The sequence below is a fragment of the Halichoeres trimaculatus genome, unplaced genomic scaffold (genome assembly GCF_033239565.1).
Source record: "Halichoeres trimaculatus isolate MK-OKI-2021-1 unplaced genomic scaffold, fHalTri1.1 fHalTri1_scaffold_1, whole genome shotgun sequence".
In the NCBI taxonomy this organism is placed as follows: domain Eukaryota; kingdom Metazoa; phylum Chordata; class Actinopteri; order Labriformes; family Labridae; genus Halichoeres; species Halichoeres trimaculatus.
In genome coordinates, this window is record NW_027437179.1 from 41986089 (window position 1) to 42053362 (window position 67274).

A 67274-nucleotide genomic window follows, 5' to 3' on the forward strand; every position below is an offset into this window, starting at 1 on the left:
GTAAAAATGTACCCAAGTCAGCCAAAAAGGCTAATTTTCATTGACAGGCCCTTTGCCAAGTCTTATCTGGCAACAAAGAGAAAGTAAGACAATGTGATTCAGAATATGGTTTGAAAATGCAGATTAGGAATAATAATAGTAATAATAATAAACACGGCTATGGTAACATTAAAACAGTATAAGGTCACTGATAGAACTCTTGCTTTTCAAGATGCCAGGTCTTAACTTTGTATTTAACTGAATAATAAGATGGTAACACTGATTGACTGTGGTGTTGAGATCCATTGGTGTGATGCTCTGAATGAGAATACTCTCCGACCAAAGGTTGTTTCCTGATGGGAATTGTGCATTGAGCCATAGGACTTCTTGTAGTCAATCCAGGCAGTGCACAAGTTGGTGTTTCTAGACTTGCAATCCCGGGAGATTTCCCTGTTGACCAGTAACTGTTTGACTCCTCTGTTGTAATTACAACTGGGTCTTCCTCTGGGAGGTTCTGCTTGTAGGTCCACTCGCCATTGAGTGTTGATGCTATCTGATTTATCTTTTCCCCAGATATTCTTCCAGTATTGTTCAGTCTCAGCTCCGGGTAGGTCTTCTTTAGTCTTACTACCCTGCTATTGAGAGTAGACCTTGGCTGGAGCTGAAAATAAAGAGTCTGTGTGTGTTTGTTGAGTCAGATGTAAGAGTTTCTGAGATATGAGGTAGAAAATACCTGTTGTTGTGTTCTCGATAAATAAAAACAGACAGCCAAGGATCAGCAGAAAACAGTTTAATAATTCACAAAGGAAAATACGGTATGTTGATTTAAAGGAGCTCAGTGATGATGGATCATGTTATTTTACTGTTGGTTTCTGGAAAATAATAATAATAATAATAATAACGATCGATAACACAACTTTTATTTCAAGAGAACTCAAAGTGGATTATTACTGTGTTAGGTTTACATTCAAACAACAAATGTCATTAGGACTACTGCCAGCAGTTTAACTGCACTCTCTCATAATACTTTCGAACCTCTTCGTATCTTAGAGGAAGATACCAGAACCAACAGATAACAGGAATTTTTTACAAGAGACTGTTTCTTCTCAGCAGGAGCGATGGGACCATTAGATATGACAGAAGTGGACTTTGGTGAATTTTGTAGACGAAGACAGATAAACTGTCCCCAATGTTATGTGTTTGATGTTAATTGAGTCCAGCTCGGGCTATCGTTTGTTATTCATTCGTCAAGACAGGGTGTATGGAGGAGGTTCAGTCAGACCAGGATTTATGTAGCCCTCAGGTTTAGGTGAGACCATCATCTACAAAACAAAACAACACAATCAGGACCAGGACTTTAGTTTTTTTTTCTCTACACACACTCATTAAACCAAGAGGAAGAGAATTAAATATCGCTGATCAATAAATATCATCTCCGTTAGAGAAACAGGAAGCTCAGCTCTTTATTGAAGAGTGATTGTATTTCTGAGGGAACAGCTGTGTTCTGGTTTCCGTTCATTTCAGTGTTTCTGAGCTCTGCAGCGCCTCCCAGAGGAACAGCTCACCTGTGGGGTAGGATGGGCCGTGGAGGCAGGAAGTGTATGGTACGGAGGCGGATCATGAGCTGCCTGGGAAGTGTTTATAGGTATAACATAGACCAGTTCCTGCTATAAAGCACACACACAGACAGACACACACATTAAACTAATCTGATACAGTCTGTACTTACTCACCTGTCTGATAGAGGAACAGTTTGCCTCATCTTACCTGGTCGCCATCGTTAGAGGATGATGGACAAGCAAGTCTTATAACCGCCATCAAAAGAAACGACTCCAGTAATATAAATATAAACAGGACTAATGCGAAGCCTTTTACCCGCTCCTGAAAGATACACACACACACACACACACACACACACACACACATGTTTTTATAATGAATGAGTGATGCTGCTGAAAAATACCTGATGGTATCAAACACTTTGAGGAATCAATGACTGTTTGTCATAGTTCAGACTGATTCAGAGCAGGGTCATTGCTGCTCATGGTTCACAGAGACCTGAACTCACCTTGTACAGGTTGCAGTCAGGACTGCTGTCATCATAGCACATTAGGTACCACCCACCACCATCCAGACCGTAAACACCCATGGCCACCAGGGAAGTTAAGATCGCCACAACATTGAACCCATGGGACGTTCTCGCCTGAGAGACGTTTCACGGGGGACATGGGGACATATACTCATACATACACATAGACACACTTTAATGCATGCTTTTGTTTTTGTATGACAGAGGATTATGGGAAACAGGAAATGACTTACCAGGCAGCGGGTTGGAGATTTTACAGCAGCAATTGTGAAAGACCCAGCAGTGACGTACTGGGATAAAAACACATTATATTTATATTTATTATTTCCTCACAATTGCACCATTCTTTCTCTCTGAATTACCTTGACATATTCGACATTCTTTTTTTCTTTTTTTTTTTTACCCAATATCAATATTGGTAAATATCAGTTATCGGCCATAACAACAATTTTAATGTCAGGTATCTGTATCAGCCAAAATTTTTACATCGGTCCATCCCTAACAAAAACTTTTGTTTAATCTTTATTTATGTCAGATTTGATTTTATAATTTAATAAACACTTTTATTGAATATCACACTAGCTCATAAATGTTTTAAAAATAATAAAAAGTTGAAGAAACTCACAATCACAGCTCCCCACACGAAGACACCACTGATCGCACTAAGAGAGGATGCACCAAGGTACTCTGCAGGAATCGCTGTGACGATCCCAAACGAAAATACCATCACACCGATCATGATCTGAACGGTCTGAAACACACAGACACACACACACACACGGGGTTTAACTTTGTGTCCACTGTGATCAGGGGTCTCTGATCAGCGTTTGATCAGGTCTGAAAGTTTAAGTTTCTAAGGACAAACAGTGAAAAAACTCAGAGAATTCACAGAGAGGAGAGGAGGAGGAACTTTAAGAGGAGAGAGGAGGGAGACAGGAAGGGGAGAAGGGTGGAAGGAGAAGGAGGAAGGATAGATGGAGCAGCGGGAGAGGAGGGATGATGGTCTGGTTCTGGGGCAGAGTGCTGATGGTCAGAGTCCCACTCCTGGTGAGTCAAACACTGACGCTTAGCCAGGGCCCTGGGGCAACATCCGGTTTGAAAGACAAAGCCTAACTGTGCGTTCACACCAAAAGAGGCAAACGCAGCAAGCAAGCCTAAAGTTAATTCATTTTCAATGAGAGCCCGGCATCCTGAGTGGCTAAAGCGGCACAAGATAATGTCTGCCTTCCTGGCTACCACGACCAACAACAAAAAAATGTTGCCTGGGATCGTGTCGCCGAGGTGGTAGATTGTTCTGGTGAGTTCAAAAAAATGTGCAGTAATAGCAGAAAATAGCGAAGTGTAGTGTAGTCTGTGGCAAAAACGTAGCCTAGCCTAGCATGCTAGCATTTCTTGCTTCATCTGAATGAGATGACACCAGGGCTCCAGACTAACTTTTTTCAGCAACGATCTGAGGTTAATGCCGGGGGTGCAGGTTACTTTTGTTATCAAACAGTATCTGCTGGATCCTTCTGGATCCTTCCGTGGATGGCTTTGTACCGAACTGTGCGCCAGGATCTGAATAGACGCCGGTGACCTGGTTTTCACTTGCCTGGAATTGGGGTGACATCGAAGCTATTTTTTGGTATTTTTTGGCCTAGGATTTTTGTTTCTTGATTGAGTATTTTTGTTTTGGGCTACCTCTTTTCTTCCTTGAGGATTTATCTTTCGTTTCTTGTGGATTAACGTTTTGTGTTACTTAAAGGGACCGTTCAAAATAGTGTGAAGAATGACAGCTTGTATTTTTTCGTTAGTTTGGAACTTTTCCATGATTTTGGGTTTATGAACATTGAGATTGTTGTTTTATTTTGGTTGTGATTTATTTTGGAATGGGGAATACGCACAGGCTGCACGGGGGTTTAATTTATTGATAAAAGATTAACATCGAGTCCGGCTCCTGGGTATTTTTCTATAGGATTATAAAACACACACACACACACACACACACACACACACAGTGCAAATTCCTGCTCCTTACAGCCACAGAATTTTAGTATATATCAAAACTGTAAAAGTTTGATGTGGTGGATAAATCTATATTATCTCCTTTGTAAACTGCTTCCTGCCTGTCAATCTGCTCGTGACTGATTAGATGGTGATTTTATTATGTTCATGCTTTAAACTGAAGTCGAACAACAGCAGCTGCTGCTGTGAAGACGTCGCTGTGCTGCTCCTTGAAATGACAAGCGTGATTTTACTTTGATGTCAGTCACATGACGAGAGGCCAAGGCGGCTAAAATATTTTGCTTCTTTGGCCACTGTCCACTTTCTCGGGCATGCTTGCCTCTTTTGCCTCTTTTGGTGTGAACGTACAGTAAATGTTGTTTTATTTAACCTTTCTTGTTGAACATACTCACTGTATCTTCATCATCTAAGTTCAGTTTAAGTTTGTGATCTTTAGAAACTCTTTCAGGTCTCTAACACTTTGTACATCATGTATCTCCTCATTGGCTGAGAGTCGATGATGTGGAAGCTGTGAATTACCACATATTTCACTCCTCGTTTGTCCATTTTTTTAATAAGATAAAAAGAGGTCACTTAGAAACTCCTCTCAGGGACTTTAAAGATTGTATCTCTTTTATTGACCTAGACTTTTTTATCATCTCACAGCAGAGATTTTACTGATACCCTGGATTCACTTGGCTTCACTCAGGCTCTTGATGTTCCCCCCCCAATTGGAAAGCTGACAGACCTGATCTGGTTTTACATCATGGTCTCAAGTCTTACAACTTTGATGGGAAGGAGATGTGGGTCAGACCATAAACTGCTTTTATTCAGCATGGTTTTATCGCTCTTACCTGTTCTTATCAACACCCTGATCCCTCGCCAGGTTTTTGACTCAGCATATGTTTCTAAGTTTTCAGAGTTTCATAACACTGCTTCTTCAAATGCTTTTAATATTATATTGAATACTGAGGACCTGGTCTGACATTTGTTCTGGAAACCGTGGCCCTTTACAAAATCAAAGAACCACCAAAGCCCAGCAGCCCAGGTTCAATGACACAACTCAGGACTTAAAGAGGGACTGTGGAAGAAGAGAAAAACACATGGTTCCTAAGCCCTGTTCCTACCAAGTAGTAGTTCAGTAAGGCACGTTTTGTGGTGTTTCCTTTAACGAAAACCAGGACAGGTCCCCAAATTACCAACCCGTGCCGTCCCACTTTTTGGTACCCTTCTTTTGGGGTGCCTGGCATACTGATCCAACCCCAGAGAGTGGAGTTAGAAACACTGCAGTAAAAAACAATGGGTGGATTGGACAAGTGTTTTTCTTTGTCATTGGATTTATTAGTGGGGTACACTGTCACGCTGCTATGCCATCATGCTATCATGCTATCACATAACTGACTCAGCTATCAGCATCCAGCTTACACGCCGCCTACCAAGAAGAGCACGGTTGGCTGTGGAAACACAAACAGGATCAGGCTTTACTGATCCGACCCGTACCAAACTGAACTGATCCAAACCGGACCACTTGGTGGGAACAGGGCTCAAGTACTCCATGCCAAACTTCATACAGAAACTGATTAATCCGGACCATGTTCGGTTCAGTCAAATACTTACCCCGAGAGCGACCAGGTGTGCCCCGTTGGAGATCAGTGGGTCCTCCTGAGGACTGCTCTGGGCCTGGGGAGGGACCACCTGAGTGAGCACCAGGACCTCACCTCCTGATCCTGAGACTGGTGAAGACATGGTCCAGGTTGTTGCTGGTTTAGATCAGGTGAGTGCGTCCAGGTGAGCTGACTCCGAGGTCTGACCTGCAGCTCTCTGGTGTTCCTGTAAAACTCACACAGGTAAATCATTCACCTGATGATACCTGTCATAGACTATAAAAGAATGGAGGTCATCTCGCTTGGATCAAAAAACTGCTCCCCCTGGTGGCTGGCAGCATTATAGGTCAGAATATCTCCCTGTCTTTTTGAGAAGGGTCTGTCTGTGGCTTGCAAGACGGAGGCGTGTCGTGTAGTGGGCGTATCGTGTAGTGACGTAATGATCACGGAAATCACGGAAAACCACGCGAGACACTGTTAAAAGTTTATAAAAAGGAAGACGACAAATAAGACGACGAAAAATAAGGATGAGCCATGGTAAGATTATCATTATTATTATTATGTAAAAAATTAAAATGATGTATTTCTTTGTGTACTGCAACTTTAATCTTCTTTTTGACAGTGAATTGAAAATGATGGAAAAAACCCTGGTGCAGCACCTATTGGAGGAGGCAGCATTCAAACTAAAAAGTTTCCAGCTGAAAATAGAAAGAGCCTTCTCTTCTGAGGGTTTTTCCAGCCGTTTATAATACAAAATAAAGATTGGGAAGCATTTTTATTATTTGCATAGCAACATTCAAGTTCTACATTTCACAGAGCCATTGCACAAATAAATGGGAAAAAATGTTACAAGCTTCACTAAAAACATTGAGAGCTTCATCCCTCCATCCAGTAATTGCCTGGACGCATGCGCTCTCTTCCAGCTTCCTCCTACGGTTTTCAGCAGAAAACAGTTTAATAATTCACAAAGGGAAATATTGTATGTTGATTTAAAGGAGCTCAGTGATGATGGGTCATGTTATTCTACTGTTGGTTTATGGACGAGGATCATGCATTCAAACACCATGTTGAGTTTTCTGGTGTGTGCAGAGCCTGAAATCAACATGTTGATGCATATTGGTTTGAGAAGAATAACTTTATTATTTTTGTTATTAATAGTAGTAGAAGTAGTAGTATAACTTGTTCAAATTCACTTTTCTTTTCCACAGTCGCCCAGTCGTTTCTTGACTTCCCAGCAGGAGCAGACAGGGGGCAGCAGACAGTACCTGCTCTGAGGTGGGAGCTGCTGATGAACTAGTCATGAAGGACTCGGCCCTGGAAGCTCTGCTGAGACGTTTGGGGGGGCAGAACAGGACAACTCTTGCTGAGTCAAAAGGGCCTGGATCACTTAGAGCCTGAGTTCCCATCATGAGGAGGAGCTGAAGTGGTTTAACCCAAAGAAGGATCCAAACTTTGCTCCGACACGGTGAAATGAATCACAGAGAGTTTGAGTAGATCTGAAGTAATTCCAAGGAGCGATGGGCATGAAGACGAAGACAGATTAACGGTCCCCAAAGTTCAGTGTTTGTTATTAACTGAGTCCAGCTCTGGTCATCATGCGTCATTCATCCATAACGTGGTCTGATTGGATAAAAACTGCTGCGATCTCAGCTCATCAAGACCGGGTGTACGCAGGAGGTTCAGTCAGACCAGGATTTATGTAGCCCTCAGGTTTAGGAGAGACCACCACCTACAAAACAAAACAACTCAATCAGGACCAGAACCAGAAGCCAAGAAGAAGAGAATGTTTCTGAGCTCTGCAGCGCCTCCCAGAGGAACAGCTCACCTGTGGGGCAGGATGGGCCATGGAGACAACAAGAGTATGGTACGGAGGCGGATCTTGAGCTGCCTGGGAAGTGTTTGTAGGTATAACGTAGACCAGTTCCTGCTACAAAACACACACACACATATAAATAGACACAGATAAACACTTCAAACTAATCTGATTCAGGTTTAGTTTTCTTTTATCTTACCTGGTTGTCATGGTTGGAGGTTGGTATACAAGCAATTGCAACAACCCCGAGTGAAACAATCAACCCCAATATAGTAAAGAGAAGCAGGACAAATCCGAAGCCTTTTAATCGAGTCTGAAAGACACACACAAACACACACACACACACACACACACACACACACACACCAATGTCTTAATTATAGAAAAATCCCACTCTTCAAAAGTTTGGATTTCAGTTCGGCTGAAACGCCGTTTCCGCGCAAACACGAGACTGAAACGCAACAAAACTTTTGCGTTTCAACCTAAAACTGTTGTCCTGTAAACGGCCCCTTAGGATGCAAGGTGGCTTGTAAGGCAAAAATAGATAAATAAACTCACCTTGTACAGGTTGCAGTCTGAACTGCTGCTATCATAGCACCTTAGGTACATCCCATTAGCATCCAGAGCATACAGGATCATGGTGCCCAGTAAAATTACCAGAGCTACTGCGTTGGACCAAAGGGACGCTTTCGCCTGAGTGGGACATATCACAGGAAACATGTGAATATACACATAAACACACTAAAATGCACACATTTGGGTGTGTATGACAAAGGATTATGGGAAACAGGAAACAACTTACCAGAAGGGGACTTGGAGATTTTCCAGCAGCAACTGTGAGAGATCCAGCAGTGATGAACTGAGATCATAAAAGATTATTATTATTATTATTAATATTTTCATTTTTTTTATTATAAGTATTCCCTTATTGTTATTTTGGTTATTATTGATAATCATAATAGATGATAATAAATAATAACAATGATTATAAACAATAATGTCAACAAGAAGCTGTGATAACATGATTTAATACAAACTCATTATCTTCACTTATATTATATTAATTTTAATAAACACTTTTATTGAATACCAGAATATTTCACAACAAGTTATGAAATCAATAAAAAAATGAAGAAACTCACAATCACAGCTCCCCACACGAAGGCACCACTGAGCGCACTGAGAGAGGTTACACCAATGTTGTCAGTAGGAACCGCTGTGACGACCCCAAACGAAAACACCGTCACTCCAATCATGATCTGAACAGTCTGAAACACACACATATACATACATAAGGTTTAACATTGTGTCCACTGGGATCATGGTTCTCTGATCAGCGCTTGATCAGGTCTGAAAGTGTACGGCAGCTCCTCAGTACAAACCATGACAAAAGGAATTACTCAGAGAATCCTCAGAAAGGAGGTAGAGGAGGATGAACTTAAGCTCTGTTTCCACCAAGTGGTTCAGTTCAGTTCGTATTGGCACGGCACGCATTTTACGACGTTTCCACCGACTAATCCCAGGGCAGATCCCCAAATAACTGAGACGAGCCGTCCCTCTTTTTGGGATCCCCCAGTTGAGGTGCCAGCCCGAACCAATCCCGATCCTGGAAACTGGAGCTAGAAACTCTGCAGTCCATTGATTGGTGGAAAGAATGGTCACTTCCTGTGTGACAGAGGCTGCTGTATTTCTCTTAGTAGCTCACAGTCTTCTCTGAAACAAAGCTTGATTGTTCTTTGTCACAAAGAGCTGCATGCCAATCACAAAGAAGATGAATTGCTCGATGTCTTTCATTGTTGCTCTTTGTTCACTGTGTCGCGTTTTTCTTCTTCGTTGGATTTATTGGCAGGGTACACTGTGTCTTGCTGCTATGGCGTCACGCTATTATGTAACTAGCGCAGCTATCAGCATCCAGCTTACACACCAACTACCATAACAGCTTTGAAGACACTTTTCCCCCTCAATGGTCGTGATACTGGCTACGTAGGAAAGGGCAAGAACGGACCAAACAAAGGTTGATGGCTGTAATCAATGAAAAGCAGAAGAAAACCTGTGAAATGCAATCGTAGCTTCTCTGTGCTTGGTTTGGGACAACACTACCCTGAAAGATTTGGTGCACTGTTCCAGTAAGAGGTCAGGCATCAGGGGAATATCTGGAAAGTAGACTTAGATAAAATCAAGAAATAAATCTTTCCTTTGGCACTACTTTATCTCTGAAAAAAAAAAACAGATTTTTTTTTATTATCACAGAAACTTGGCTCACTCAGGACGATCAAAGTCCTCTCAAAGAGGCAGCCTCACCTGGTTTTATCTAACTGCACCAACTCCGTACGTCATGTAGGGGAAGGGGGGTGGCTGTCATTTACAAGAAAGACTTTAAACACACATATCTTATATCAAGGTATGAACAGATCCTCAATCCAGGTGATTTTGACATCCATGCCCCACCCATTGGAAAGCTCACCCCACTGATCTGGTTTTACATCATAGTCTCAGCTCTTACAACTTTGATGGGAAGGAAATGTGGGTCAGACTGTAAACTGCTTTTATTCAGCATGGTTTTATCACTCTTGCCTGATCACACAAACATGTGATGCTGTCACATACCGCTATCAGCACCCAGTTTACACACCACCAACAAGTTAAATCACATTAATGATTGCAAAAAAATACATAACAAAGAGCACAGTTGAAAGCACGGATCCGACCCGTACCAAACTGTACTGATCCAAACCGGATCACTTGGTGGAAACAGGGCTCAAGTACTTCAATCCTCAAACTTTCATTTTCATCCAGAGTCTAGAGAAAGCAGCCTCATCCCAGATCTGATACAGCTGATCATCCTGTTTTAATGGGACGCCTTTAAACCTGGGAGGGGATCGAGGTACTCAGTTGGTTTCATTCCTGTCTTTAAAACAGAACCTGATTAATCCAGACCACGTTTGGTTCAGTCAAATACTCACCCCGAGAATAAGCTGGTGTGTCTGTCTGGAGGTCAGCGGCTCCTCCTGAGGACTGCTCTGGGACTGGGGAGGGGACATGGTCCAGATGTTGTTGTTGGTTCTGCTCTGCTGGTTTAGATCAGGTGAGTGTCTCCAGGTGAGCTGACTCTGAGGTCTGACCTGCAGCTCTCTGGTGTTCCTGAAACACTCACGCAGGTAAATCATTCACCTGATGATCCCTGTCATAGACTGTAAAAGAATGGAGGTCATCTCGCTCAGCTCAAAAACAGCTCCCCCTGGTGGCTGGTTGCAGTATAGGTCAAAATATCTCTGTCTGTCTCTCTCTCTCTCTCTTCCTTGCTCACCTGTCTCTTTCACCTGTCAGCACCACACTGCCTCCTGCTGGCGACACTGAAATGCAGCGTTGTCTAGCTTCTATAACCAAAATTATAAATTAACACATGACAGAAAAAGTGACGAAACATTTTTTGGGTGGAACATCATGTCAGACTAATCCAGCAGATATCTTCATACCTGATGTCCATCTTTAAACCTAGTCCATCCAAACACCTGAGGTCTATCTTAGGACCTGAGGTCCCAAGTGCAGATGGCCTAGCGGTTTAGGTCACCCACAGGCCGGTGGCCTGGGTATGAGTCTGGAATATATATGTGTTTGGCCTTTAAATTCACCCTGACACCTTTGGCCTGTTTCCCACATGTTGCCCCATTCTCGCCCCCTTTCTTACTCTGACCACTGTCCTCTCCTCCATCATCAAAAGCATGAAGAAGCCAAAAACAAATAACTTATAAAAAAAACTTATACAATTATTTGTATATTAACCTGTGGTGCAGCTTTAAACCTAAGGTCCATCTTCAAACCTAAGGACTATCTTCAAAACCAAAGTCCATCTTCATACCTGTTGACCGTCTCTAAATGTAAGTTTCATGCTTCAATATGAGGTCAATCTAAACCAAGGGTCTATCTCTAAACCTGATGTCCATCTTCAAACCTAAGGTTCATCTCTAAATTTGAGGTTCATCTTCAAACCTGAGGCCCATCTCTTGAACTAAAGTCCATCTAAACCTGAGGTCTATTGTCAAAACCAAGGTCCATCTTCAAAACTGATGACCATCTCTAAATCTAAGGTTCATCCTTCAACATGTGGTCCATCTAAACCGAAGGTCCATCTCTAAACCCGAGGTTCATCCTTAAACCTGAGGATCATCTTCAAACCTGAGGTCCATCTAAACCTGAGGTCCATTCTCAAAACCAAGGTCCATCTTCAAACCTGAGGTCCATCTCTTAATTTAGAATTCATCCTACGACATGAAGTCCATCTCCAAACCTGATTCATCTCTTAATCTAAGGTCAATCTTTAAACTTGACATCCATATCTTGATCTGAGGTACATCTAAACTTGAGATCTATCTTCAAACCTCAGCCTCATCCTTGGACATAAGGTCCATCTTAACCTGAGGTCCATTGTCTATAAAGCTGATGTCCATCCTCTAACCTGAGCTGTATCTTCAAACCTGAGGTCCATCTCTAAGCGTGAGGTCTATCTTCAAACCTGAGGTCCATCTCTAAGCGTGAGGTCTATCTTCAAACCTGAGGTCCATCTCTAAAGCTGAGCTTCATCTCCAACACTGAAGTCTGTCTCTAAAGCTGATGTCCATCCTTTAACCTGAGGTCCATCTCTAAACCTGAGGTCTATCTTCAAACCTGAGGTCCATCTCTAAACCTGAGCTTCATCTTCAGGACCTTAGGTTTATCTTTAAGAGAACAGAAACGCGATGGAGACAAACACAGGATCCTCGTCTGGTGGTTTACAGTGTGAGGACGCCATGATAACAGAAGGAGACAGAGATGGAGATGAAAATGGAGGGTGGAGGATTCTCAGACAGAGAGATGGATGAGATCAGGAAGATGATGGATGACACAGAGCTCAACCTGCAGCCAGGATAAGGTGTTAATATAACATAAATGTCCCATGATGCTTAGCAGCTCAGCAGGGAGCGAAGAAGGCTGCAGAGGTTAAATAAAGGAAGCTGCAGGAGGAGCACGCTGACAGAGAGATGGAGAGGTTTACACACACTCTACCCTCTGTCTTTACTCACACACACACACAGGCCTGAGTCTGCAGGTGTGACGAAGACTGTCTCAGGGCTGGGAGTCAGGTGGGATTAGAAACCCGTGGAGGGTCTGCCCCAACGTCCTGATCCATCTTTATTCAGTCAAACTTAAAGTCTGACACTGAGGGACCAAACATCTGCTCCAACACACAAACCAGCCTGTGGCACAGTCAGCAAACACACAATGATTTAAAATAACTCTGGTTTATACGACATGAGTGGGACTCACCTGACCCATTAACTGTAGACGTTTCTGTTTTCTAAATGGAGTCAGCTCTAGACGTCTCTGGTGATTGGAGGAACCCTGAAAGTCTGGGACGTGAAAACACATGGAGATGAAATATGTGACCCCTCTGTCTCTCTGTGTCTCCGTCTCTGTGCAGACGTCTCAGACCTGATGAATAATTGAGGCCTGGCTGGTGCGGCCTGCCGTCTCTCTGCTCGTCTCTTTAAACAGCTCGTCTCCTGCAGACAGAGGATCATTAGAGGAGTGATACGCTGCTCTGTGAGGTGTTTTCTTCTCTCTGTGACTGATAAACTGATGAACTGATGAACAGCAGACTAATAACACAGATTAATGGATGGAGGTGAGCACATGAATCCACTGGCGGGAAGCTGATCATCGAATTATCCCAAAGAACGGAGACAGATCGAAGAAGATGGGGTGGGGGGGTGACGATGATCGTTGTCTGTACTTTGAAGATGAGCCAGCCAGTTTGCTACCCAGACGGACGCGCAACATGTTTGAGATGAAAAACGACCACTGACTATGACATCATCACACGTATCTTACAAAGTTGAGAAAAACGCACCTTTAAACTAACTAAAGTAGAACTTAAGTGAAGTTTAAATCAGAAGAGAATGCCTCGTAATCTGAACAAATATAAAGTAAACATTTTTAAACAAAGTGGACAATCTGTTACAGGATGGTCAATCTGTACTGTGAATCTGAATGGCCATTCTGGATTATCGATCTAGTTCGTCATTCCCAATTGTCAACCTGGAAAATCAATGTTGATGGTCAATCTGGATTATCAACCTGGAAAATCAATCTGAATGGTCAACTTGAATGGTCAGTCTGAATCGATCTGGATGGTCTTCCTAAATGATAAACCCTGACGGACAATCTAGATGGTCAATATGGATAATTAATCTGAATGACCTACCTGGATGGCTATTCTGGATTATCAGTTTAGAAAATCAATTTAGATGGCCAAATTGAATGGTCGATATGGATCATCAATCTGGAGGGTCATTCCCAATTGTCAGCCTGGATGATCAATCTAAATGATCAATCTGGATGGTCGGTCTGGATCATCAACATGGATGATCATTGTTGATGGTCAATCTGGATTGTCAGTCTGGAAAATCATTCTGGATTATCAATTTGAATGGTCAATCTGAATCATCAATTTGGATGGTCTTTCTTGATGATCAACCCTGATGGACAATCTGGATGGTCAGTCTAGGTGATCAATCTAGATGGTCAATCTGGATTGTCAGTCTGGAAAATCATTCTGGATGATCAATTTGAATGGTCAGTCTGAATCATCAATCTGGATGGTCTTTCTAAATGATTTTTCTGGATTATCAACCAGGATGATAAATTTGAATGTTTAATCTGGATTGTCAATCTGGATGACCAATCCGGATGGTCATTCCCAATTATCAACCTGGAAAATCATTCTGGATGATCAATTTGAATGGTCAGTTTGAATCATCAATCTGGATGGTCTTTCTAAATGATTTACCCTGACGGACAATCTGGATGGTCAATATGGATAATCAGTCTGGATGGTCAGTCTAGATGATCAATCTGAATAATAATCTGAATGATTGACCTGGATGGCCATTCTGGATTCTCAACTTGGAAAATCAATCTGGATGGCCAAATTGGTCAATCTGGATCATCAATATGGATGAGCAGTCTGAATGATCAATCTAGATTGTCAACCCAGGATGATCCATCTGGGTGACCAATCCCGATGGTCAGTCTGGATTATCAACCTGGAAAATCAATCTTGATGATCACTTTGAATGGTCAATCTGAATAATCAATTAGGACGGTCTTTCTTGATGATTAAACCTGACGGACAATCTGGATGGTCAATCTTGATCATCAATCTGAATATTCAACCTGGATGGCCATTCTGGATTATCAACCTGGAATATCAATCTGGATGGCCAATTTGAATGGTCAGTCTGGATTATCAATCTGGACGATCAGTTTGAATGATCAATCTGGATCATCAGTCTGCCTTGTCGGTCAGGATGCTAACAAGTTTAATGTGGGTTGAAGTTGCGGCTCAGACTTCAGGGACCAGGTCCAACCTGTGTTGAAGTGAATTTCTGATCCTGTTACCTGTTGGAGGACCAAAACCTAAACCACACTCTTCAGGTCAGGTCTGGACTTTAGTCTGAGGAGGGAGAGAGCAGCAGCTCTCTGTGGAGCTCTCTATCTAGTGTGTTTCTGCATCTTTAAAGGACTAAACCCATCCACTCGGTCTCTCAGAGGACCTGGGACCAGTTGGACTCGTCTGGGCCTCAGAGTCTGGTTTGTCTCCAGGAGTTTACAGATGCTGCAGAGCATCCTCAGGGACATGTTCACATAAAGCTGACAGATGCTCTGCAGGCTGCACGCCAGTTACTCCATCACATCCACCTGAGGCTCACACACACACACACACACACACACACACACACACACACACAAGGACTGTAAGGCTGTGATTTAATCTGCTGTAGTGCTCCTCTCTGATATGATCTCTGTTAGTGGTCCGAGAGGAGTTGAGGTCACCTCCAGGACCTCCTCCTCTCCTCCTCCTGCTCTGTTAATCCTGTAAAAGCGTCTCGTCCTCCCGCTCGCATCCTCGCCTCAGCCTGAGAGGTCTGATGAGCTCACAGCGTCTGCTTCACGGGGATGAACAAAATCAGGGTCAGACTCCCTGAAGAGTGTAGGAGGGTGAGCTGAGACTGAGGCTCAGCGAGGAAATAAACACACACACACACACACACACACACACACACCCTAAAATACTAACATACTAAAACACTAACACACTAAAACGTTAAAACACTGACACACTAACCCTCACCCAGACCAATAGGAACAGAGTTCTGCGACATCACAGCAGGTATCATCAGGTGAATGATTTACCTGTGAGAGTTTTTTAGGAACACCAGAGAGCTGCAGGTCAGACCTCGGATTCAGCTCACCTGGACACACTCACCTGATCTAAACCAGCAGAGCAGAACCAACAACCACATCTGGACCATGTCTTCTCCAGCCTCAGGATCAGGAGGTGAGGTCCTGGTCCTCACTCGGGTGGTCCATTCCCCGGGGATACAGTCCTTCATGCGGGCATACCCGCCCGCTGTCGGGGTGAGTAGTTGACCCAACTGATGGAGATCCAGATGATACAGGTTATCTTTTTTATACATGTGATTCAGATTATACAGGTCATCCACGTTATGGTGGTGATCCAGATTATACAAATGTTCCAGATCAAACTGGTAATTCCAAATTATACATGTGACCCAGATTATACAGGTGATCCAGATTATACAGGTGATCCAAATTATACAGGTGAACCAAATTATACAGGTGATCCAAATTATACAGGAGATCCAGATTATGAAGGTAATCCAGATTACAAAGGTGAGCCAGATTCTACAGGTCATCCATTTATGGAGGTCAACAACATTAAACAGGTGATCTAAATTATGAAGGTGACCCAGATTATACAGGTCATCCAGATACATCAGGTCATCTGAATTATAAAGTTGATCAAGATTATACATGTGATCCAGATTAAACTGTCAATCTCAATGTTATAGGTGATTTCGGTTATACAGGTTTTCAAGGTTTACCTAGATTCTACAGGTCATCCAAGTTATGGAGGTCAGACAGATTATACGTGTAATCCAATTATACAGGTCATCCAGATTATACAGGTTTTCTGGATTGTACAGGTTATCCATATTATACAGGTTTTCTGGATTATACAGGTTATCCAGATTATTCAGGTCTTCTGGATTATATTGGTTATTCACATTTTACAGGTTTTCTGGATTATACAGGTTATCCACGTTTTACAGGTTTTCTGGATTATACAGGTAATCCGTATTTTACAGGTTTTCTGGATTATGCAGGTTATCCACATTTTACAGGTCTTCCAGATGAGACAGGTGATTCAAATTATGCAGGTGATCCAAATTATACCAATAATCCCAATGGCACAGGTAATCTAGATTTTATAGGTTATCTATATTATGAAAGTGATCCAGAAAATACATGTGATCCAGATTAAACTGTTAATCTCAATGTTACAGGTGATTTAGATTATACAGGTTTTCCAAATTATGGAGGTGACCCAGATTCTACAGGTTATCCAGATTATACAGGTTTTCTGGATTGTACAGGTTATCCAGAGTATACAGGTCTTCTGGATCACACAGGTTATCCAGATTATACAGGTCTTCTGGATTATACAGGTTATCCAGATTATACAGTTTTTTTTGGATTATACAGGTTATCCAGATTATACAGGTCTTCCGTAATATACAGGTGATTCAAATTATTATGGTGATCCAGATTATACAAGTGATCCAGATTAAACCGATAATCCCAATGGCACAGGTAATATAGATTTTTATATGTTATCTATATTATAAAAGTGATCCAGATTATACACGTGATCCAGATAAAACTGGTAATCCCAATGTTACAGATGATCCAGATTCTACAAATCATCTAAATTATGGAGGCAACCCAGATTATTCATGTCATTCAAATTTTCTGGTGTTTCGGATTATACAAATCTGGATGATACAGATGATCTAGATTATAAAGATGATCCAAATTATGAAGTCATTTTAGATTTTGCAGGTGTTTCAAATTATGGAGGTGATCCAGATCATACATGTAATCCAGATCAAACTGGTAATGCCAAAGTTACAAGTGATCCAGATCATACAGATGATCCAGATTATGTGGGTGAACTAGATTGCGTAGGTGATACAGAATATTAAGGTTATCCAAATTTTGGAAAGAGGTAATCTGGTTAAAATAGGTGATCAAGCATTTACAGAGAATTTGGAATATTCAGGTGCTCCAGATTTTACAAAAAATCCAGATTAGAGGGGTCACACAGATCGTAGAGGTGATCTAGACTGAGCATCTGATCTAGATTCTACAGGTGCTCCAGATTATAGATACTCTATCACTTACACAGGTTACCCAGATAACAGAGGTTCCCCAGATTAAACAGGTGATCCAAACTATCGAGGTGATTTAGATTAATCAGATTATCTAGTTTATAGAGGGGTTAGGATTAAACAGATGATCCAGATTATAGAGCTACTCCAGATTTAGGGCTGGTGATATTTTTTAGGCACTGAACTGAAACGATGTAAAACCAGAAGATATGGAGCAAGACAAAATAAATAGAAACAAAATGGGACCAGATTAGATTATTTCACATCACATTACTTTAGATTTAGATTCAATCATTTTATATCAGATTGTTTTAAATTAAATTTAAATGTCAAGTAATAATAATTAAAAAAAGAGCAGAGACCTCGAGGTAGAAGCAGTTGTGTCTGTATAAAGCAGAATATGTTGATGATAATATTACTTCTTTATTACAGTCATGTGACATCCTGATGACCTGAACAGGAAGTCGAATTAAAACTGTTTTATTTACCAAACACGTGATAATCATGTGGCTGCAGAGTCACTCATGGAAAATCACCCAAAGACACTTTAAGGATGATGAATGTTAAAAATTCAGTGATTATCTGCACTTCTCTGATCCTCTTCACTTCCTCTGTCCTTCCTCCTCTGTCCTTCTTCCTCTGTCCCCTCGGGTTTCTGTGGATCATCAGTGGAGTTTTATCCACCTGTGTCGTAGGCTGCAGGTATTAAAAAATAAAACAGTAAACAGGTGGATTATAGTTTTTTTCAGGTCAAATGAGAAGTCTCATGGTCTGAAGTCTAAGGTCCACGTTAATCTCTGAGATCCCAGTACAGCGACACTATCAATACATGTTATAATTCAAGTATTCTTTTGAAAGTTTTGGAAACTTTAAATTCGAGTATTGTTTTTAATTTGATTTTTTTTTTTCAACATTTGGGGGAATTTTTGCAATTTTTTTGCAAAAGTATAAAATGTCCAAAAAACTGAAATTTTGCAGATCCTTTTTGTACTTCTTTTTTACATGTCCAATCTTTTTTAAATTTTGCAAATATATAAATCCCTTTTTTTTCTTACTTTTGGAAATTCCTTTTTTTTATTTATTTTATTTATTTTTATTTTTTTTTGCAAATAAATATGTGTGTGTTACAGACCATCCAGATCATGATTGGTGGGTTGGTGGTTCTGTGTGGGATTGTCACGTCGTTTGCTGGTGATGCCACCATGAGCAGCTCGTTCTTTGTGTGGGGAGCTTGGACTGTGAGTTTCTTCACCTTTTATTGTTTTTACCACGTGACACGAAAACAGGCGACAGATTAACTCTGGCTGTGTCAAATTGAATTTTACAGAATTTTTTTAATTATTATTATTATTATTATTATTAGTAGTAGTAGTAGTAGTAGTAGTAGTAGTAGTAGTAGTAGTATTATTGTTTGATATTTTTATTTTTATTATTATCAATAATGATAATAATAAAAAGAACATTTTTTAGTTTATATATTATTATTATAATTATTATTATTATTATTTTATTGTTTTATTATTATTATTATTTTTAAAATTAATATTATAATATGTTTCTATCTCAGTACATCACAGCTGGATCTTTCACAGTTGGTGCTGAAAAATGTTTAAGCCGCTCTCTGGTAAGGTATTTCCTGTTTCCCATAATCCTCTCTGTCCCAAAGCATGCATTACAGTGTGTATGTGTGTATGTTCATGTGTCTCCTCTCAGGTGATTACCAGCGTTGCGTTCAATTTTCTGGCGTCTGCAGCTTCACTAGCAGCTGTGGGCCTCTTCACCTTAGATGCTACCGGAAGTCCCTGGTGCCGTAGCAGCAACAGCAGCTTCATTGATTGCTCCGTGTATAAGGTGAGTTTAGGGTTATTGAGACACTCTGAACCGTGAGTGGCGAGGAATTAAAATGATGATTGTTTCAAACTATAAACAAAATCTGCTCTGAATCAGAGCAATAAAGACCTGTGTGTGTGTGTGTGTGTGTGTGTGTGTGTGTGTGTGTGTGTGTGTGTGTGTGTGTGTGTGTGTGTGTGTGTGTGTGTGTGTGTGTGTGTGTGTTTCAGGCTCAGGTAAATGGCTTTGCAGGTGTCCTGACTGTCTTCAATGTGTTGGAGTTTCTTGTTTCGTTCTCGTTTGCAGTATATGTTTGTAAAGCCACCTGTAACCGTGACAACCAGGTGAGACGACACAAACGGCTCCTGTTACAGAGTTAATCCAGACTGTATTTGATATATCAGTTTAATGTGTGTGTGTGTGTGTGTGTGTGTGTGTGTGTGTGTGTGTGTGTGTGTGTGTGTGTGTGTGTGTGTAATGTAGCAGGAACTGGCCTATGTTATACCTGGAAACACTTCCCTGGCAGCTCAGGCTCTGCCTACATCTCATGTACAATCTGTCTCCATGGCCTACCCCTCCCCACAGGTGAGCTGCTCCTCTGGGAGGCGCTGCAGAGCTCAGAAACAAACAGCTGTTCCCTTAGAGATACGAACACTCTGATCGTCTGTTTCATTTTCATTTTCTTCGTTTTTTAGGTGGTGGTCTCTCCTAGACCTGAAGGACACATAAATCCTGGTCTGACTGAACCTCCTGCGTACTCATCGCTGAGATCACAGCAGTCATTACTCAAATCAGACCACAGTGAGGACTTCAACACTGAATGTTAGTGACTGTTCTGCCCCAAAACGTCTCAGCAGAGCTTTCAGAGCCGAGTCCTTCATGACTAGTTCATCAGCAGCTCCCACCTCAGAGCAGGTACTGTCTGCTGCCCCCTGTCTGCTCCTGCTGGGAAGTCAGGAAACGACTGAATGACTGTGGAAAAGAAAAGTGAATCTAACACAAGTAAAAAAAATAAATAAATAAAAGAGATTTTAAAAAGTTAAAAGGAATAAATAAAAACCATCAGATTAACAGACGTGCACAGCTTGGTCGATAATCTGATGCAACATGTTGATTTCAGGCTCTGCACACACCAGAACACACTGATCAACATGATGTTCGATGTAAACTGAGTAAAATAACATGATCCATCATCACTGAGCTCCTTTAAATCAACAAGTTTTCCTTTATGAACTATTAAACTGTTTTCTGCTGATCCTCGCCTGTCTGTTTTTATTTATTTAACATAATGACAGGTATTTTCCCCCTCATGTCTCAGAAACTCTTACCTTTGACTCAACAAACACATAGTCTTAATTTTCAGCTCCAGCTCAGCTCTACAGGAAGGTCTCTGCACTGGACTAGTGGACCAAGGGGGCTTAGAGGGATCGGCACAAGCTGAATGAAAAAAGAAATAAAAGGATGAAGGATGTGACAGATTTTATTTTGTGTTTTTTTTTTATTTTTCATTTTATTTTATTAATTTATTTTACTTTTCTATTTTATTATTTCATTTTACTTTTTTATTTTTTTTTAAATTATATTATTTTATTTTACTTTTTATATTATTTTATTTTATTATTTTATTTTATTATTTTATTTTATTTTTTATTTTATTATTTCATTTTACTTTTTATTTTATTTTATTGTTTTTTATTTTTTTGTTTTATTTTACTTGATTTTATTTTATTATTTTATTATTATTTTTTAATTTTGTGATTCCTGTCATGGTTCATTATTTCTGTGACACAAAGCAGCTGATCTGAACCGTATGAAACACACACACACACACACACACACACACACACACACACACACACACAAACTTTTACCTATACTGCAGCCAGCCACCAGGGGGAGCAGTTTTTTTATGATGACGTCCATTCTTTTACAGTCTATGACAGGTATCATCAGGTGAATGATTTACCTGTGTGAGTGTTTCAGGAACACCAGAGAGCAGCAGGTCAGACCTCAGAGTCAGCTCACCTGGACACACTCACCTGATCTAAACCAGCAACAACCTGGACCATGTCTTCACCAGCCTCAGGATCAGGAGGTGAGGTCCTGGTGCTCACTCGGGTGGTCCCTCCCCAGGCCCAGATCAGTCCTCAGGAGGAGCCGCTGACCTCCAACCAGGCAAACCAGATCGCTCTTGGGGTGAGTATGTGACTGAACCGATCGCGATCTGGATTAAGTACTTGAGCCCAGTTCCCACCAAGTGGTCCGGTTTGGATCAGTCCAGTTTGGTACGGGTCGGATCAGTAAAGCCTGGTCCTGTTTGTGTTTCCACAGCCAACCGTGCTCCTCTTGGTAGGCGGCGTGTAAGCTGGATGCTGATAGCTGAGTCGGTTACATAATAGCGTGACGCCATAGCAGCGCGACACAGTGTAGCCCGCTAATAAATCCAACGAAGAAGAAAAACGTGACACAGTAAACAAAGAGCAGCGATGGAAGACGCTGAGTCAAAAACCTGGCGTTGATAAGAACAGGTATCAAAGTTCCCATCAAAGTTGTAAGAGCTGAGACTATGATGTAAAACCAGATCAGGGGGGTGAGCTTTCCCATGGGTGGGACATGGATGTTAAAATCACCTGGATTAAGGATCTGTTCATACCTTGATATAAGATATGATATGTGTGTTTAAAGCCCTTCCTGTAAATGACAGCCACCCAGCCCAGCTACATGACGTACGGGGTTGGTGCAGATAGATAAAACCAGGTGAGGCTGCCTCTTTAAGAGGACTTTGATCGTCCTGAGTGAGCCAAGTTCCTGTGATGATAAAAAACATCTGATTAATTAAAGAGATAAAGTCGTGCCAAAGGAAAAGTTTATTTATTGATCTTATCTTTGAAGTCCCTGAAAGGAGTTTCTGAGTGATCTTGTAAAAGTCTAACATATGCCTTCTAGTGATAGAGCACGAGCTAAAGGCTAATACCCAGTTTAAACTATTTGTGCTAATGTTGCCTCCAACCCACAGTCAGCAGTTATTCTGCAGTGGTCTGTTCAAACTTGAGAGTCTATCAATAAAATGAAGAGTGAGGTTACGTTAGCTCTGCTTGGTGAGGTTGGAGATCCCACAGATCCCATAAGTACAGTCCCAGTTTGCAAGACCATCAGCAGCCTGCCTCAAAACCAGACCATCATCCCTCCTCTCCTCCTTCTCCATCCATCCTTCTCTCTCCTCCTTCTCTCCTCTCTGTGGATTCTCTGAGTTTTTTCTTTTCTTATGCTTTGTCCTTAAGGATTGGCGTACATTAACCTTGCAGAGCAGATGGACCTGCCTGATTCAGTTTCTGGACTCCTGCAGATCCATCTTGCCAGGCTCCAATGACCAACGATTTCACTCGGCTAAATTCGTGACGTGACATCAGCAGACTTTCGTACTTGTCAGCGTTCCTTTGATTCTTAAGTTGACTTTACAAAAACAGCAGCAGTTGTCTAACACCATTAACACAACTGTTTCTCGTGTTCCTGAAGTTGTTCGTCGATTGTTTCTCAGCAGTGGCAAACATAAGCTACGTCATACCGTGGCTTGATGTGGATTGGTCTGTGGTGAGTGTGTCAATCAGAACGGTCGTCCAATCACCAGCTGCTGATTATTTTTTGAAGGTCCCGCCTCTGAAAACAAATCCAAAGAGCTGCTGCCCAGATGGACTAGTGGAATATTTCCATGGCGGATATATGAAACTGTCCGTATGGCGTGTCAGGTTAGGCGTACGGGGACACCGGGGATTTCCCTGGTGGGCCGATGGGCAGGTGGGCCGCGGCCGCAACATGAGAGATAGGGGGCGGGGCGGATCAGGCTGTGGCAGAGTCGCCTGTCAATCACGCTGCTCGAACGGGTGACAATGCCAGACAGTGTTGTTGGAGGATTTGAAGATTGCGTAATCTGCATGGGCGAGCTGACCGTTGGAAAATTTGTGACTTTTCCCAAACGGCCAGTCTTTTCCAGACCCTAACCGGAGCCAGTGGCGGCACCGACCGTTCTGGTTTTCTCCAGAACGTCAAGATGACCAATGCTCCGACCACTGGCCGGTTGGGGTCTGAAAACGACCGGCCGTTCGGGAAAAGTCCCGTTTTTCCTGACGGCCAGCCCGCCCCTGCAGATTACACAATCATCAAATCCTCCAACAACACCGTCTGGTCATAGAGTCTATGTGTCTGGCACCGTCACCCATTGGAGCAGCGTGATTGACAGACGACTCTATCACAGCCTGATCCACCCCGCCCCCCTCTCATTTTGCGGCCACACGCCAGTCCGCCCTTGGTCGGAGTGTTTTTTTTTTATTAATGACGTCAGGGGCAGACTGGTCACGTTTTAGACATTTTAGAGAATACCAGAACAGCCAGTGCTGCAGTTGGCCGACTGCCGGTCCTGCCGGGTTGGGCAGGGGTGCTGCCGGTCTACTGATGTGTCCCGTTGTGGGTCAGGCCAAGTCATAGTCCCAGGTTGTTTTTCAGTCACTGCCACTGCTACCGTACACTGTTAACCTAAACTTTCAGACCTGATTAAACTCTGATCAGAGAACCATGATCACAGAAGACACAATGTTAAAACCCTGTGTGTGTGTGTGTGTGTGTGTGTGTGTGTGTGTGTGTGTGTGTGTGTGTGTGTGTGTGTGTTTCAGACCGTTCAGATCATGATCGGTGTGATGGTCTTTTCATTTGGGATCGTCACAGTGATTCCAGCAGGAAACCTTGGTGTAACCTCTCCTAGTGCGCTCACAGGTGTCTTCGTGTGGGGAGCTGCGATTGTGAGTTTCTTCATTTTGTATTATTTCTAAAACCTGATATGGACTAGTCTGAAATTTAATAAAAGTGTTTATTAAATTAAATCTAAGATAAATAAAGATGAATCAGAAGTTTAGAGGTAGAGAAAGATTAACTTTGTTTTTTTTTTTCATGTCATGTCACAGCTCCATGTTGAACTCACTGTTTTTTATTATTATCAGTAATAAACAATAACAAAACAACACCATAATAATAATAATCTGTGTTTATCTCAGTTCATCACTGCTGGATCTCTCACAGTTGCTGCTGTGAAATCTCCAAGCCTCGCCAGGGCTGCCCTTTGTCACCGATTCTGTTCATAACTTTTATGGACAGAATTTCTGGTGCAGTCAGGGTGTCGACACACATCTGATTCAAAAGATCAGCTCGCCATCAAGCTCTGCTGGAGCCTGATAACGAGCCGTTCATTTGAATCAGGTGTGCTGGAGTGGGGTAACATCTAAAACATGCAGGGCAGGGGTCCTCCAGGACCAGGATTGAGAAATACAGTGTGCAGGGCCCATTCGTATTCTACATGTGTTCGTCCGTTTCGTCCGTCGGCCCGAAATCGTTAGATGTGCTGTATTTTCATGCAAAATATGGACGAAATGTTCCATCATCTCCGCTACCGTAACTTAAGGTTATAAATGAAGCCGTGCACCGAAACCAGGACCGCCAGCCATATTTATATATATATATATTTATGTATATATATATATAAATATATATATATATATATATATATATATATATATATATATATATATATATATATATATATATATATAGAATAGAATAGAATAGAATAGGAAATACTTTATTTATCCCCGAGGGGAAATTCAGGAGTCACCGCAGCATTTAAGAAAACAAAAGTAAGAAAGAGTATAGAAAGTGCAAAAATGTCCATAAGAAATCAGATGACGACATCCCGTCCACCACTCGTCCACCACTCTCCAGCCCAGCCAGTCTCCACCTCCACAGGGTCCAGGACTGAGCCTCCCCAGCAGTCTGTTCAGTCTCTGTCTCCTGGATCCTGTCTGCTCACAGCAGGTGAAGCTCCTCCGATGTGTCGCGGCGTCCGATTTCTGCTCCGTCAGCCACGTCCGTGAACAGCACGATGCCGCTGGGTTAGCACAGCTAGCTCATCCATCCCCCGGAGCGAGATCCCACGTTCCCAACAACGATGGATGGAAGGACAGGTCCACGTCGTCACCTCCCAGCTCACATCCGAGAACCAGCACGTCGTCCTCACCTCCTCCTCCTCAGCTCGAGGGAAATCATCAAGCCCTACACTAGTTAGCATTGACATGCTACAGGCTGCTAACAGCTAATTTTGCATGTAAACAATGCAGCCATGGTTACATGTAGGATCTCCAGACAAACACAGGAGAAAAGTAGTAAAAAATACCGCCGAAGCCACAAAAAGTTTGGTGTCCGTATATATATATATATATATATATATATAAATATATATATATATATATATATATATATATATATATATATATATATATAAATATATATATATAATAAGATTGAGAATGATGAAAATGAAAAGCACTTGACAATGAAAATTGACAGTGAATATGCAAAAAATATAAATGAATAAATAAATTAATAAACATATTAATTGCCTGCTCCAAATCTTACAAGATCAAACCGATTTAATCTTGGATAAAAGCCTGAAGTGATAAAAAGTGGATTTTACAACTGAGTTTATTTGTTGATCCAATTTAAAATCACTGTCAACCTTTACACCAAGATTTAAAACTGTGGGTTTATGATAAGGTAAAAGAAGTGCAGATCCCTGAGGGGGGCCTCCTTGGCTCCACTAGGGCCAAAAATGATCAGTTTGGGTTTACGTTGAAATGTTAAAAGCCTTTAATGTCCTAAAAACAGACCAGCAGATGTTTATGAGAGCTGACATCATTTGTCTCTATCGGCAGGTGTTAATACTCAGATATTTCTCACTTTAACTCAAACTTTAATTAACTCTTTAACTCAATTTCAGATAAAATCAAATGACACCAACAAGTGTTTACTGAAAACTGGCTCAGTGTAATTTTTTTACCCCTTCAGTGTTTCTGATGGAGGAACAATGTACACCAACTCAGTGTTTTTTTAACACCATTGTGTTGTTTTCAGATTTGTAGTGTGGGGACTGACTCACTGCTGGAGACAGACTCTAGTGGACACTCATGGAACTGCAGTTTAACTTAACATGGAGCTCCTCTGTGATGGAAACTGAGATGTATTCATGTTTATTATTTAATGTTTTGTTGTAAAAGTTTTTAAATCCACATCACGTTTCCAGCAGCGTTTTTCTCTTGATCTAAAGTTCAGACCTCGGCAGGAAGAAGAAAGTGTGTGGTAGATAAAGTCTGAGTTTGAAAATGATCACACTCAGATCTTTAATTGACTTTAATCCTGGATTAAAATAATCTTCTTTATCCAGTCTACACAGGGGAATGTGAAGCAAACACAAAGATGAATTTTAATTCTCGTCTCAGCTGGAGGAACCCGAGTCTTTAAGTGATGAAGATGAAATAACCGCCGGCTCTTCCTCGGAGACGCCGTGCCTCGCTGCCGCCCCTGGTATCAGGTTGCTAATGGATTCACCTGCTGATGTACGAGGCCGTCTGTGGAGGCCGGAGACATTAATATTTACCAGCCTGAAGGGGTCGACGCAGCGGCCCCCCCTCCTCACACACCGTCAGATTAACGGCGGTGTGTTTTATTAATCTGTGAGTGAGTGTGTGTCGTCTGTGTAAGAGGATCCCAGCGGTCACACGGTTTAATGTGAGTGCTGAAATCCACTTTATCCAGAGAACAGGAGATAAATCAATAGACTATAAAGATCTGCTTTGTGGGCTGAAAAATGACTCGATGTGCGCAGAGTTTGGTCCGAGTGTGTAAAAGCTTTTAGCAGAATAATGATATCAAAGATTGGTAAAGAAGGCTCAGACATTAATAACACACACACACACACACACATCACGGTTTGTGAGGTTTGAGTCACCAGACACATAAAGAGCCAAGAATTATGATCAGAGTGAGACATCCTCTGAAAGAGCAGGCGTTTACTATCTCTGATTCATATACTGTTAAATATCAACGTTTAATACGAGATCATTTAAGACGGCTTCACCAAATCATCTGAAGTTCTCTGTGACGATGACGCAGCTCCAAGAGTTTTATGAATGAACAAACAGAGAGAGGACGAACAGGATTCAACATTAAAGAGAGAAAGAAGAAAGGAACACACTGTAAAAAAAATCACTAAAGAAATTACTGAAGAAATTTTAAGTTTTTTTTTTTTTTTTAAGTTGTATGGTTGTACGTTGTATGAATGTAATTTGAGTGAATGATGTTTTGTTCAATGGGAAGCTTTGAAAAATAAAACTTTGGCTTTTGGCTCTTGAAAGCAGAGTTTTCTCCATTACACTGTCGCAAGTTACTGTAAATTTACTTGGAAATTTCAACAGTAAATCCTATTATGTTTAAATAGAATAGAATAGAAAGTACTTAATTTATCCCTGAGGAGAAATTTAGGAGGAATCACAGCATCAATCAAGAAAACCAAAGTAAGAAAGTGTTTAGAAAGTGTAAAAAGCTCCATAAGAAAATCGATGCTGACAGCTTGTCCATCATTGTCCAGTCAGCCAGCCTCCACCTCCACAGGGTCCAGGACTGAGCTTCTTCATCAGTCTGTTCAGTCTCTGTCTCCTGGATCCTGTCTGCTCACAGCAGGTGAAGCTCTTCACATGTGGCGCCGCCGTCCGATGTCAGCTCCGTCAGCCACGTGAACAGCACGACACCGCTGGGCTAGCACGGCTAGCTCATCCATCCCATCGTAGATAGATCCCACGTTCCCAACAACGATGGATGGAAGGACAGGTCCATGTCGTCACTTCTTAGCTCACACCTGAGAACCAGCACGTCGTCCTCACCTCCTTCTCCTCACCTTGTGGGAAACATCAGGCCTTGCACCAGTTAGCATTGACATGCTACAGGCTGCTGACAGCTAATTTCACATGTAAACAATGCAGCCATGGTTACATGTAGGATCTCCAGACAAACACAGGAGAAAAGTGGTAAAAATATCACTGAAGATAAAACCAGTTTGGTGTCCACGACCAACAAATGAGCCATAAAAAGTGATGACCCACTCCAAATGCAAAGATTACGAAAAAAATTACAAGACATGGACAATGAAGAGAGAGCTGCTGCAACAGGCAGCTACTTGGGCAGCGCCTAGCAACGGCAAAAAAAAAAAAAATACAGTACTGTTTAAAAAATTACACTGTAAAAAAGCAAAGATATGTTTTGGTTGTAATGGTGTTTTGAAACCGTGAGTGAGGAGGAAACACAGTGGATATGAAACTCTACTGTACATTGGTATGTTACACTGTCGGCTGTCTGTGCTCCTCTGCACTGACCAGGTGTCTGTGCACCACATGGCATGGACCCATGCACTCAATGATATTTACAGTGCGTTTAGTGACACATTTATCTTTAAGTTATCTGAACTTACATTTTTTCATGATTTTGTGTTAACTACACTCCAGGTTTCTGCCATGACAGGAGTTGTCTGAACACAGCTCTTTGCAGCTTTAACAACTTCAAATTAATGATCTACTTTACTTTGAAATTTTGAGGCAATGAGTTTCTATGTATTTTCAAGTTAAGTCAACAAATTACATTTTACAGTGCAGGTGAGGTGAAAATGAAATGACAGAGAGACCTGGTACACCTCAAAAACTGACCCCTAATCCAGCGTTTATGTCTCACTTTCACTGAAAACGTCATATAGAATGAGAGCTAAGCCACATCCAGCTGACGGGTCCAGAAACAGGTTTTAGTTTTTGCGCTCAGACATTATTCAGTTCTTTGTTTAATCCTCTGTCTGTCTGCTGTGTGATGAACAGGAGGATGAAGGGTGGAGGATGAAGGATGGAGGATGTATTTTTCATGTTCTCTGGCTGCAGCTTTAATTCTTAATGAGGTCTGAATGTAGACAGATGAAGGAGGAGGAGGAGGAGGAAACTGATCTAATGGACTCTGCCCCTACCCCCCACCCCCCGCCCCCTGTTTCTACCAGACCAGACTGAACGACTGTGACACTCCACACCCCTCCTCTACAGCCCTGCTTTCTCCCTCCCTTCAAAGATAATCTGGATCCAGGTACAGACTCATTAGAGCGAGCAAATCCAGATCAGCAGGGCTCTAAACGGACTGCACACTTCCTCCACAGGGGGCGCCAAATCCACACATGCTGAACGCTGCTTTAAAGCCAACACTTTATCTGTGATCCTGAAGAGATTTTTTTTACACATCTTGAAATCCTTCTGTGGTATGGGTTGGATTATTAAAGTCTGATCCTGTTTCTGTTTCCACAGCCAAACTGGATCAGTATGTCTGACACCCCAACAGAAGGGAACCGTGCTGCACCGAGACGAACCAAACTGAACCACTTGGTTGAAACTGGGCTTTAGATTAAACCCCATCTCCTTTAATTTGAACAGATTACAGTGAAACATCCAGACCTGGATTATCAGAGCTCTAAAAGAGACTAGGAGGTTCATAGTTTGTCCACAGGGGGGCACTAAACCCCAACAACTTCTCACAGGACACTTTGAATACATGTTTCATGTTTGATACTGTCGATATTTTGAAGATATGTTTTATAAACTCATTAAGAAATCCTACCCAGATTAAGATTTAATCCAGCCTGGTAATTTCAATCGGACTAGATTATTTAAAAAAAAAAAAAGAAGAAGAAAAAAAGCTAGACCTGGATTGATGGGACACCAAACTACCTTCATATAAACACATGTATCACTGTTCTGAGGAAAGACACAGACCTGTTTGATGTCACGGTGTGTGGAGGACACCTGCAGACTCACCTGCTCCTCAGACCCCTCCCCCGTTTAAAAACTTTGACCTTTAGTGACCCCACTGTGAAGAAACACAGTTAAAGCTTCCTGACTCTCCACCTCGGTTCGTGGTTCCTCCTTGATGCACCTGAGTGTCCAGGTAACCTCCACACACCTGTAAACCAAACCCCCAGACACCTGACACCACACCTCCCTCCTCCCCTCAGACCAGGACTTTAAAAGGACCAGAGACACCTGAGACGCCTCACTGTGCTCCGTCCTCTCACCTGTTTCTGCTCTCTGAAAGTTTGATCTGTGTCCTCCTTCTTCATCCTCCTCCTCCTCCTCCTTCTCCTCTCCGTCCGACATGAGTCTGAGTCGCACCAAGAGGATCAGCTCCAGTAGCTCGGTCCGCTGCAGCAGCAGCTCCAGGAGGCTGAGCGGCTTCGGTCCGGTTCAGGGGGGGTTTAGCGGGATCTCCCTGAGCAGCAGCTCTCTGTACGCGGGGACCAACGGGCACCACCATGGGCTGGGGGCCCCGCTGGCCTCCCTGTCCGTCAACAAGAGCCTGCTGGCCCCCCTGAACCTGGAGATCGACCCCAACCTGTCCATGAGCAGAGCTTTCGAGAAGGAGCAGATCAAGAGTCTCAACAACCGCTTCGCCAGCTTCATCGACAAGGTAAACACCTGCACAGGTCTCTGAGTGTTTGAAACAAGGTAAACACCTGCACAGGTCTCTGAGTGGGAGCTCTGTTTTTGGTTCGTCCTTTTGAATCTTATCCTGTGTTCACCAGACATCCTGAAAAAAAATCAGACACAGTATGTTAATACTCTGACTGTCAGAGACTTCCATGACTCAGTTTTTGATATTTTTACTCAGGTTAAGATGAGTTAAAATATGTTTTATTGCATGTATTCAGAAAAGTCTTCTTTTCTTTTACTAATTCTCCTCCAAAAACATTTTATCCAATTCATAACCTCAGATCCCCCTTATGACATCATCACCTTTGTGGTTTTCATGTTGATGGATCTTATCCATTCATTTAAATGGAACAAAATTTTGGAGGTATGCTGAATATCTTAAAAAGTACAGGGATTCAAAGTTTGAAACGTACATAAAGAATTGTCCTAAACATACAGAGCATTTTGTAATTTTAATGGTGAAAATTAGCGAAAGTTTGTGGCAGCAAAAGGGAGCCAAAAAAAACGTACGGAAGAAGAGTTCAACACAGCATTTCAACATTTTTTCCTTTAGATAACTTTACAAACCCCTTATGAAGTCATTACCTGGGTGGTTTTCATGGTGACAGATCTTCTCCATTCATTTCAATGGGCCAGAAATATTTGGGAAATGCTGAATATCTAAAAAAGTACAAGGGTAAGAAGTGTGAAACCTACACGCACAATTCTCCTGAACATGTGAAACATTTTGCAATTTCAACGATGAAATTGGTGAAAGATTGTAGGAGAAGTAGTGAGCCAAAAAAACATACAGAGAAATGGTTAAACTTGGCTTTTTTAACATTTTTTTTCTAATCATTACCTCAGAACCCCCTTATGACATCACCACATGGGAGGGTTCCATGGTGATAGATCTCCATTCATTTAAATAAGTCCAAAAAATGGGGAAATGCCAAATATCTTAAAAAGTACAAGAATTAGAAGGGTGACACGTACACAAAGAATTGTCCTGAGCATGCAGAGCATTTTACATTTTAATGGTGAAAATTGGCTAAAGTTTGAAGGAGTAGTGAGCCAAAAATAAAACGTACTATTGAATAGCTTAACACAGCATTTCAACCTTTTTTTTTTAAATAGATAAACTTATGACATCATTACCCTTGTTGTTTTAATAATAATGGATCTTCTCCATTCATTTAAATAGGCCAAAATTTTAGGGAAATGCTAAGTATCTTAAAAAGTACAAGGATTTGAAGTGCGTAACATACATGCACAATTCTCCTGAACATGCAAAACAGGTTGAAGTTTAACTGTGAAAATCAGTGAAAGTTTGTAGAAGGAGTAGTGAGCCAAAAAACACAGGCAGGAATAGTCAAACTCTGCTTTTCAACATTTTTTTTCTATTCATTACTTCAGAACTCCCTTATGACATCATCAACCGAGTGGTTTCCATGGTGACAGATCTCCATACATTTAAATAAGTCCCAAAAAATTGGCAAATGTTGGATATTTTAAAAAGTAGAAGTTTTAGAAGTGGGAAACATACACGAAGAATTGTCCAGAACATGCAGAGCATTTTGCAATTTTAACGGTGAAAATTGGTGAAAGTTTGAAGGAGGAGTAGTGAGCCAAAAAATGTATGAATGAAAAGCTAAACACAGCATTTCAACATTTTTTCCTAAAGATAACCTAAAAAAAACCCTTATGACATCATCACCTGGGTGGTTTTCGTACGACAGATCTTCTCAATTTTCTTAAATAGGCCCCAAAAAAGTTTGGGAAATGCTGAATATCTTAAAAAGTACAAGGACTAGAAGTGTGAAACCTACACGCACAATTTTCTGGAACTTGCAAAACATTTTGCAATTTCAATGGTGAAAATTGGTGAAAGTTTGTAGGAGCAGTGGGTCAAAAAATTTACACAGGAATAGTGAAACTTGGCTTTTTCAACATAATTTTTCCTATTGAGAACCTCAGAACCCCCCTTGTGACATCACCACCTGGGTGGTTTCCATGGTGACGGGTCTTCTACATTCATTCTAATGGGCAAAAAATTCTTGGAAAATGCTGAATCTTTAAAAAAGTACCAGGGTTAGAAGTGGGAAACATACACGATCCCTTATCCTGAACATGGGGAACATTTTGCGATTCAAATGGTGAAAATCTGCAAAAGTTTGTAGGAGTAGTAGTGAGCCAAAAAAAAATGTATGGAAGAAAAAGTTTGGCTCCCATGAAGGGGACGATTTGTGGATCTGTTCAAGCTGAAACGTGAAGCTCAGAGTGTTAAAACTTTGGGATCTCAGTGAGTCTGCAGTGTGAGATCAGGAGGTAAAGGTGTGTTGAGTGTGGAGCTCATTACCTGTGTTTCTACCTGTTGATTCCCCTGAAAAACTTCGCTCTGACTCGTTTCCCACAGGAAGCAGCTCTGAGATAATGTCGACATTGATACGGTGCTTAGGGAACATCTCTGCTTTCTCACGGAGTCACTAACAGGCCAACACAAAAGAGGCTTTGTCAGCTCCTCACATCAGCAGGTTCACGTCAGCCAGACTCAGAGCTGGACCAGGAGAGCTGGACCAGGAGAGCTGGACCAGGAGAGCTGGACCAGGTGTCAGAGAACATCAAGAAGCTCCCACATCCTCAGATTATCACGCTGAGTTTTTATCGTGTAGAGTTTAACCCCAGACTGTCTGAGAAGAACAAAAAGTGAAGCTGGAATGTGAAGGGCTCCTCCTGCTGGTTAGATAAATAACACCTCCCAAAATTATGTTTTTGATCTTTAAGGAAGACTTGACCTTTGGCTAAGCCACGCCCCCTCCACTCACTGGGACAAACACTAAGCATTTAGTGTCAGGTGTCACAGTAGGAGACACTTCACTGGAAGCTGTTGATTTTTGGAGTCAGAAAGATCACAGATCATCCAGAAGACAGACTAAATTTACAGCTCCCAGAGCAAACCTGATTAACAGCATCTTGTTAGCATTAGCATTAGCATCTCAGACAACAAGACAGAGGATCAGCATTGGTCAGGACAAAAATATAACCTCTTTTTACCATTTTTACCAATAGTGTGTCTCTTTCAGTGTAGCACTACAGGATTTACACTAAATCATTCAGCACAATGTTAGCCAACCTTTGTTATCTCATCCATTACAGATAAGCTAATGAAGCCAAGCTCCAGAAGCTAACGTTAGCTTAACTAGAGCCCTTTGGACAACAGCTAACAATGATGTACGATAACCAAAGAACAAAAACTAGAACAAAACAGGCCAACGAACTCCCAACACACACAGAGACATTAACAACTCAGCTAACGTTAGGCTAACTTAAGCTAACGTTGGAGTAAATCCCAATAATAATAAATAATCCCGTCAGACTGCAGTGGTGGTTCTAGTGTTAAAGATAACGTCATACTTCTTTACAGCAAAGTCACAATCTCAGTCACATTTTTTTCCTATTTGTAACCTCAGAACCACCTTATGACATCATCAACTGGGTGGTTTCCATGGTGACAGATGTTCTACATTCATTTCAATGGGTCGAAAAATTTTGGAAATGCTGAATATCTTAAAAAGTACAAGGTTTAGAAGTGTGAAACATACACGATTACTTATCCTGAACATGGGGAACATTTTGCAAATTCAACAGTGAAAATCAGAGAAAGTTGGTAGAAGGAGCAGTGAGCCAAAAAGACGAAAGACTTAAGCTGAGAGTTTCTGCTTCAGATCCACACAGGAACTGGACTCAGGATCCAAATTGTCTGATCCCACCATGAGGGGTGTTTTGGCTTCACTTTTGCACAACCAGAAAGCGCTCCTGCCTGCTTTCTCTGAATCAGCAGACCCTCTCCGAAACCGGACCCTGACCCTGAAACTTTAAAGAGCTGCTCCCTCCTGCAGAGAGCTCATCACCTGATGCACCAGGACACAGAGCCAGGCCTGTTTCTGGACCATGACCCAGTTTGAAGGTGATGGGGGTCAGTGACCGCAGATTACAGGGGATCAGATCCAGTTTAATGGTTAGTTAGAGTAATCCCTGAAGAGGTAAATCCTTAAAAAGAGCCAAAAGTCAGAGACTCAGCTGGGACTCAGGCCTCCATCTGAAGCAGGATTCAGGGGTTTGGATATTTAAGCTTCCTGTCCCACTTCGGTCCATTGAGTCTAGCTGTAACCTGATAAGCGGGTCAGACTCGGTGTGGTGCCGTCTCACAGAGAGATCTTTCTGAACGGGACACAGGCTTTGTGTTCAGAGGAGGATAGATTCCCCCGCTGCAGGCAGGAAACACGAGACCAGCAGGTACAGGAGGGGGCGGGGGTCACATCGAGCCGAGGATCTGAGCCAGGACCTGTTCAGAGAGAAGCATCCATCGCCTGAGCTCTCTGCAGGAAACAGACGAAGGTCAAAGTGTCCAACAGACACAAAGAGCTGATGATGAAACGTTCCTGTGGATCGTTGAGTCCAGAAGTGATGAAACGCTTCACTCAGACCATCCCTCTCTGTTTCCAAAGGTGCGTTTCCTGGAGCAGCAGAATAAGATGCTGGAGACCAAACACGAGCTGCTGCAGGGTCAGGGGGTCGGACGGTCCAACGTGGAGCCCCTGTTCGAGGCCTACATGGCCGGTCTGAGGCGTCAGATGGACCTGGTCAACAACGACAAGACCAAGCTGGACGGGGAGCTGAGGAACATGCAGAGCCTGGTGGAGGACTACAAACACAAGTCAATAAATATCATTAACACATTAATCAGCTAGTAATAACGAATAATGAATTTATCACAGTCACAGCTGATGTTTGTGTCACAGATACGAGGACGAGATCAACAAGAGGAACAACCTGGAGAACGACTTTGTGATCCTGAAGAAGGTCAGAGCACACACACACACACACACACTCACACACACTCAGGTGTGGTGAGTAAGATGAACCTGTGTATTGTCTGTATTGTCCTCATCTCCAGCTGACTGTATTCCCTCATAAACCAGAGACACCAGAGACGTTAAAGGGGCTGTGAGGAGTTTTTAAGTGATCTTGAAAAAGTCTCTCTTCTAGATATCTCCCTGATCCTAATCCACACTTTAACATGAGATTATCAGCCCAATATTACAGGTTACAGACCATTTCAAAATGCTACTTCTTAGCTTCCCCACTGCCAGGATTCACTAACGTCACACATTAGAGACACGTCTTAGTGTCAGCGGAGCTAAATATAAACAGCTACTAAACTACAAACAAACTGACAGTGTTAGCTTGTTGTCACGTTAGCCTACAGATACGTCAGAGCACTGGGCTGACAATAGCGCTACATATAGCCGGCTACTACAACGTTTGCTTGTTGTCACGTTTCAAATGGGTACCAGTAAAAAGTTGTCTTGAATGAAGAAAATTTGTTTTGATCCAATCTCCACTGACTTATCCTGGGACCAGTGGCGATTACTCTAAGACTGCAAGGGAAGCTCAGCTTCCCCTAAAATGTCCCTAAAAAAAGTGTTGATATGTTCTGCTGTGTGAACATTTCATTGATAAAATCTGAGCTAGAATTCCTTCATCTTTAGTTCAGAATCAGCTCCTATCACAGGTAACTGGCTCCACCTCCTTCTCATTCATCCCCGCAGCGTCTCAGCGCTTTAACACAGTCGGACGCTGAGCGTCTTCTGACTTCAGCGGGGAAGCGTAGAGTGGGTTGTTCCACTGTGGAAACTGGACGGTCATTGGATAAACGCTGGGCTTTGTCCCGCCCATCGGACGCTCAGCGTCTCTGGGGGTCTATGAGGCAGTGGGCTGGCCTGGACGCTGGGCTTCTGCATGATGATTGGATGATCTGTCTGAGGCTGAATCCCTTTTTGATTGACAGTGAAATGAGCCAGTCAGAGATCTTGAAGTATAACCCTCCACCAGAGCATCTTCTGAGTTTTACAGTCTGTTGTTCTGGACTGATCCAGAGGTTTTATCGATCCCCAGTGAGTTTACCTTTCTCAAAAACGACGAGTGTTGTGTTTAAAGATTCTCTCTCTTTTCACCAATAAGCAGCTACAGCTACAGCTGTGGAGCTTCTCCCCCTGTCACTCTCACTTACAGCCTGTCGTAGTCTCACGTAGCAGCTCCAGCTGATAACAAGCTGACACAGAGGGGAGAAGTTATGTCTAAATAAATAAACAAATTTATGATGTAGGCCGGACAAAATGAGCTTCCCCTCCTTGACTGACCAGCAGCCGCCACTGAAAGGTGGAGCTACAACACTGCAGACCACTGATTGGTCAAAAGAATGGTCACTTCCTGTGTGACAGCGGCTGCATTTCTCCTGGCGGCTCACAGTCTTCTCTGAAACAAAGCTTGATTGCACTTTGTATCAAAGAGCTACATGACAATCACAGAGATGACGAAATGGCATGTCTGCCATTGTTGCTCTTTTCATGCTTACCAAACCGTACTGAACCAAACCGGACTGCTTGGTGGAAATGCAGTAAACACACGCCTCACTAGGCATGGGACCAGGGAAGCATGACAAAAGCTGAGAAATGAACCACCTCTCTACCAATTTAGCAAATAAAGAGACTTGGAAAGTTTTTGCTGTTTTCACTTTTCTTGAATGGTTTGTTTTGGATCAGCTGTTTCAGACTGTGATGTGTAAGTCAGTTTGACTCTTGCGTAGCTCTTTACACACATCTGTATCATCTTGTTTCTGTGTGTCTGTGTTCAGGATGTAGACTCAGCCTATCTGGTGAAGGCGGATCTGGAGGATAAGGTCGGATCTCTGACGGATGAAATCAACTTCCTGAGAAACATCTACGAGGAGGTTTGAAAAGTTTGAAGTAGTTAAATTATCCGTTCTTCCTCTGTTGGCTCTCTTTCTTCTCTGGGGTTGAGTTATTTCTTAGGAAACCTTTTTTTGACCCAAGGTTTGAGATGTGTCTCTAATTCATCTTTTCAGGAGCTGCGTGAGCTGCAGGCGAGCATCAAGGACACGTCTGTGGTGGTTCAGATGGACAACAGTCGCAGCCTGAACATGGAGCAGATCGTAGCCGAGGTCAAGTCTCAGTACGAGGAGATCGCGGCTCGCAGCCGAGAGGAGGCCGAGGCCTGGTACAAGAGCAAGGTAAGACCAGAGAGGAGCACATCGTGAGGTGTTGTCCTGATGGAGTTCTGACCTCTCTGATCCGTCTGCAGTTTGACCAGATGTCCGTCCAGGCCAGCCAGTTTGGAGACGAGCTCCGCATCGTGAAGGGAGAGCTCGCTGAGGTGAACAGGCTGATCAGCCGCCTGCAGAGCGAGATCGAGGCGGTCAAAGCTCAGGTACAGAAACACGGGACGTTCAGGGAACTCTGATGTGATGTGTTAAAGCTGGTTCTGATCCAAACTGGGTCTTCTGCTCCTCAGCGCGCCGGGCAGGAAAACCAGCTGGCTGAGGCCGAGGAGCGAGGAGAGCTGGCTGTGAAGGAGGCCAAAGCCCGGACCAGAGACCTGGAGGACGCCCTGCAGAGAGCCAAACAGGACATGGCCCGACAGCTCCGAGAGTACCAGGTGAGACACTGAATCTCCAAACTGGAGCTTGAAGGGACCAGTTGATAAAATTTGAGGTTTTCTGGTTGGCTCTTTTTGACCTGGATATTAATCCCGACATCTCGTGCAGGACCTGATGAACCTGAAACTGGCTCTGGACATTGAGATCGCCACCTACAGGAAGCTGCTGGAAGGAGAGGAGGACAGGTGAGAGGATTTAGAGACTTCAGGCTGAGCTAACGTACGCTAACAGATCGTTCTGCAGAGCTACACATCCTCACAGAAACTGCACATTGCTGAACACAGAGGATGTCCTCAGGCTTTAGAGACACAGTTTGAACGACAAAGATCTGCTTCTCACTCTTCTTCTTCTTCTTCTTCAGACTCGGGCAGCAGTCCGTCCTCAACATCCAGCCTATCTCCAGCTACAGTGAGTAACTGACCTGTATACAAGACCTGAACACACCTGCACACTCTGTTTAAACCCCCCTTACGCTCATTTTCCTGCTTCATCCTCTCCTCTTCCTCTCTGCAGGCACTAAGAGCACTAACGGTTATCACAGCAGCAGCTCTCCTGCTCCCAAACTGCTGATAAAGACCACAGAGATCAGAGACAGCAGCAGATACTCCACCCACTGATCCCTGAGAGGAGACACGGCCTGCACACACCCTAACCCTCCACCTGAGCGTGAACACATTAACCTAAAGCTTTAACACACAGCAGGCATGTTAAACAGTCAGACTGGGGGCTGGTTTTCACTTTCTCTTTTCTTTTTAATGTGGTTTAATGAGCGTGCATGCTAACACTCATCTCCTCTTCAGCTTACTGACAGGCGTCTGAATGTGTACGGCTAACAGTCAAATAATGAAACAGAAATAATGACAAAACTAGTGCTGAAAGTTTTATTTTCTATGACATATTTACTATTTTCAAGGTTTAGACGTGTTTTCTTCTGCCTGCATCATAACAAACTAATTCATATCTCTGTACATCTGCAGGCTTCGTGCTATTTGTGGTGACATAGTAAAAAATATAATACATTCTGTAGTCTGTAATGGTTTCGGGGACTTCCTGTGTATGTATGTATGTATCACAAGGTGTGCTTATGACATCATCAGATTTATTATAAATATTCACCTCCACCTGTGATCACTGGGTTTGAAATTTTGCTGCTGCTGCTTCAAAAATAAATAAAACAAAAATGCCCTTCTGTCTTCCCAAATATATTATTTATATGATTAATTTTTTTATCTTTTTTTTGTAATTTTTTTTTTCTTTTTTTTTAATACTGAAGCTTTGCCTGTGTAAACCCCAAAAATGATGCAAGTAACCCAAAATCAGAAATACTTTATTTATCCTGGATGGAAAATTGCTTTTTAGTTACAGGTACTCCCTTCAAAAAGTGTTAAAAACAAAAAGTTTAAAATATAAAATCTAAAACATAAGAAAGTGATAAAAATATACAGAAAGAATATATAAAAAGAACAAAATAAAAGCACAAGTGTAGAGTGCAATTGAATATAAATATGAAATATAAGTATGAACATTTACTAAGAACGTGGTATAAAATAGTGGCATAAATTAGGCATTATGACACAAATATTGTCATTAAATATGTATACAAAAATAAATGAATATCTTTATAAAAAATAATGATAAAAAGACAAAATAATTATTTAAAATATATGTATATAAAAGATTCAGACTATTAGAAATGACATATTTTATTAGGTAAGCAACTTTTGCTTCTGCTATGAGTATTTTTGAGACTTAAACTGGAAATTTCTTAAATTATACATATATATATAAATACATATTTATCCTGTGTTTCCTTCAGTTTAAAGCATAGACTGTATATGGCGGAAGAAAAAAAAAATCTTTATTGTCAATGTACAAATCAACAAGGCACCACATTCAAGTGAAAACTGTCTTATAACAAGAAAAAGACCGAGCAATCACAATTGTAACAAAAAGATAACTTACATAAAACACACATTTTTTTAAAAAATAAAATAAAATAAAATAAAAATACAGGAAAACAGAAAAAAAGAAAATAAATAAATATGGCGGAAGTAAAAAATGATAAAAGGATATATTCTTATCATCAGGGGTTCAGTGGTCTCCAATGTTGCAGGTCACAGCTAAACACTGCCCTCTAGAGGCTGAATCATATCTCTGCATCCCAGCGTTAGGAACAGTGGGGTTTTTCTATTTTAGAGACAGTGGAGCGGAATCAAATCGAACCACAGTTTGTGAATAAATCATCTGATTAGTGACGTACTTTCTCTTGTGACACTTACGTTAATGTATTTCCGTCGTAGTACAGTAGTTGTCCAGTTTAACCGTTAGCTTGGTACAGTTAGCCGCTCGAGGTAGCACAAACGCAGCGGAGAGGAGGGGGTGGGGCGAGCAGCTCCGGCACGTGACCAGCTTGACTGACGCTCCCCTGCCTTCTGATTGGCCGCTGCTCCGGAGTTTTCGCGCCAACGCGCTGCATTGTGGGTCTGGTTTGTGGAAGTGCTCCGGACGTGGGGGCTGTTGTGGAACCGGTCCTGGAGTCTAACCCGGGGGGACCGTCTTGTTTTTAGAAGTCTAACCCACGGAGCCTGGCGTGTTTTTGGTTCTAGGACTTTAACCCGCGGCGGGCGTCGTGTGTGTTTTAAGGAGTTTTACACACGGGGTGGATTTTAAAGTCGCTGTTACCTGTCGAAGTGTGAACATATGAGGGGCGAAGAGTCGTCAGACTCAGAGTCCGGGAAGATGGAGGAGAGCTCGGTCCGGAGGAGTTTAGAGACCCTGTGCCAGGAGCTGAACATGGACGAACAGACGGCAGCAGAGGCCCAGGACAACTTCACCAGCATCCTGAACACATACACACTGGAGGTAAACAACACATTTAATCATATTTATACTAAAAACATCATTAAACTTCACCAGCATCCTGAACACTTACACACTGGAGGTAAACAACACATTTAATTATATTTATACTTAAAAATCTACTAAAAACATCATTAAACTTCACCAGCATACTGAACACATACACACTGGAGATTTACAACACCTTTAATCATATTTATACTTAAAAATCTACTAAAAAACATCATTTAACATGTACAGTTACATTTTATTTAAAAATTCACTAAAAACCAACATTAAACTTCACCAGCATACTGAACACTTACACACCGGAGGTAAACAACATGTTAAATCATATGTGTAGAAAGTAAACATGTTAAAAATCACTATAAACTAAACTTCACCATCATACTAACATGTTTACCCTGGAGTTACACATGTATTTACATTTATATTGCTCCATTAAAAAGCCATAGCTCCAACAAAGTAGGTATGTAAATACTGGAAACACATCTCCACATTTAAAACAATTAATATGCTCAATTATATCCTTTAATCACAGAAACCCTAGGCATTTATTCGTAAGTTAGTTTGAAGAAGTAAAGAGAAGAAGAGAACAGCTGTCTGCAATCAAAGTTATTTACCTCCCAATATCAGGATAAACATCATTAATAAAGCTGATGGTTTGAAAACATCACAACAATGAGTCAGAAATGGCTCTGAAACCACCCTACAGTTCATGTTGACATCTTCAGCAGGCTTGTTTTGTTCCTCTAACATGAGATAAACTCTATACATGACAACTCTATACGTATCTGAATCTTTATGTTTAGGAGTAATGCTGTCATAGTTTCTATCAGAGCTGAAAACAGTCTGATAAGACTCTAAGTTACCAAACATGTTGTGACATGACGCTGTGTGTGTGTGTGTCTACTCCTCCAAAGTGAGACAGGTCACAGACTGACAGTGATTACATCATCATCATCATCATCACAGTTATCAGATGATCGTTATCTTTTTTGTCTCATTCATTTGTCAATTTTGTCTTCTTAGACTTAATTTGAGCCGCACTCACCAGAAAAATCAAAGAAAATGTCTGATTTTACATATCAATATATTTATTTTTAATATTTTTAAATATTTAATATATTAAATACAGAAATTAATTGTTTAAAAACTATTTTTTACTAAAAAAAAGACATATACTCTTTCTTAGATCTCAGTTTTTGCAATACAAATGTGAGAATTTCAAACAACATGTATGCTTGTAAAATGGTCAATGTGTAGTTCTGGGGTTTTAGGGTGAAACTAGGGATGTCACGATATTGGATTTTTGCCGATATCCGATATGCCGATATATCGAAACCCCTTTTGGTCGATACCGATAATCACAGGTTTGTTTGTTTGTTTCACTGTAAAGAAAGCTAAGGCCCCGTTTACACGGAGACTCCCGCAACGATTCTTCCTTTGCGTTTTCAAAAGCCACCCGCGTTTACATGAGGACGGCGTGAAAACGATCCGCGTTCATACGACTCCAGGAGGAGAAGTCTCCTCTTCTGTTCTTTCTTTTTCTGACGTTTTGTTGTGTGAGACGGTCGGCAATCCAACCATAACGCGTATTACCGCCAACTACTGGCTCAACTGGAAATGTGGCTGAGCGCGGAGCCTTCACCTAAAACTGCGAGTGCGCATGCGGTGACGTCAGCGTTTCACCCTGAGACGCTCCGCTCTGTGTTTACACGAAGCTGGATGGAGGAGCGGATTCAGATCTTTCCACTCTGGGGAGCGTTTTCAAAAGTTTGCGTTTTCACTGAAAACGCAACGTGGTCTCGTCTAAACGGAAGGCCAAAACGCAACGAAATGTTTGCGGAATCGACCGTTTTCGGCGTCGTGTAAACGGGGCCTGAGTCTATCCTGTACTGGAATTTATATGTTACTCTAATTGTGATGGTCTTATTTGTTTAATAAACACACATAAAACAAGACAAAAAACATTTGATTTTACCATAAATAAGAAATGTATTATTTTTTCAAACTCAAGACATTCAGTATTGAAATACAGAAAAATGAACTTTAAATGAACAATGCATTTTTAAACATAACCAAGTTGCATTTGATTATTTTAGAGCTACTGTAACAACCTGGTGACAGACACAGAGCTCTGCAGTGCAAATAAATGAAGTGCTACATTTTATTTAAGGAGCTTATTTTTCAGATGGAAAATAATAATAATCCTAACTGAATAGCACCTTATCGGCTGTGCATATCGGCAGAAATTTTCATATCTGCTGATACAGATAAACGTGTTTTTAAGCTTTTATCAGCCAATACCGATATTGTGCCGATAATATCGTGCATCCCTAGGTGAAACGCAAAAGTTTTGTTGCGTTTCAGCCTTGCGTTAACACCAAAACTGCGTTTCAGCCGACCTCAAATGCAAACTTTTAAAAACAGCCTGCAGAGTGGGATTTTTCTGAAAAACTGCTGACACACGGGGTCTTACAAACACACTTCCTCTCACACATAAAGGAAATGACATCAAATGAAAATTAAAACATCTCCAATTTTCAAAACAAGATTTACTGTGCTTGTTAGTGTGTTTAAATTTCGTACTAGAGAAGAGAAACTGAAACTTAAGTATTAACTTGTACACCTAAACATTGATAAATACTGAACCCAACATTGGCATCAGTTTATCAATATTTTAGATTGATCAGCACACCCCTACTCATAGCTTTTTATATATCGCTAAAGAAAACAATAACATGTTTTAAACTGTTTGACATTATTATGAACATCTGATGAATATGCAGGTTACATCCTTGTTTGTTATTTCTTAAGAGTCAGAAAATACAGAGAAAGTTTTTGATGCATCAGTCTGTTTCCCTGACTGTAAATGATGCCTTGGACTTTGTTTTCCTGTGTTGTTGTTGTTGTTTTCCCCTCTGCAGGGTGAGGTGGTGCACTGGCTGGCCTGTTCTCTGTATGCAGCCTGCAGGAAAGGATCCACACCCACTGTGGGCAAAGGCTTAATGCAAGGAAACTGTGTGTCGCTCACCAGGATCCTTCGCACCGCCAAGCTCAGGTCAGTCTCTCTTAGACTCTGTAGACCTTCATGGGTCATAACAGAGTGTTTTACAACAAAGAATATGACTGAAGAGAGCTGAAAAATACAGAAGTGAAAGTTAATTTAATAAAGAAGTGAAAGAAAGCGCTGGAACATCCTGCAGAGAACTGGATCATTAACTGAAGTTATAAAAATCTGAGCCATAAAAGCTGTTTTGGTTTGATAATCTGGTCGTCTGCTGCTTCTCGCCGTCCTCTCAGTCTGATCCAGTTCTTCTCCAAGATGAGGAAGTGGGCGGACATGTCCAACCTCTCCCAGGACTTCAGGCTGCGGATGGATCGTCTGGAGAGGAACTTTGAGGTGTCCACCGTCATCTTCAGAAAGTTCGAGCCCATCTTCATGGACATGTTTCAGAACCCACAGGGAGGAGAGCCGCCGAGGCAGCCGCGCAGCAGGAAACACAGGTAACACACACCTGTACGCACGGGCTGCATGATTAATCTGATCACAGTCTCGATTTGAGGACGTGCAGTTGTTTAATCACACAAAAAGCTGTGTCTTACAATTTAAACGTCTGAGCGTGGGTCTGTGTGGCAGAAAGACTTAAATATAAACTCTTATCAGTTAAACTTCAAACCCTTTCCTTTCCCACTTTTGAAGAGTTTGCTTTCCCTGAAACATTAACGAAACCATGGCAGCTTTTTATTCACAGGCAGATAAAAAATATTTTGATAGACAAAGGAAAACATGCTGCTTTTCAAGATAAAACTCAGTTTGATTCTTGCTTTAGATGGTAACCACCACCTGACCAAAGGAAGTCTCCTTTTTTTGGTGATGTGGATGGAACGGCGCCTGAAGCCTCGTAAATCACAGTTAATATAATCACAGCTGCACAGTTTAGTCAAATTGTGCTCACACACATTAATTTCCAGACAAACAGAGGGTTGGTGAATCGTTGATATGATTCTGATTATCGTTGGTCGGGTTTGGTTTTCATTTCTGGTCTTTGTCTTCAGGGTCAACAGAGTGTGTGTTTGGTATGTAATACTATCTGTGTGTGTGTGTGTGTGTGTCTGTGTCTGCAGGCGGCTGCCCTGTCACATCAGCGATGTGTTCAAGTTCTGCTGGACTCTGTTTGTTTACACCAAAGGTACGAAGAAATCTACTTTCTTCTTTCTTTCTTTCTTTCTTTCTTTCTTTCTTTTCTTTATTTATTTATTTTTCTTTCTTTCTTTCTTTCTTTTTTTTTTTCTTTCATTATTTTCTGTCTTTATTTCTTTCTTTACTTTTTTTTCTTTTTTCTATCCTCATTTTCCTTTTTTTCCTTTCTTTCTTTCTTTCTTTCTTTCTTTCTTTCTTTCTTTCTTTCTTTCTTTCTTTCTTTCTTTTCTTATTTTCTTTTCTCTTTAATTTTTTTCTTTCTTTCTTAATTTCTTTCTTTCTTTTTCCTTTTATTTAATCTGTTTCACTACAAACAGAATATTATCTCCAATTACAAAATATTTCCCCAAAAAATTAGTAAATTTTTTTTTTTAAAAAGTGTCAGTTACTTTAGCTTAAAGGATCAGAGGATGAAGGTGTGTGTGTGTGTGTGTGTGTGAAGGTAACTTCCGTATGATCGGGGACGACCTGGTGAACTCGTACCATCTGCTGCTCTGCTGTCTGGACCTGGTGTTTGGAAACGCTCTGATGTGCGCCAACAGGAAGGACCTCATCAACGCCGCCTTCAGAGGTCTGCACCAGAGAGAACACACACACACACCAAAAACAGAGCTCTTTTAGTAGAGACACATATTTGTGAACTTTCTTTCTGTGTGTGTGTGTGTGTGTGTAGGTCTCCCAGCAGTGTACCGCCCTGACGTCCATGTTCCTGCAGACGAGCGTCCTCCCTGCGTGTTGGAGCGTCTGTGTGAGCTTCATGACGGGCTGGTTGTTGAAGCTAAAGGCATCAAACAGCATTACTTCACGCCGTACATCCAGAAACTCTTCCACAGACAGGTACACACACACACACACACACACCCACAAACACACACACACACACACACACACACACACACACACACACAGTGATTCCTTCTTCTGTCCTTGTTTCCTGGTTTTTGTTAGAGGCAGAAACTGTGGACAGTTTGTTTTGTCCTCGTGTGTCACTGAAACTGTTTCTGTTTTTAATGTTTTAATTCAGATCCTGAAAGGTAACGAGGATCATCTGACCGAGCTGTTGGATCCTCAGAACTTCATCGATAACAAGTAAGCGGTCAGGGGTCAAAGGTCAAAGTGAAGCAGACTCTTCTTCCTGTTTCAGTTTGTGACTCTGAATTCTAGTCTTCACTTTTTACGGTTCAGTGAAAGTGTTTGATGCATTAATATCTCCAGGAGATACTCAGACTGTGTGTTTTCTGTGTGTGTGTGTGTGTGTGTTTAGCAAAGCCATAAACAGAGAGTACGAGGAGTACGTGCTGACTGTCGGAGATTTCGATGAGCGAGTGTTTCTGGGAGCCGACGCAGACGAGGAGATCGGGACTCCGAGGAAGATCGTCCAGGAAACTTCAGCCGGTCTGAGCAACACACACAACACACTGCAACAGCACGTGGAGAAGGTAAACACACACACACACACACACATTTACCAACGTGTTTCAAAGGAAATGCGTCCAGTGTTTAAAGCCTGGGTCTGATTTTATGGGTTAAAGTTTTAAACAGCTCTTCTCTGCTCGCCTCTCTTTACAGTCAGGGTGTCTGGCCCCCTCCACCCCCCTGACAGGTCGGGTCTACCTGAAGGAGAAGGACCTGCTGGTCACGCCTGTCTCCTCGGCGACGCAGAGCGTCAGTCGCCTGCAGAGCATGGTGGCCGGGCTGAGGACGGCGCCCAGCGAGCACCTGATGCAGATCTTCAAGTGAGTTCATCCGTTCGTCTCTGTCCCAGCACAGAGGGAGGAGCCAGACAGGCAGGGTGTGTGAAGCTTAATAAACTCTGTGTGTGTGTGTGTGTGTGTGTGTGTGTGTGTGTGTGTGTGTGTGTGTGTCCCTGCAGGTCGTGCTCCAGAGATCCCTCAGAGTCCGTCCTGAGCAGAGTGAAGTCTTTGGGACAAACGTTTAAAGAGCATTACACCAACGACTCAGAGGACATGCCCGGCTCACACATAGGTATACACACACACACACACACACACACACACACACACACACACACACACGCTTTGCGCCAGATGTCCTTATGGACATGTGGAAACACGAGAAGCAGACCTCTGACAACAACAATAAGACAAACGAAAAGAAGCAGACAACTTTCTTATGCTGCGGCCACACCAAACTCGAACTCGCGAATCGTCTGTAACGCGCCACGTGAACGCCTGAGTCTCGACGCTGGACTATTTTGACAAGCTGAGGGGCGAACGCGTGTTGGCGCGTCACTGCGCATGCGGAGTAGAGAGCCCGTTCATTTAAAGACAGAAAGCCCAAAAGAGCATCTGAAAAACAATGAGCTGTGGTTTCATCATGACAGGAGAGTGTGTGAAAGCTTTGGAGATCACAATCAAGGCCTGCTGCCTCTCTCTGGTAATCCACCTCCACTGGCCCTGCCTGGCTGTTCCCTGAGACCTCATCCTCCACCCCCCGAACCTCGGACCCATGTTCCCGGAGGTCTCCCTGGGGATAATGAAGGGGTGGAGGAAAGAGAGGAGCACAGAGAACTTCCATCTTTTCCCTGGCTCTGCCCCTGCCCCGCTCCTCCCTCCTCTCTATCAGGCTCAAAACTCCACTGAGGAAAACACAGTCGGACTCAGTGATAGCCCGTGCAGCAAATCCAGCTGGAAACAAATATTTACAGAACTTACATTCAAAACCTGTCTCCTCAGAGACTTTCAACCAAGCCTGCTCCTTTTTTTCTGCTCTCTGTAGAGTCCACACGTCGTATCCTATAACTCTGGATGATGACACACCGCACAGATTGTTTTCTCCTCCATCCTCCAGCGGAGTTGGAGTCGGAGCAGGTGGTGGTTCCCCCCTAACGTCATCAAATCAATGATGTCGTGGGGGAATGTCATCGCTGATTGGCTGCTGCGGCACAGCCTTCACGCAAAAGTTCAATATTTTCAACTTGAGCGCCGCAAATTCGCATTTTGTGTGGCCGTACCATAAGACATTTGAAACCATTAAAAGGAGCCTAAACCAACCCTAAAGCGCACAGGGAGCCAATGCAGTGATTTTAAAACTGGTGTAATATGGGCTCGTCTCCTGGTTTTCGTCAGCACATGTGCTGCTGAGTTCTGTAAAAGTTTTAAACCTCATTAACTTTGTTCTTTAAGCAAAACTCCATGTACATACCAGCAGATATTCAAAACAAAAAAAACAACCTGACCGTCTTCCCAGCATATTTAAAATTCTACCTTGAAACTTTAAAAACTTTGCAACAACCCAAAGCTGTGAAAGCTGGAACACTGTGTGATGATTTTGATCTCATTTGATGCACATTCCTCTTATTTTGTAGTTTGATGCTTCTTTTATAATTGTTTCTTACGGTGAGATGTATACTACCTCGAGTATACTATGCTCATGATGAAATTATGATATGTATGTAATTGAGTTCTGTAAATAATTGAAAAAAAAAGAAGTTTTTTTTCAAGGGAAAACATGAAGAAATAAAAGTTTTAAACCTGAAGTTTTCTTTTATTTAAGACCAGAGAGCAGGGTGTTACAACAGTCAGTATGAGTGGAGATAAAAGTGTGTGTTAGCTTCTCTGCGTTCATTCCTCAACCAAAATGTGAAATTGTGATGTTGGAAGTTACTTACGGTGTCTAGAGGTCGACCGATATGGTTTTTTTTGGGGCCGATGCCGATGCTTTCCAAATTTGGGCAGCCGATGCCGATATGCATAGCCGATTTTTCCAATTTGATATTCAGGCCGATTGTTAAATAAATATATATTTATCACATTTTTGTGAAACGCAGCAATTTCTGAGCAACTAAAAGAAATCTATTACAACAAGTCGTGTCCAGTCCTCTGAACATTTATTCAGCTTTCAAAACGATGAAATATTTTTTCTGAGTAAACACACAATGTAACAAGCAGTAGTAAACATTCACACTCTTCTTAAAATGTCAAAAAAGAAATTTAAACTTATTAATATAATTTGAACAAAAGTATGTAATGTATCCAAGTGGTTCCACAAGTTTGAGGTGCTCATCTTTTTTGTGCCTGATCAAAAATTGCGTCTTTTTATACAACGGATCAAAAATCGGCTTTTTAAAAGAAAATACGGCCGATGGCCGATAGAGACAAATGTTTAAATATCGGCCCGATATATCGGCCGGCCGATATATCAGTCTACCTCTAACAGTGTCTCTGAATAGTCAAACTACCCTGGAAACGTGCTGGGCAGATGAGAAAAGCGCCAAAAAATCTAACCTGGTCCAGAAAAATGAAACAGACATGGGTCAGTTTCAGACCTTAAACCTGCTGTGGAGTCTCGGGATCTGTTACTTATCCTGTTTCTGTTTCTGTTTCTGTGTGTGTGATTTTCAGACTTTGCAGAGAACCGCCTGAAGCTGGCAGAGATCCTGTACTATAAGATCCTGGAGAACGTGATGGTTCAGGAGAACAAACGGCTGCAGGGGAAAGACATGAGCGTAAGAGAGCAAAACATGCGACATACACTAGGGATGGGGATTGTTTAGATTTCGTCACCGGTGCCCTTATCGATCTGATTCTTTATCAATTTCTGTTGTGAATTTTCTTGGTACAAAAAGTATCTTTACAGGTTTTCTGTGTCAACAACATTTAATTGAGTTTATACTGTAAGTGAATTAAATGTAACTGGTCTCTGAGTCTGGATATTTCTGGGCAGAATTAAACAGAAACAGGTAAATATTTCACACAATGTGACGTTGATGTTCTGTGTTGTAATATATTAATAATTCAAGTAGGCCATCTAGTGTCTCAAAGTGGTTATAGCAATGGTTTAAGTTGTTTGGAACCTTTCCATAGTTATGAAGTCAGCCATTAGCCTTTCATTAGCCTGTTAGCTTTTAGCATTTGAAATTCTCAGTATTTTTTTTACAAAGAGTTGATGTGACATGTTTCTGTGATGAAAGTTGAAATTCTGTTATACTGATGTATGCTAACTGCTAGCATATCAATGCAGTTTCCCATATACGTTAGCATCAAGCTTGCTCTTTTTTGTTATTTTGGTAAATAAGGTGATTTATACCATTTTGAATGTACTGAATATGAATCTCCTGAGAGAGAGTGATGAACATTTCTTTATGAAGTCAGTTCTTCAGGAAAACTTCAAGCGGAAAATCCTGAATCAGAGTTTTCTTGGGAAACGTTAGCTAACTGCTAAGCTAAGCTAGCTGCAGCAGGCAAGTGGACGTAAGGCCCGGCGGCTCCGGCCTGCTGTAAAGTACTTATAAGGGAATCGTTAAGCACAAAGGCTAACGATATTCATGGATTGAAACATTTCTTATTGATTCTCAACAGGAAGCTGAAGCTGAAACTGTTCATCCTCCTGATTGTGTGTGTGTGTGTGTGTGTGTGTGTGTGTGTGTTCAGGTGCTGTTGGAGCAGGATATCTTCCACTGCTCTCTGATGGCGTGTTGTCTGGAGGTGGTGTTGTTCTCCTACAGCTCTCAGAGGATGTTCCCCTGGATCATCGACATCTTCAAGCTCTCTCCGTTCTACTTCTTCAAGGTAACACACACACACACACACACAGAGGAGCACATTTTCTGCAGATTAAAGTGTGTGTGTGTGACCGTGTGTGTCGATGCTGGTTCCAGGTGATCGAGGTGTTTATCCGCTCTGAGGAGGGTCTGTCCAGGGACATGGTCAAACACCTGAACTCCATCGAGGAGCAGGTCTTGGAGAGCCGGGCGTGGAGTGCAGGCTCCGCCCTGTGGAGCGCCCTGCAGGCCGTGGGAAACAAAGTGCCCACAGTGGAGGAGGTGAGGACTCAGGGTGGAACTAGTCCCAGGGTCAGGGATCAGGTTTTGACCCTGTTGTGGGATTATTTGGGTTCACTTCCTCTTCCTCTCTGGATCTCTGCAGGTGAACTTCTCCTCCAGTTTGGACTCAGGTTCTGGTCCTGGTTCTGGTTCAGGTGTAGGTCAGACTCACCTGCCCCTGGTGGCTCTGTCGCCCATCATCCACCCTCGAATCAGAGAGTTCAGGTCAGGCCTGGGCAGCGCCTGCAAAGGTGAGACTGCATCAGACGGTTCCTGTACCATGTCTTACCTGTCTGTCTCACCCGTCTCACCTGTGTCTCCTCTCCCTCGTTCCTGCAGACGTCCCTCCCTCTCCCCTCTCGGTCCATGACAGGTACAGCTCACCTGCAGCGGGCCGGGGCAGGCGCCGTCTGTTTGGCGATGACCCTCCGTCTCAGTCGTCGTCCGGCGTCAGCCCGCTGCCGTCTCCCGCCAAGAGGCTGACGTTTGGCTCCAGCAGCACGCTGAGGATCGGAGGTCAGAGCGGGCCGGCCACTGTCCTCAGTTTCCCCCTGCAAGGTAGAGAAATCCAGAAACAAGATGACCTTCACGCTCGTCAGACGCTGATGAATAACCTCCGCCCGTCTCTCTGTCCTCCTCCTCAGGTGTGAACGCCGAGCGCACCGTCACCCTGATCCCCGTCCAGCCCTGTGACTCTTCAGCTCCCATCACCGCTCAGTTCCTGGTCACGGCCTCGCCGAGCCGCCTCACCTCCCCGAGTAGAGTCACGCTCGCCACCTCTGACTCTCAGGCGGCGAGCGGGCGGCCCAGACGCACCGGCTCCCTCGCTCTGTTCTTCAGGAAGGTGAGAAACGCCGGCGTCATCATCACCGAGTCTGAAGCTGCAGGTGTCTGAGCTGTGTGTGTGTGTGTGTTCAGGTGTACCACCTGTCCAGCGTGCGTCTCAGGGACCTGTGTGTGAAGCTGGACATCTCGTCTGAGCTCAGAGGGAAGATCTGGACCTGCTTCGAACACGCTCTGGTCCACTGCACCGAGCTGATGAGGGACCGCCACCTGGACCAGCTGCTGCTCTGCAGCGTCTACATCATCGCCAAGGTTACAGCTCCCGTCTCACCTCACACTGTCTTACCTCACACTGTCTCACCTCAAACTTTCTGTCTCATCTCAAACTTTCTCTGTCTCATCTCAAACTTTCTCTGTCTCACCTCAAACTTTCTGTCACACCTCAAACTTTCTCTGTCTCACCTCAAACTTTCTCTGTCTCATCTCAAACTTTCTCCATCTTACCTCAAACTTTCTCTCATCTCAAACTTTCTCTGTCTCATCTCAAACTTTCTCTGTATCACCTCAAACTTTCTCTCATCTCAAACTTTTTCTGTCTCATCTCAAACTTTTTCTGTCTCACCTCAAACTTTCTCTCATCTCAAACTTTTTCTGTCTCATCTCAAACTTTTTCTGTCTCACCTCAAACTTTCTCTTATCTCAAACTTTTTCTGTCTCATCTCAAACTTTTTCTGTCTCACCTCAAACTTTCACTGTCTTACCTCAAACTTTCACTGGCTTACTTCAAACTTTCTGTCTCACCTCAATCTTTCTGTCTCACCTCAAACTTTCTGTCTCACCTCAAACTTTCTGTCTCATCTCAAACTTTTTCTGTCTCATCTCAAACTTTCTCTGTCTCACCTCAAACTTTTTCTGTCTCACCTCAAACTTTCTCTTATCTCAAACTTTTTCTGTCTCATCTCAAACTTTTTCTGTCTCACCTCAAACTTTCACTGTCTTACCTCAAACTTTCACTGGCTTACTTCAAACTTTCTGTCTTACCTCAAACTTTCTGTCTGACCTCAAACTTTCTCTGTCTCACCTCAAACTTTCTGTCTCACCTCAAACTTTCACTGGCTTACTTCAAACTTTCTGTCTTACCTAAATCTTTCTGTCTCACCTCAAACTTTCTCTGTCTTACCTCAAACTTTCTCTGTCTCACCTCAAACTTTTTCTGCTTCACCTCAAACTTTCTGTCTCACCTCAAACTTTCTCTGTCTCACCTCAAACTTTCTCTGTGTCACCTCAAACTTTCTGTCTCACCTCAAACTTTCTCTGTCTCACCTCAAACTTTCTCTGTCTCACCTCAAACTTTCTCTGTCTCACCTCAAACTTTCTGTCTCACCTCAAACTTTCTCTGTCTCACCTCAAACTTTCTCTGTCTCACCTCAAACTTTTTCTGTCTCACCTCAAAATTTCTGTCTCACCTAAAAATTTCTCTGTCTTACCTCAAACTTTCTCTGTCTTACCTAAACTTTCTGTCTCACCTCAAACTTTTTCTGTCTCACCTCAAACTTTCTGTCTCACCTCAAACTTTCTCTGTCTCACCTCGAACTTTCTCTGTCTCATCTCAAACTTTCTCCATCTTACCTCAAACTTTCTCTCATCTCAAACTTTCTCTGTCTCACCTCGAACTTTCTCTGTCTCACCTCAAACTTTCTCTGTCTCACCTCAAACTTTCTCTCATCTCAAACTTTTTCTGTCTCATCTCAAACTTTTTCTGTCTCACCTCAAACTTTCTCTCATCTCAAACTTTTTCTGTCTCATCTCAAACTTTTTCTGTTTCACCTCAAACTTTCTCTCATCTCAAACTTTTTCTGTCTCATCTCAAACTTTTTCTGTCTCACCTCAAACTTTCACTGTCTTACCTCAAACTTTCACTGGCTTACTTCAAACTTTCTGTCTCACCTCAATCTTTCTGTCTCACCTCAAACTTTCTGTCTCACCTCAAACTTTCTGTCTCATCTCAAACTTTTTCTGTCTCATCTCAAACTTTCTCTGTCTCACCTCAAACTTTCTCTGTCTCACCTCAAACTTTCTCTGTCTCACCTCAAACTTTCTCTGTCCTACCTCAAACTTTCTCTGTCTCACCTCAAACTTTCTCTGTCTCACCTCAAACTTTCTCTGTCTCACCTCAAACTTTCTCTGTCTCACCTCAAACTTTTTCTGCTTCACCTCAAACTTTCTGTCTCACCTCAAACTTTCTCTGTCTCACCTCAAACTTTTTCTGCTTCACCTCAAACTTTCACTGTCTCACCTCAAACTTTCTCTGTCTTACCTCAAACTTTCTCTGTCTCACCTCAAACTTTCTCTGTCTCACCTCAAACCTTTTCTGCTTCACCTCAAACTTTCTGTCTCATCTCAAACTTTCTCTGTCTCATCTCAAACTTTCTCTGTCTCACCTCAAACCTTTTCTGCTTCACCTCAAACTTTCTGTCTCATCTCAAACTTTCTCTGTCTCACCTCAAACTTTCTCTGTCTTACCTCAAACTTTCTCTGTCTCACCTCAAACTTTCTGTCTCACCTCAAACTTTCTCTGTCTTACCTCAAACTTTCTGTCTCACCTCAAACTTTTTCTGTCTCACCTCAAACTTTCTGTCTCATCTCAAACTTTCTCTGTCTCACCTCAAACTTTCTCTGTCTTACCTCAAACTTTCTCTGTCTCACCTCAAACTTTCTGTCTCACCTCAAACTTTCTCTGTCTCACCTCAAACTTTCTCTGTCTTACCTCAAACTTTCTCTGTCTCACCTCAAACTTTCTGTCTCACCTCAAACTTTTTCTGCTTCACCTCAAACTTTCTGTCTCATCTCAAACTTTCTCTGTCTCACCTCAAACTTTCTCTGTCTTACCTCAAACTTTCTCTGTCTCACCTCAAACTTTCTGTCTCACCTCAAACTTTCTCTGTCTTACCTCAAACTTTCTGTCTCACCTCAAACTTTTTCTGTCTCACCTCAAACTTTCTGTCTCATCTCAAACTTTCTCTGTCTCACCTCAAACTTTCTCTGTCTCACCTCAAACTTTCTCTGTCTTACCTCAAACTTTCTCTGTCTCACCTCAAACTTTCTGTCTCACCTCAAACTTTCTCTGTCTCACCTCAAACTTTCTCTGTCTTACCTCAAACTTTCTCTGTCTCACCTCAAACTTTCTGTCTCACCTCAAACTTTTTCTGCTTCACCTCAAACTTTCTGTCTCATCTCAAACTTTCTCTGTCTCACCTCAAACTTTCTCTGTCTCACCTCAAACTTTCTCTGTCTCACCTCAAACCTTTTCTGCTTCACCTCAAACTTTCTGTCTCACCTCAAACTTTTTCTGTCTCACCTCAAACTTTTATGGTCTCAGTTTTAACTTCCTCTGTCTTACCTCAAACTTTTTCTGTCTCACCTCAAACTTTCTGTCTCACCTCAAACTTTTTCTGTCTCACCTCAAACTTTTTCTGTCTCACCTCAAACTTTCTCTGTCTTACCTAAACTTTCTGTCTCACCTCAAACATTTATGGTCTCAGTTTTAACTTACTCTGTCTTACCTCAAACTTTCTCTTTCTCACCTCAAACTTTCTCTGTCTCACCTCAAACTGTCTCACCCCACACTGTCTCACCCAACACTGTCTCACCTCAAACTTTCTCTGTCTTACCTCAAACTTTCTCTGTCTTACCTAAACTTTCTGTCTCACCTCAAACTTTTTCTGTCTCACCTCAAACTTTCTCTGTCCCACCTCAACATTTCTGTCTTACCTCAAACTTTCTGTCTCACCTCAAACTTTCTCTGTCTCACCTCAAACTTTTATGGTCTCAGTTTTAACTTCCTCTGTCTCACCTCAAACTTTCTCTGTCTCACCTCAAACTGTGTCACCTCAAACTTTCTCTCATCTCAAACTTTTTCTGTCTCACCTCAAACTTTCTCTGTCTTACCTCAAACTTTTATGGTCTCAGTTTTAACTTCCTCTGTCTTACCTCAAACTTTCTCTGTCTTACCTTAAACCAGTGTTTCTCAATTCCGGTCCTGGGGACCCCCTGCCCTGCATGTTTTAGATGTTACCCTACTCCAGCACACCTGATTCAAATGATCAGCTCGTCATCAAGCTCTGCTGGAGCCTGATAACGAGCCATTCATTTGAATCAGGTGTGCTGGAGTAGGGTAACATCTGCAGGTCAGAGAAAACTGCCTTAAACTGTCACACCTGTAGCTGTCCCTGTATCCACATGTAGGGGGCTCCACTGAGCAGACTTTTAACCTGTGTGTGTTTTTTTCTTCAGATCAACAAAGAGACTCACAGCTTTTACGACATCATGAAGTGTTATCGCAGCCAGCCACAGGCACACAGCCACGTGAGTCACACACACACACACACACACACACACACACACACACACACACACACACACACGTCATTTTATTTGATTTAACAGGAAAAAAAAGTCTCATGAAAACTCAGCTGAAACATTTCTTGTGTTTTTTTTGATCATGTGTGTTTGTGTGTTTGTGTATGTGTGTGTGTAGGTGTACCGTAGTGTGTTGCTGCGTCACACTCCCAGAGAGCAGGTGTGTGATGAAAACATGGAGGTGGATCCTGTATCTGGAGGAGAATGTAAGAACACACACACACACACACACACACACACACACACACACACATCGTTCTGACTTGATAAATGGTTTTAATAAAAGATGTGTTTTTTGTCATCAGCTGCAGAGAAAACCAATCAGGCATCAGGAGAAGAGGGCTCTGACCAATCAGGAGAGGAGGAGCGCGGTGACATCATCCAGTTCTACAACAGCGTCTTCGTCCTGAAGATGAAGAGCTTCGCCCTGAGATACGCCACGCACGACAACCGGGTACGAAGACGTCTCAGTGTGAGGACGGCTCAGAGGGCGTGTCATGAGGATCACATGTTGACCTGTGTGTGTGTGTGTGTGTGTGTGTGTGTGTGTGTCCTGCAGGCCGACGCCCCTCCTCTGTCTCCGTTCCCGTCGGTTCGAGCTCAGCCTCTGTCTCCTCGCCGCGTGTCTCAGAGACACTCGCTGTACGTGTCCCCTCACAAAAACTCTGCAGGCTGCCTCACACCCAACTCCTACACCTACAGGATCAACAGCAGCCCGGCCAAGGTACACACACTCTCACACTCACACACACACACACCCACACACAACTACGTGAACCTAATGTCTCCCATCGACCAACCTTTCTCTCCACCCGTCCAGGAATTATCAGACATCAACCGGATGCTCCGCCAGGGCTCTGTCAGCAGGAAGCGGGCCTTCACCATGGAGGGCGACGTGATGATGTCATCAGCCTGCGACTCCCCAAGTAAGAGGGCGTGTCCGGAGAACGGCAGCAGTCCTGACGTGCTGCTGAAGCGTCTGCAGGACGTGGTGTCGGAGCGTCAGAGTCACTGAGCCAGACAGACCAACAGAGGTCTGTTCTATGTTTGTTTTTCTATATTTATGACCTGATCCTACAATCAGACCAGCTGGACACTCCACCAGGTCACATGACGGAGCCTGTGCAGCTGGAACCAATCAGAAACCAGCATCCACACCATGGAACAATGATAGCAGTGAACATATTTACCTGAGGGTAACAGATCTACAAACACATCCTCTTCACAGTCACAGAAACACAATGAAACAGAACTTCAGAAACTTCTCCGTTTGTAGAAACATGAGAAGAAACTTTCACTGTGCTCAGGAGAGCTTCAGCTCCAGGCTGCTGCCTCAAACTTCACTCAGAAACGCTGTGATGACTCGATGTTACGCTGTGTGTGATCTTACGCTGAGGTTCAGGAGGTTAAACTGCTCCAAATGAACCTTTCAACTCCATCATAAACTCAATAGCTTAGCAACATGGAGGCTAGAAACTACAACACTCCACACAGGACCTGTACGTAACCAAAATATACGTAACTGTCCTTTAACCCAGCAAAGATCTTCTATTCAGACAGGGTGCTAAACTGTCAGTGATACAATTCAATGTTCATCAGTTGAGTTGGTTTGACTCTGTTCAAAGATCTTCTATTCATATGGTGACTAAAATCAAAGATCTTCTATTCGGACAGCGACCAACATCAAAGATCCTTTATTCAGACCACTGTGATACTAAATCTTTGCGTTTGTAGTCAGATGGTGACCAAAATCAAAGATCTTCTATTCAGAGACTTTGACTGAAATCAAAGATCTTCTATTCAGAGACTTTGACTGAAATCAAAGATCTTCTATTCAGAGACTTTGACTGAAATCAAAGATCTTCTATTCATACCTCTCCAATACAATATCTTTGATTTTGTATTTGGACAGTGACCAAAATCAAAGATCTTCTATTGAGACAGGCTGCTATGTTCAGGTTAAAGATTTTTTCAGATGGTGACACGCATCAAAGATCTTCTGTTCAGACCGCTGTTATACAAGATACAAGATTTTGTATTCAGATTGTCACCATGATCAAAGATCTTTAATTCAAAGACAGTGACTAAAATCAAAGATCTTCTATTCGGACCACTGTAATACAAGATCTATGATTTTGTAGTCAGACAGTGTCTAAAATCAAAGATCATCTATTCAGATTACTGTGTGACAAGATCTTAGATTTTGTATTCAGATAGTGACCAAAATCAAAGATCTTCTATTGAGACAGGCTGCTGTTTTCAGCTAAAACGTTTTTTCAGATGGTGACATGCATCAAAGATCTGTTATGCAGACCCCTGTGATACAAGATCCTTTGTTTTTGTTTTCAAATGGTGATGAATAGAAGATCTTTGAAGATCAGCATTCAACATCAAAGATCTTTTATTCATACCACTGTGATACAAGATCTTTTATTTTGTATTCAGATGGTTACCAAAACAAAACATCTTCTATTCGGACAGCATTCAGCATCAAAGATCTTTTATTCAGACCAGTGTAAAACAAGAGCTTTGATTTTGTATTTAGATGGTGGCCAAAATCAAAGATCTTCTATTCAGAGACAGTGACTAAAATCAAAGATCTTCTATTAAAACCACTGCAACACAGAACAAAGATCTTCTGTTCAGACAGCGATAAAAAACAAAGATTTTCTATTTAAACCACTGTTATACTCAACAAAGATCTTCTATTCAGACAGAGTCACACAAAATTTCTTTCAACCTCTGGCCATTTTTTTCCTCCATAGTCTCTGAACCGAATCAGGCAGAATTCAGATTAAGTGGAAACAGTGGAGTCCACTGTTTGTGTGTCAAATCAAATAATAATCCCCAGTCTGTCAGAAAGATAAGAGAGGAAGAGGTTTTGAATAGTTGAACCCTGAATTAAGGGTTAACCCTCACATTCCCAGCTCGTCATTCTTCATCAGGTCAGATTGAGTCTGAAAAATAATCTTTAACTGTTTTTATTTTGTTGTCTAAAGTTTCCCTAAAGAGGAATCCTGCAGTCAGGATCAAACACGTCTGTTTGTTACTGATGTCTAACTTTTACTGATTTTAATGTTTATGATTAATTTTGTATAAATGTGTAATTAAAATCTAAAGGTTAACGATGAGAGGCGTTACAGAGGCCTGTGTGTGTGTAGTATCTACACTTCAGCTTTGAATCAATCTAACAGGAGACGGTCTCTGAGGTGAGAAACTGTTGTTTGTTTCTAACTTCCAGCTTTTAAAGAGTCGATGTCTTTTTCTACAGTTTGTAAAATAAATTACTTGAAACAAACGGTGGGCGTGTTTTTCATGTCTCTGTCTCCGTCTCCTCTTCGAGTCCTTGGGTATTTCAGCGTGAGGACATTCAGAGCCGACCGAGGACTAAAAGAGGAACAAATGAAGCTTCATCTCCTGCTGAACACATGATCTCCTCCTCTCCTCTCCTCTCCTCCTCCTCCTCCTCCTGCTGCTGCTGTCTCTGGTCTGAACACAACAGCTGCTCTAAAATTAGCCGGCTCGGTGCGAGGCCGAGGAGCTTCCTGTGACCTCACGTCTGCACAAGGTGAACGCTGATAATCTGCCCCCGGCTGGAGACACGATCCAGCGCCGTGACACCAGATTATTCCACATTTCCACACTCGGGAGTGTGACGCGGTGACTTCAGCGGGGAGACGGCGTCTGTGAGCTCAGGGACGAGCAGAGGACATGGATCATCAACCATCCGACTTCCTGTCCACTTTCAGTTACTTTCTCAAAAAGTAACTGGATTACTCCTTCATAAATGTAATTAGTTACCAGGGAAAGTAATTCCTGCGTTACTTTTTTGAATTGTGAATAACTATAGACCTATTTCTAAAGTATTTATTTTGGAAAAAGTGTTTGAGAAATTTGTCTGTGATCAACTGAAGGAATTCTTAGAATCAAACAACTTTCTAAAACCTCTTCAGTCAGGTTTTAGGAAACAGCATAGCACCGTTTACTTCTACCCTTAAAGTTTTTAATGACGTGTTTGAGGCTTTGGACTCAAAAAAGTTTTGTGTTGCATTGTTCCTCAACCTATCTAAGGCATTTGACATTTGGCGTTTGCCGACTTTTTAGTAAACAGGCTGCAATGTGTTCAGATGGCTGGAGTTAGTTCTTCCTTTCTTGAGGTCACAAAAGGCGTGCCACAAGGCTCAGTCTTTGGACCCATTTCGTTCACAATTTATGTCAATGATTATGTGCAAACTCGCCAAATGCCTCTTACCACCTTTATGCTGACAACTCTGTAATTTACTTCTGTTCACATTCAATTGCCCAAGCATTTGAATTCTTGCAAACTGGCAAACTTGAAAATGGTTTTAAATGCTGATAAATCTGAAATAATGCTTTTTTCAAAGGCATCTGTTCCTCTTGGGGAAATCCCCTCAATTACAACTTTCCAAGGTAAAACTCTAGAGCTTGTCACCAGTTATTAGTGCCTTGGATTAACTATTGATAGGGACCTTTCTTTCAAAGTGCATGTCAAAAATCTACTTTCTAAACTAAGGGCGAAGCTCAGTTTCTTCTACAGGAACAGGTCGTGTTTCTCTCTCAGAGTTAGGAAGCTTTTGGTGTCGGCTACTTTTTTGCCGGTTCTTGATTATGGTGATGTTGTATATATGTCTGCTTCAACCACCTGCCTTCAGCCGTTGACTCCTGTCTACCACTGGGCTCTGAGGTTTATCACAGGTTGTAGTCGCCTCACCCATCACTGTGAACTGTGTGCGAAAGCTGGCATGCCCTCTCTGGACATACGGCGATACACCACGTCCTAAAAGTTTGTGCACCCCAATGGGCAACATTTTTGTCTGTTTTTCTCCAAAATGGGTTGCACCTGGCCTATAAATTTCTTGGTCGACCATGAAGCATGTCACTGAGAGAACCTTCTTTGTAGTGTTGCCACGATGGCCAAGCAAAAATCTGGAAAAGCTGCACTTTCAGAGCCTCAAGTCCGTGCTCAAGCCATTGCCTTGCGCAGGGCCGGTAAAACTTGCAGGGAGGTAGCTCAGGTCCTTGGCAGAAGCATACGATGGGTGAAGAAGTGGTGGCAGAGATACCAGAGCTGTGACTCCCTTGAAGACATGCCCCGCGCAGGTCGACCCTCACTTCTGAGTTCATGGGCCAAGGACCTCATCCGCAAGGCCAAGGGAAAGAGACACCAGTCCTGCCGCAGACTCAGTCGAAGACTGAAAAATCTTGGGGAAGCAGTCTCTAAGAGTACCATCCATCGTTTTCTGACTGAGAAACTGGGTCTGAGAGCATACAAAAGACAGCGAATTCCTTGCCTTACCAAACTGCAAAAGGAGAAGCGGCTTGCTTTTGCAAAGATGTATGCTAAAATGACCCAAAGAGACTGGGAAAACTGGGTTTTCTCTGATGAGTGCCCTCTCTATTTATTTCCAACTCCCAACAGTCCAAACGATCGCATTTACAATGACAATTGAATGCCTTCCGCTCTTTGGGAAACCGACAACATGAATCCATCAAACAGTGCCTGTGTTCTTAAATTGTTTCTAAAAATAACTCCTGCATTTTACCGCTTTTACTTTAATGTCTGTTGCTGTACTCTTGTTGTTGTCTACTGTTATGTGCTGCTGCCTCTCTTGGCCAGGTCACCGTTGTGATAGAGGTCTTGAACTCAATGGGTCTTTTACCTGGTTAAATGACAGTTAAAAAAAATCAATAAAATAAACAAAAAATACTTTAATTTTGCTGAAAACCCCAGTTTTTGAGCAGGTTTTGCTCGGGGGCATAACGTTCATGTCTGTTTTTGCTTTTTCCATCTCTGACGTTAAAGTGACGTCTCTTTACTCCATCCTGAAAATTACGTTAGGGTCATCTCTGATATTTTTTCAAGTTGGCTGCTTGTGCCGAACATTCAAACCTGTAAAAGCATCCATCCCCCCCCCTCTTCCTGGAGTTGGTTTGATCCAAAGACGCTGCAGGAGATCCTCTCTGACTGAGGTCACACAGACACACACAGGTAGCTGTGAGATGTTTGTTACTGAAAAGTTAAGTTGGTAATGATAACGGCATTTTAACATTTGAAATAATAATTCGTTTGATTAGCTGTGTCACAGGTTTACAGCAGAGAGACGTGAGGAAGAGGAGCGTCAGCTGGGACTATTTTTAGCAGCGGATTGATCTGAAACTGAATGATTTGAGTGTTTGAAGCAGAAGGACGGTGTGTGATCACTCTGAGAGATGTTTTCTAGTGCATGATTACAGGTGTGTGTGTGTGTTGTCGTGTCTTCTGGTCTTTAGAGTCTAATTTTTTTATTTTTTACGTCAGGATGTCATAAACATTAAACCACAGAGCAGATTCTCAGTGATGGAGATGAATCTGATCTTTGTATGATCACGGCATGATTTTATAAAACACACTCATGTCTGCTCCTGACATGTGTTGCCATAGTAACAGGAAGGGTTTCTCCGTAGAGATATTAATCCTGTTTTCATCTTAGAGACCTGAAGAAACGCAAAATATCTCAGTGTGAGAGGATTCAGCTCATCAGGAGAGGATTAAAGAGCTGGACCCTTCAAATCTGATCTTTCTCTGGACCCAGAGACCCGGTCTAGTTTAGTCTCATCTCTGAGATTCAAACCTCTTGTTTCAGCAGCTTTTTTGATGGATTACTGTTTTCTTCACTGATTAGGATAATATCTGTGTGTCTGATTTCACAATATTTTAGTAAATTTTCCTGAAAAACATGAAAAACAACCTCAGCTGAAGTCATATTTAAATATTTATTATTTTTTAATTTATATTTTTTTTACATATTTTATTAATAAAATTGTTGTTTTTTGTGTATTTTTGTATTTATTGGTGTTTTTTCCCCTCCGTCCTCTCCTCCCTTAGAGCCTCCATCAGCTCCATCACCTCCTCCCCTGACACCAGCAGGCTGCTAACTGCGCATGCGCACCCCATCACCACAGCCTCCCTCCCTCCTCTTCCCTCCCTCGCTTCTTCTTCTCCTCCAGCAGCAGCCTCCATCTCTCCGGATGTCCTCCTGACTCCTGCCCGGCTGTGAGGCTTCATTTCCCGGTAAGCTCCGTCCGTCTCTCCGGTCCCTCCGTGCTCCTCTGCTCGGTCACCCGCGGGCTATGGAAGCTGATCCGGGGATGTTTACCCGGGATTCAGCGGGGTGGTGGGGTGGATGCAGCATGCCGGGATCCTGAATCCTCCCCAGTGGTCCCCTCCTGAGAAATCGCGGCTTATTTTGCGTGAATTCAGCCGGAGTGACAGTCGGTGTGACCCGGGTTACCCTCCGCCCCGAGCCCGGCTTATCAGCCGCCAGCTCCGGGTAATGAAGAACATGTCAGACGGTGTGCTGCTTATCTGTCCGGCTGATATTATCTCGCGCTCTCTCGCACACACACACACACACACACACACACACACACACACACACACACACACACACACACACACACACACACACACACACACACACACACACACAGGATCGCCTTATGGTCCAGGTTTGGGCAGTTTTGCGCATCACAAGGTCACGGTTCTGGCAGCGGCAGACTCTCAGGCTCTAAGCCGACCAAAGCGCTTCATGCTCGGGTAAAATCTGTGTCAGTGGGCCGGAGCTCCCCGGAGGAAAAAAATGTGATGTTTGATGATAACTGACAGGAGCAAAGATCATATGTGGAGTTTTTAATCCAGCTGGTGTCTGATGATGATGATGATGATGATGATGATGATGATGATGATGATGATGATGATGATGATGGCCAGGGACAGGTCTATGATGAAGACTGCAGAGGGTTACAGGCTTTAATCATCCTGACTGAAACAAAATAACACTGATCTGAGTCTGCGCATGAGTAAAGATCACACCCAGAGCTGTGAGGTATTAACCTGTACTACCACACACACACACAGACAGACACACACAGACACACACACACACACACTGATGATGTGGTGAATGTATGCATTAAAACTGATTTATTAGCGCAGAGAGGAGATACACAGCATGCACACTGTCCTTTTTACATCCTCATGTCAGTGTGTGTGTGTGTGTGTGTGTGTGTGTGTGTGTGTGTGTGTGTGTGTGTGTGTGTGTGTGTATGTAGGATCTGACTGTAACTCTGGTTCAGCAGGTATGAATGACAGAGCTGACGGTGATGAGAGGAAAACTGGATGGAGATAAAGAAACAGCAGAGGTGAGTCTGTGTGTGTGTGTGTGTGTGTGTGTGTGTGTGTGTGTGTGTGTGTGTGTGTGTGTGTGTGTGTGTGTGTGTGTGTGTGTTAGCTGGATCAGATCATTTTCAGGTTAAAGCTCAAACTGTCACACCTTTACAAACAGATTCAGTGTCATTCAAAGCCTCAGTCTGCAGCAGAAGATCAGCTCTGAGAATCTGAACAAAGCAAAACTTCAACCATCGGATGGATGGATGGATGGATGGATGAATGGATGGATGGATGGATGGATGGATGGATGGATGGATGGATGGATGGATGGATGGATGGATGGATGGATGGATGGACTAACAAAGGGTTTAACAACTACATGGATGGATAGACAAATTGATGGATGGGTGGAGGAATGGAGGGATGAATGGATGGACGACTTAGTGATGGAAAGATGGATGGATAGATAAACAACTTGATAGGTCGATGTATGAATTGATGATGGATGGATTATTTGATTGATGGGATGATGGATGGATGTATAGATGAATGATTTAATGGACAGATGCATGGATTGATTGATGGATGGACAACTCGATGGACGGATGGAGAGATGAATTGATGAACAACTTGATAGATGGTTGGATAGATCAATGGATTACTTGATTGATGGGATGATGGATGGATGTATAGATAAATGATTTAATGGACAGATGGATGAATGGATTGATGGAGGGATGGATGGCTGGATGACGTGATGATGGAAAGATGGATTGATGAATAGCTGACATCATGGATGGTTGGATGGATGACTTGGTGGAGGGATGGATGGATGGATAGATACATCGATCGATAGATCTTTAAGTCGGTTTATGGATGTTTGGATGGATAGTTGGATGTGGAAACGTATGAAGTGGATGGATGGATGGACAGATGGATGGTTCGAGAGAGAGAGATGGATGGATGGACAACTTGATGAATGAATAGACGAAAAATCTTAGTTGATAGATTGTCAGATGGATGGATAGATGGACTGACGAAGGGATGAATGACTTGATAGATGGACGGATGGATAGATGAATGTATCAATGAATGTTTTGATGGACAGATGGATGGATTGATGAAGGGATGAATGGATGGACGACTTGGTAATAGAAAGATGGAAGGATGGATGGACAACTGGATAGACTAATTGATCTATAAGTGGGTGTATGGATGGACGGATGGATGGTTGGATGGATGGATGGTTCAAGAGATAGATGGTTCGAGAGATGGATGGATGGATAGACTGAAAGGTGGATTGATGGATTGATGAGTGGGTGTATAGTTGGATGGAAAGATGGTTGGATTGATGGATACATTAAAATTGGATGGATGGATAGATAGAGGGTTGGTTTGACGGATAGATGGATGGATGGACAACTTGACAGATGGATGGATGGATGGATGAATTGATGATGGATGGTATACTTGATTGATGGGTTGATGGATGGATGAATAGATGAATGATTTAATGAACAGATGGATGGATCGATGGATTGATAAGTGGGTGTATGGATGGAGAGATGGATGGATGGATGACTTGATAGGTGGATGGATGGATAAATTGGAGTTGGAGACATGTTTGTCCTCATTATGTTGAATTCGATCTGATTCATTGATCAACTCCATGGCTGCGGTCTGTAGAAGAGGAAGTGATGGTCGTGAGTCAGGAAGTGAGGGATGAACCACAGAGCGAACTGGTCTGTGGATTTATTGAGACCCCCTGGTCTCACCTCATGTCCTTCTGTTCCCAGCGGTGAGGCTGTCCGGAGGCGGGATCTTGGAGACATGTGCTGGCGAGCAGGCGTCCATGGAGCCGTCGTTTAACGCCGTAGAGCTCAGAGAGCTGCGGGGAGGAGGGAGGCAGGGCGTGTCCCCGACTCCGCCCCCGGCCTCCTGGACGTCGACCACAGCGGGCTGCTCCATCAGAGGGTTTGAAAACGCCTCCTACCAGCAGGATGAGGAGTTTGAGTACCAGCAGGGGGCGACAGGATGTCTACCTTCGACCTCAGCGAACAGCAAGGTAAGGAGGCGGAGTTAACGTCCAGACCAGAGTCTGTCCTAAGGAGGGGTTTCTAAAGTCCACTGTGTCTGTTCTTGGTCTCAGGTGGAGCAGCATCAGGAGCTCTCTCCGCGCTCGTACGATGAGGAGGACGGCGGCGGCGGTCAGGAGGACGGTCAGGACTTGACTGAGTTCCCCCCAGCGGACGATCACTCTGCGGACTACGGCTTCATCTTCGCCCTGGTGTTCCTGGTTAGCGGGATCGTCCTGGTGGTCATCGCCTACACCATCCCCCGGGAGGCCAAGGTGGACCCCAACTCGGTGTCGGCGCGTCAGATGGAGAAGCTGGAGATGTACTACGCCCAGCTGGGCTCTCACCTGGATAAGTGCATCATCGCCGGGCTGGGCCTGCTCACGCTGGGCGGGATGTTCCTCTCCGTGCTGCTCATGGTCTCCATCTGCAGGGGCGAGATGTACCGGCGCCGGGCCGCCTTCGTCCGGCCCAAGAGGACTTACGGCTCCATCAACCTGA

At 42.7% G+C, this 67274-nt stretch overlaps 3 protein-coding genes and 1 long non-coding RNA gene across 7 annotated transcripts in view; all 4 read left to right on the forward strand.

The window, feature by feature from the left end:
• LOC141793599 (uncharacterized) overlaps positions 1-18987 on the forward strand; it is a 36079-nt gene extending 17092 nt beyond the window's left edge. The window contains exon 3 of the long non-coding RNA XR_012598415.1: positions 18891-18987. This is a non-coding gene — a long non-coding RNA (uncharacterized LOC141793599). The remainder of the gene's footprint in view (positions 1-18890) is intronic.
• Positions 18988-30182: 11195 nt separating this feature from the next.
• LOC141793588 (intermediate filament protein ON3) lies at positions 30183-39628 on the forward strand. The gene is made up of 10 exons (XM_074674379.1): positions 30183-30954; positions 35465-35673; positions 35759-35819; positions 37654-37749; positions 37885-38049; positions 38121-38246; positions 38331-38474; positions 38584-38660; positions 38837-38883; positions 38989-39628. Exons 1-10 carry the CDS (start codon positions 30643-30645, stop codon positions 39090-39092), a joined length of 1341 nt encoding a protein of 446 aa, XP_074530480.1. The 5' UTR covers positions 30183-30642; the 3' UTR covers positions 39093-39628.
• A 1098-nt stretch (positions 39629-40726) lies between these two features.
• rbl1 (retinoblastoma-like 1 (p107)) lies at positions 40727-59777 on the forward strand. The gene is made up of 22 exons (XM_074680143.1): positions 40727-41337; positions 44265-44398; positions 44641-44844; positions 45466-45530; positions 45984-46112; positions 46215-46378; positions 46566-46630; positions 46806-46980; positions 47111-47277; positions 47415-47527; positions 49906-50009; positions 50935-51072; positions 51162-51326; positions 51430-51577; positions 51666-51884; positions 51971-52170; positions 52245-52421; positions 56403-56474; positions 56647-56734; positions 56834-56982; positions 57088-57252; positions 57349-59777. Exons 1-22 carry the CDS (start codon positions 41176-41178, stop codon positions 57541-57543), a joined length of 3198 nt encoding a protein of 1065 aa, XP_074536244.1. The 5' UTR covers positions 40727-41175; the 3' UTR covers positions 57544-59777.
• Positions 59778-63464: 3687 nt separating this feature from the next.
• Positions 63465-67274, forward strand: part of tmem74b (transmembrane protein 74B) — a 4832-nt gene continuing 1022 nt past the window's right edge. The window contains exons 1-4 of one of the 4 annotated variants that reach the window (XM_074675535.1): positions 63465-63600; positions 64641-64730; positions 66495-66763; positions 66848-67274. The exon at positions 66848-67274 is cut by the window's right edge and continues 1022 nt beyond it. In XM_074675535.1, the coding sequence (XP_074531636.1) occupies positions 66551-66763; positions 66848-67274 (640 nt within the window). In that variant the 5' untranslated portion in view covers positions 63465-63600; positions 64641-64730; positions 66495-66550. Of the gene's footprint in view, positions 63601-64100; positions 64126-64640; positions 64731-66494; positions 66764-66847 lie in introns of those variants that run through there. The other 3 variants (XM_074675543.1, XM_074675552.1, XM_074675561.1) reach the window with 3 other exon arrangements.

What these genes read in the sequence shown, in the direction of transcription:
- LOC141793588 (XM_074674379.1), top strand. Translation starts at nt 30,643, where the DNA reads ATGAGTCTGAGTCGCACCAAGAGGATCAGCTCCAGTAGCTCGGTCCGC. An exon ending in AGGCCTGGTACAAGAGCAAG is followed by an intron (nt 38,050 to 38,120) that starts GTAAGACCAGAG and finishes ATCCGTCTGCAG; the next exon opens with TTTGACCAGATGTCCGTCCA. An exon ending in CTGGAAGGAGAGGAGGACAG is followed by an intron (nt 38,661 to 38,836) that starts GTGAGAGGATTT and finishes CTTCTTCTTCAG; the next exon opens with ACTCGGGCAGCAGTCCGTCC.
- rbl1 (XM_074680143.1), top strand. Translation starts at nt 41,176, where the DNA reads ATGAGGGGCGAAGAGTCGTCAGACTCAGAGTCCGGGAAGATGGAGGAG. An exon ending in TGAACACATACACACTGGAG is followed by an intron (nt 41,338 to 44,264) that starts GTAAACAACACA and finishes TCCCCTCTGCAG; the next exon opens with GGTGAGGTGGTGCACTGGCT. An exon ending in TCGCTCTGTTCTTCAGGAAG is followed by an intron (nt 52,171 to 52,244) that starts GTGAGAAACGCC and finishes GTGTGTGTTCAG; the next exon opens with GTGTACCACCTGTCCAGCGT.